Raw genomic sequence first — 72,089 nt, 5'->3', positions numbered from 1 at the left:
ACAGCCTGGATGTGCTCAATTTGAATCCACCAATCAGAGATGCTGCTTTTGTCTGCTTCATCAGGCTGTGTAGTTGTTCTTGTCAATAAAGCTGCACCCCTTGCATAGATATGGGTTTTCTGCAATGTATTTCTGATATGGATCATTAACATAACATGTTAGCAAAAATGTTGTGACTTAAGAGAGACATGATAACAGAAAAACTATGATTTAGCAAAAGTACTATATTTAGTAGAAATACTATAATTTGGCAGAAATACTATATTTAGCACAAATCCTATAAAATAGCAGAAATAGTATGATTTAGTAGGAATACTGTATTTAGCACAAATACTGAAAAGCAGTAGAAATACTTTGATTTACCAGAATAGTAATAACTTAAGTAGAAATACTGGTAAAGCAAAATGGACAGCTGAAAAAATGCTGAACATGGTAATGGTCCCTCAAAACTACTTGTTTAACTGTGAAAAATTGGCCAAAGTTAAAAAAGAAAAAAGAAAGAAATAACAGCCAGCAGATACAAGTAATTACAAATATGGACACATATGGAAACACAAATGCACAGAGACACAGGCACTTGATCTAATCCAGTCAACCAGTCTGAATATATTCAATTTGAGTCCTTTTTTTTTGTTTTGTTTAAAATGGACACTGTGGGGGGGGGGGGGGGGGGGGGGGTTGTTTTGTTTTTTTGCCTGTCCCGTTTGGCTCTTTTTGCCATCAGAAGTATTGGCGAAGAAAGATGCCCAATGGATTTACTTTACCAAATGGACCATCCCAGCCTTGCCGTAATGGTCTATTTGATTCACCTTTTATTGTTTACTTTATTTTATTTCCACTTGTTAAATACGGGACAGACTTGACTGGGGAAAAGAAAGGAGAGAAAGAAAGAGAAAGAAAAACAGCGGGGAAGAGGGACAGGACAAGAAACAAAAACCAACAAAATAAGCAGACAAAAAATACGTTTGAAATAAAAAGAGCCCCAGATGAGGGGTCACTCAGCAGCTGCGGAGCAGAAGCCAGGGGGGGTTGCAGTGACGTGCCCGTGAGCTCCGCCGGCAGCCAGCTGTGCCTGAGTGACCGAGCCCCAGGCCGAGAGGCCGAGGGCACACCACCCCCGAAGTGGTCCGAGCTAGCCCCAGGCTCCAGGCCCTGATAAGCAGCCATCAAGGAGTGAGCCGGTGGGTACCCGGACGCCCATCCCCAGACACAAAGAACCACCAACACACCGATGTCTGAGGGCGTCTGCCACTGGCAGGGGAAGTGGTGGGGGGAGATAGGCCTCCATACCTTGGAGGGCCTGAGATGTCCCTAGAGAGGTGGCGTCCTCCTAGCCCCCCTGCTCCAACAGGCTGCAGAGAACAGGGGTGTGTGAAGACTCCAATTCAATTCAATTTGAATACTACAATGAGGGTATTCATTTTTATCTCCACTGGGCTGGTGCAATATTAGTCGGGCAATGTGCAATCCCTGAGCTGGGCTCTTACTGTAGGGAGATTAGGTCTATATGAGGTGCTCCGTGTGGATTTGCTGTGATTGTAGTGCTACCAATTATTGCCTGAACTAAAACACTTAGTGCATGTAATAAGTGTTCTGTTGGGCTTGTATTTATTTGGGGTGGATTTGTTTCTTTTAAAGCAACGAGCTGGGGCTGTCAGGGGAGAGCAAGCCCTCAGGTGATAGTTGCATTGCTGGCAGGGGGCACCAATAAGAGCATATTGTTGTCGTTAGCGACCTTTTTATTGTGATTTTTTAGGACTATTGCAAACCCTTTGTGTTTTCTTTTAAAATAATAAACTTTAACGTCTCTGGCTGATATTGACCCTCTTGTCCTGTTTATTCTGGGCTCGTTCCTGCAAGAGCTTTGGGACTGAAAGTTTGCACGAGTGGTATAGAGGCCCTTAGCGGTTACTCGGTGGCTTTTACTTGATATATAAACATTAAAAACAAACACACACACACACACATACACACACACACATTTTATAAATTTGCTGGGAAACTCAGTTCAATATTTGTCACATCAAAAAACATTTTTACATTGAAACAGTATCAGTTCTTTGTGATTTACAGCAAAACATAATGTAGGAAAGGTTGCAACTGCAAGAAAATATTACTGTAATTTGAATTTGATTTATAGTAGCATGAGCATGCTAACTTAGTTGAAATGTCTGTTGAAGATTCATTTAATTATTTATAGTGTATCTATATGGGCTCAAATTGTGGTCAGAAATATTTTTTACTTGTATATCAAATCAAAGCGCTCCTCCGACAGCCAAACCCATCTGTTCTCTGATTGGTTTCTTAAATTTGTGATTGACATGACGTTGACCAATCAGCTGAAAGGAAGAAAAATTGGGTCAAAATCCGTACTTTTAAGTTGAAAGACACACAGAGCAAGGGAACCTGAGTGCAGAGCTTCACGTAGTTCTTTGCTTTGTATCTGTAATCAGACGTTAACAAAAAACATGAACTTATAGCTTGTGTAAATATTTTTTACAAACACACAAATTCTCATCTATAGATGCACAAACATAAAATTTTCAGATATTTTGGTTTACAGGGTTACAAAGCTCAGTTCACAACTACCCTTTTCATTTACAAGTACAAAATATTTATTTGAGCCCATATATCTATTACGTATATAATCATATCAATTTAACAGTTAAAGAAACAGGAGTAGAAGGTCCATCAGGCTATATGGCTTTAGTTTCCTGTGCAGAACAAAAGAGAAAAAAATTATCACATATTGGTCTGATATATACAATGTAAATATCTATATCTATAGATATAGATATAGATATGTAGGTATATGATGATACCTGCTCTCACTGATGAATACACAAGATCCGGAACATCTGGTTGTTCTGTAACACATAACAGCGGCTTTACATATCTTGCACTACAGATTAGACCAGATCTTAAAAACCTATGGAAATTGAATTTTTCTACATTGCTCATAAAAATAAAAAAAGATTTGGATAGATGGCAAAAGTTGCCGCTTTCTTTTATGGGGCGTGTGAGCCCCGTTCTTTATGGGAGTGGTTACATGATTATCTTAATTCGTATTATCTTATATCTTATTCTCATCTAGACTCTTGGTCTGTTTCACCTTCTTCACTTTGGACCCGAGTTGTCTGTGACAAAAGTAAATTACAAACAGAGAGTTTAAAATTCAAGTTAAATGCATAAAAGGTTGGGCAGAGAAGACTCCACTTCCTTCTTGACTCTTTTGTTGAGAAACAAATATGCGGTGTGATTAAGGCATGGCGGGTCCAGACGAAGGTGTTTTGTCATTGTTTCATCTTTATTCGTACATAACGCCACCACAACACACACCACAAACCTCATGTTTCAACTCGGCGGACATGATTGCGGATGCTGTGCAGGTGCGTCCGCCTTCCCTGCAAGGCACCGCAGACCACGCCTCACTACATACCCACATCGCCTGACTGAGGCCGAGGAGCCATCCAATTGAACCTACTCCCCTAGAACCGCTTCCTACTAAAGATGTAGGTAGGACATCAGCTGGACTCATTGAGGGTTTCATTTGTCACTATTTCTGATAGATCTTCTGGGTGAAACTGGGTGAAAGGATTCCATAATTACAGGGTGTGGAAGATCGTACGGTTACGGTGTAACCTTGGTTCTCTTAGTGAGAGACTATCTCTCCACACCGTTACATATTCCATATGTATGGGGTACGACCCCCCCTTGGCCATTGCGTGTGGATATTTCTTTGAGACACTCCAGCACGCCCGGCTACGCCCCACAGCTCATGTATAAAACAGCTGTGCAGACATGACACCGGTGATAGTTTGATCGGAACGCGTCTCCGAGCGGCCTGATGGGGTAGAGATAGTCTCTCACTAAGAGAACCAAAGTTACACCGTAACCGTACGTTCTCTAGCATATCGAGACTATCTCTCCACACCGTTACATATTCCATATGTACGGGGTAACTCTGTAAGACACCCCGCGAGGAGACAGTGCAACCAAACTGCCGAGAGTGAAGGTGCCGGGAGTCAGTGACAACGCACCAATGGAGACACCACCCTGATCAGAGCTTCGCAATGACTGGCCTGAACTGGTCGTGCAGGATGCAGGACTGCAAGTGATCGGCCGCTCAAGGTCAGCCCGGGAACCGCGAGGCAGACTGCCAGGGAACGCAGCACACCGAGCTGCCAAGTAGCATCCCACTGGTCACATAGGCCTACGACATGCGGGCAATTCCAGACAGAGAGTCGGCGCTACAGGCTGGAGAACTCACTCGCCACAGCGAGGTCCGACTGGCGTGTAAGCTGGCGAAGCGGGCAACACGCCACGGGAACACAGCCAGCAACCGCAGGCCAAGCTAGGGATGTGACCCGTCCATCCTCAAAGCCGAAGCCGCCCCGAGCTGTTGACAGACAGGGAGGGGGTGGCTGGCAGCCTAGCCTGCATAAGTGGAGGGCTGAGCAAGGCGATGACCCAAAGGTCCACCCCCAGCACTGTCACCACGTGCTTGTCTGCAGACAGCACGTGGTGTCCGCAGACAGCACACCACCAGCAGGGCATAAGTAATCCTCCCGCCCCTGTTAGGGCATGCCGCCCTGCCCAGGGAAGGCCCGAAGGGGCAACTAGGGACCAGTGGGGGGCTAACGTGGAAGGGGCCAAAGGCAACTATTCCCGCCATGCACAGCAGCAACCAACTGCGGGCAGGGGACCAGAAATGCTGAGAGGCAGAGCACTCACTGCCTGCAACTAGGCCAACCAGGCAGCAGCAGCACCTTAGACAGTAGGCGCTGAGGCTACGTGATAGCAACAACCTTGAGGTCCACTCTACTAGATGAGACCTCAAGAAGGGCTCATTCCCACACACGGCATGCTCCAGTCAAGAGCTGAAGGGACCCATCTCGCCCGACACTGTGCCCGGGGACCAGCAGGGGGCAGCCCAGGGACAGGTGGGTAACACTGGAGGAGAGGATGGAAGCTTTTTCAACATCCGCCACCTGACAGTCAACCTCCACAAGCCCAGGCCTCACAGAAGCAGAGCCATGGGAGGGATGCTGTAGGGGGGGCCAGCAGTAAATCAGCAACAGGTGTGGGAAGGGACCCAGCCCATGGCCTGCCTAACTGGTGCCACAGCAGTGGCACCAGTACTTTCAGAAATTAAGCATGGTCTGCCAAGTTCGTGCTGGAAACAAAGGAGTGCATGCAAGCGTCAGCTACTTTAGCCAGCACAGCATGGTCTAGGCTGCCTTGATGTAGTTATTTATTTTTCCTTTTTCACCCAGGCACAGCCACACTGCTTGTGCCTATCGTAAAAGGGCAAAAATGCCATACACAGACATGTTTGGGATGTGTGGGCTGCCATACCTCTGCTACCAAGCAAGGGGGCGGAGCCACACGCTAACCAGGAAGTGCTAACAGGTAGCCAGCACTAGCCGCAACCCGAATTCCCTTTTCACTGTTTATTAGCTCCTGCGTCACAGTGCTGACAGGTAAAAACATATGCTTGGAACTCTGACACATTTCCCCAATGTGGTCGGGCTACGAGTGGAGCACTGTTGGCCGCGTTAACCTACGAGCTGCGGGTGACACGCCAGGCAGGCTAACCAGCTGGAATGCTACTCGCAGGCCAGCTAACGATTAGCTGGCACGAACCGTAGCATAATTCCCCACTGTTTATCCCCCACAGTGTTAAGCAGGCCAACAGCGAACACTTGGAACGCTGTAGCCGTATCCCCTTTGTGTCAACACACATAGCAAGGCACTCACACACTCACACACAACACAAGTGGAGATCAAATGATCACCAGTGTCACGTCTGCACAGCTGTTTTATATGTGAGCTGTGGGGCAAAGCCGGGCCTGCCGGAGTGTCTTAAAGAAATATCCACACGCCACGACCAAGGGGGGTCGTACCCCGTACATATGGAATATGTAACGGTGTGGAGCGATAGTCTCGATATGCTAGAGAACTTGGTTGAAGGGACTATCTGAGGGAGCTAAGTTTCCTCTTAGGTCACAGATTTTATCTTGAAAAATCCTAGAAAGTCATTGCAGCCCTTATCTGAAAAGACAGGTGTACATGGAGTTGGAGGGAGACTATGTTATTTACTGTGTCAAAGAGAACCTTAGGATTTCTTCTTCCTACTGCGAGTAGTTTAAAGAAATAAGTGGCTCTTGCATCTTTCACCATGTTGATCAAAGTAGATAATAGTTCTTTGAAGTGGAGCTTATGAACCTCAAGTTTTGTGGCTTTCAACAGGTGCTCAGTTTTACGGCAAATTCGCCTGAACCTGCAATTAACTTCTGTGAACCAGGGCAGGGAATTAGTAGTGCTGCCTTTCCTGATTTTAAGAGGATCCACTTTATCTAGAATTTTTTGACATTGTGAATTAAAGGAGGCCAAATGCCATTCTATATCATCTGTTTGAAAAAAATTATTATCAAACAATTCCACAGTTTGTTCCACTGCAGTCAGTAATTACATTGACAGAACATCCACATGAACAGAGGACAGTGTGTCTCAATTAAAGGAGAGATCAAATAAAATACATTTATGATCACTAATAAAAAAAAAAGTTAGAGAAGCACTTTCCACCCTTTCTCTGGATATTGTTTTTAGGAATGTCTGGAAGCCATCCCTTAAGGATTATGAAGACTACCGTATTTTTCAGACCATAAGGAGCACCAGATTATAAGGCACATGAAGCAAAACAAAACAAAACAGATAAGTCAAACTTTACTCAATTCATTCTTCTTGCTTCCTCCACCTCCATACCATTAATTCATTATTGTTGAATTCTCTCGCAGCTGCTCTATTCCCATGTTCTACTGCCTGACTGATAGAGTTTGAAATCCACTTTGTAAGCATGTTTCTTAACAGATGCCATTTCGGGGTCCCTATACTAACATAATACGCACAATTCAGTAATATGTTGCCACAGCACGTATTACTCTGGGAGGCTCCTGACTATGGTAGCTGTAATGCTCTGACAATCCATCAAGATTGCGGATTCGTAGCTTACACAAAGTTGTACTAAAACATTTTTTGACAGATTTTTAAGCGTCGTGTACCAAATAAAATCAGTTTGAGGTCAGTAAGCACAAACAGAATTCATACATAAGACGCACCGGATTAAGGTGCAGCGACGATTTTTGAAAAAATTTAAGGATTTTAAGTACGCCTTAAAGTCCGGAAAATATGGTACTCATATTGTACTCTGTGTAAGGCCCAGGTGGACGATAGATGATAACAAATAAGACTGATTTTTGAGGTTTTTCAGCTGAGTGGACAAGGCTAAGCATCATGCTTTTAAATGAATTAAAAGTCTGTTTGTGTCTTTGGTTTTTTGATAGGCTGGTGTGAAAAATTGCTGCCACACCGCCCCCTCCGCCTGGGCTTCGAGGTTTCTGGTAGTTAGAATGACTCGGGGGTGTTGATTCATTTAAACTAACATAATCATCCTGCTGCAACCAGGTTTCTTTACGGCAAAGAAAACACATTTTTGATCAATTATGAAGTCATGTACTAACAGAGACCTGGAAGAGAAAGACCTAATATTTAATAATCCACATTTCACTGTTTTACTCTTTGGTTCATGTGGATACTGTATTGTTCTTTCTTTGTGATTTTTTTATGTTTAAGTTGTTGGTTGGTGGTTTTTAGTTTGTTTTTTGTCTGTTTGGGAGCTGAGACAATCTCTAAGAGGTTGGGTTTGGGGGGGAGGGGGTAATAGGAGGAGAGAAGCTGCAGAGAGGCGTGTAAGACGGCAACTCTGCTTCCTAGTCTCAACTCTGGATAGTCATATTTGGGGGGCTTCAATAAATTAAATTCCCCACCAAACAGGTGACTTGATTTGAACTACAAGCCAGTTTTTGAAGCTGAGGAAAAGAGTGCTAGTACATCCAACTCTGACTGCTGCCTGATCCACCAAATACTTATTACCTACTGTTACAGCCTACCTTTTGTGCTGGACATCTTTCTGAGTCTGACATCAGCATAAGTCACATCTTCAGGGGGAGTAGAGTTGTTACCTCCTGAGCAGAGAGGAAGAAAAACACAGACACATGCTAACCAGACTCAACTACCTGTTAAAATGTTTTCAGGTGGTTTTGCTCTTCCTGTCACGGTCCTGGGTCGGGTCGACCCAGCATTTTGAGTTTCTTATGTTTTGGTTTATTTTTGCATTATGGATTGGTTATTCTCTGGTGATACTGTTTTGATTACAATTATATTCTGATTCTTTAGTTATCTGATGATGATGTTGATGACGATGATGATTATGTCTGGTTTAGGTTTTGTTATCTTGCCCTTATGTTTGGTTTAGGTTGCCTGTGCTTGGTCTTCTCTGCCCGTATGTCCCTCTGTTTGTCCATGACGTCATTATGCCTGTTTACGAGTCTGTCTCTGTCTGGCGTGTGCTTCCTGTCTTATTTTGTAGGTCTGTGTCCTTTGTCAGTGCGTTCAGCTTTGTGCTCTCCCTGTCTCGTCAGTGTAATCAACGTCAGCCGTGTCTCCCAGCTGTTTCCTCTTTGCTCCGTTCACCTCTTGTATTTAGTGTCTGTGTCTTCCCCTACTCGGTGTCGCATCGTTAACGTCTGTTCACCCTCACTTGCTGCGTGTTTAGGATTTCCAGTCCTCCTGCATCTCTGTTTAGAGTTTTGTTTGCTTTTGTGAGTTTTATTTTATCTTGATGTTCTGCTCCAGCAATAAAGCTGCATTTTCTGTCTAATCCTGGCTACATCAATCCATTCCAGACTCTGCTATTGAGCTAGCAGGCTATACCACACAGCGACATGACCGAACAGTGGACTCCGGTAAGCGCAAAGGAGGGGGGCTCTCTATGTATGTGAACAACAGCTGGTGTACCAACACAGTGATAATAGACCATCACTGTTCACCGGACATTGAATATCTGACTGTTAAATGCAGGCCCATCTACCTACCTAGGGAGTTCACCGTTGTCATAATAACAGCTGTTTACATACCACCAGATGCTAATGCTAACTCTGCGATCGCACTCCTGCATACAAACATCAATAATAAACAGAGCACTTACCCTGACGCTGTACATATCGTAGCAGGGGACTTCAATCACGCAGACTTAAAAAGAGCAATCCCCAAATTCCACCAGCACGTCAAGTGTGCCACTAGGGGTGACAAGATTCTGGACAAAGTTTATTCCAACATCAAAATGGGCTACAGGGCCAGACCTTTGCCACATCTGGGTCAGTCTGACCACTTGTCACTGTTTCTAATCCCTGCATATGCCCCCCTCAAGAAAACTGCTCTTACCATCACAAAGAATATTACCATATGGCCAGAGGGTGCCTCTCAGCAGCTGCAGGACTGTTTTGACAGGACTAACTGGGATATCTTTGAACATCAGGACTTGGAAATGTTCACAGACGGTGTCCTCTGCTATATAAAACACTGCATAGACACTGTTACAGCAGTCAAACGGATCCGGGCTTATCCCAACCAAAAGCCCTGGATGACCCGGGAGGTCAGGCAGCTGCTGAAGGAGAGGAACATTGCGTTCAGGTCTGGCAACAGGGATTACTACACCACAGCCCGATCCAACCTGAAGAGAGGCATCAGAGAGGCAAAGTGGGACTATAGGAGGAGGATCGAGGACCATTTGAAGAGTAATACCAGCCGGCAGGTGTGGCAAGGCATCCAGCACCTAACCAACTATAAGATCAATCTCGGAGCTGCAGACGGTGACCTGGAGCTGGCAGAGGAGCTGAATATCTTCTTTGCCCGCTTTGAGACCAGGGTACCGGAGGTATTGGAGCCACAGCAGCAACACGCCACCCATAGCAGCACCACCCTCACCCTGGAAGAGCACGAGGTGAGGCGCATGCTGCAGGCTGTTAACCCGAGAAAGGCGGCGGGTCCTGATGGTGTGCCAGGTCGAATATTGAGGGATTGTGCAGGACAGCTGGCTGGGATCTTCACCAGGATTTTCAACAAATCCCTCGCACAGGCGACTGTCCCACTCTGCCTGAAGTCCTCCACCATAGTCCCCTTGCCTAAGAAGCCCCACATCACCGGCCTGAATGACTACAGACCGGTGGCACTCACCCCAGTGGTAATGAAATGCTTTGAGAAGCTGGTCCGCAGACACATCACAGCAGCCCTGCCCCGCAGCCTGGATCCACACCAGTTTGCCTACAGAGCAAACCGATCCACGGAAGACGCTGTAGCCACAGCACTCCATGCTGCATTAACTCACCTGGAAGAGCATGGTAGCTATGTGCGGATGCTCTTCGTGGATTACTGCTCAGCTTTTAACACCATCCTTCCACACAAACTGGTGGCCAAGCTACAAGACCTGGGGCTTCCATACAGCACCTGCATGTGGATCAATAGCTTCCTCTCGGGCCGTAGACAGAGAGTCAGAGTTGGCCATCACACATCCTCAGCCCTGAGTCTCAGCACTGGCTCACCCCAGGGCTGTGTGCTCAGTCCACTGCTCTACTCTCTCTACACACACGACTGCACTCCTCGCCACCACAGCAACATCTTTGTGAAATTTGCAGATGACACCACAGTGGTGGGGCTCATTTCCAAGGGAGACGAGTCTACGTACAGAGACGAGGTGGAGCAGCTGACGTCATGGTGTAAGGCCAATAACCTCCTCCTCAACACTTCAAAAACCAAAGAACTCATAATAGACTTCAGAAGGAAAAAGGCAGAGATCCAACCACTATTCATAAATGGGGACTGTGTAGAAAGGGTGGCAAGCTTCCGCTTCCTGGGAGTCAATATAGAGGAGAACCTTTCCTGGAGTGTGAACACCTCCGAGCTGCTGAAAAAGGCCCAACAGAGACTGTACTTCCTGAGAATTCTCAGGAGGAATAACATCACACAGAGACTGCTGGTGTCCTTCTACAGAGCCACCATTGAGAGTGTTCTAACTTACTGCATATGCATCTGGTACACTAGCTGCACAGGGGCTCAGAGGAAAGCACTCCAAGGGATCATTAACACCGCCCAAAAGATCACTGGCTGCCCTCTCCCCACACTGGAAGTTCTACACAACGCCCACTGTTTTAAAAAGGCCCAAAACATCATAAAAGACACCTCACATCCTGGCCACTCCCTGTTCGAACTGTTGCCCTCAGGCAGACGGTACAGGGCAATCAGAGCAAGGACTAATAGACTCAAACACAGCTGTTATCCAACTGCAATAACACATCTGAATACTACAAAAAAATGTCCATCACGCCACTCTTGTGTTAATCTATGCACGGTCTGAAGCATGTGTGTGGGAATGTATGTGAATGTTTTACTGTTATATCTTATTAGTATTTTAAGTATTCTATCTATTTTATTTATTGAATTTTATTGTTTTATTTATATTTTGATATTGCTAGGGATGATGCAATGATCGGGGACCATTCTTAATTTCGTTGTTCTCATGACAATGACAATAAAGTTTCTGATTCTGATTCTGATTCTGATTCTGAAACCTCGTGTCCTGAGAATCCTGCATTTTGGGTCCACCACTCCTGCCTGCCTGCCACACAGCCGACCATGACACTTCCTGCATTCAGCCAGTATTACCCTGAAAACTAAACTATAAACTGAATTGAATTTCATGATTTACTTGGGTTCCAGTGGCTCCTTTTAGAACCTTTCAGTAAAACTGATATAACTTTGATCTCATGGAAAACAAATCAGATATCTGTGACTACTTTTATAAACTGTCAGATAGTCAGAACTGACTAGAATGAGTAACATTTAATATTTAAATGTGTCCACTTCTCGTGTTCATTCTCCCTGATGTTGCTGTCATTCGGAACTGATACATCTATCACTACAGCAATCTTCTTCTGCTTGTCTACATCCACTATGTCCGGCTGGTTAGCCACCACCATTTTGTCCATCTGTATCTGGAAGTCCCACAGGATCTTACCTCGGTCATTTTCCACCACCCTTGGGGGCGTCTCCCATTTTGACCTCGGGATTCCAGGCCATACTCGGCACAGATGTTTCTGTACACTATGCCGGCCACTTGGTTATGGCATTCCATGTATGCTTTGCCTGCTAGCATCTTGCACCCTGCTGTTATGTGCTGGATTGTCTGCACCTGGGGTCTTGCCTGGTGTGATAGACCCCAGCCTCTATGGAGCTTGTGCTCAGTGCTTGTTCCTGTGCTGCCATGATTAGTGCCTCTGTGCTGTCTTTCAGTCCAGCTTTGTCCAGCCACTGGTAGGATTCCTGGATATCAGCAACCTCCTCTATCTGCCGGTGGTACATACCGTGCAGGGGCCTGTCCTTCCATGATGGTTCCTCATTCTCCTCTTTCTTGGGTTTCTGCTGCCTAAGGTATTCACTGAGCACGCGGCCAGTTGGGGTCATCTTCCTGATGTACTCGTGGATGTTTGTTGTCTCATCCTGGACTATGATGCTGACACTCACCAGTCCCTGGCCTCCTTCCTTCCACTTAGCATACAGCCTACAGATGCTGGACTTGGGGTGAACCCCTCTATGCATGGTCAGGAGCTTTCTTGTCTCGATGTCAGTGACTTCGATCTCCTCCTTTGGCCAGCTTATTATCCTAGCAGGGTACCTGATCACGGGGAGGGCGTAGGTGTTGATAGCCCGCATCTTGTTCTTACCATTCAGCTGATCTCTCAGGACTTGCCTGACCCTCTGCAGGTACTTCGTAGTTGCAGCTTTCCTAGCGGCCTCATCATGATTCCCATTTGCCCGTCTTGTAAATGATCTCACTGAGGAGGTTCAGGCCTATGCAGAACAGCAGTGGGGAAAGAGCATCTCCTTGGTAGATCCCGCACTTGATGGTCACTGTGCTATGGGCTTGAAGTTGGCCTCTAGTGTTTTACGCCACATCCCCATTGAGAACAGGCTTCCAGATGAAGCCTCTTAGGGTCTTGTTGATCTTATACAGTTCTAGGCATCCAAAGATCCAGGTGTGGGACATTGAGTCATAGGCCTTCTTGTCATCAATCCAGGCAGTGCACAGGTTGGTCAGGTCGCCATGCACACCGGCGCCATCTTGGAGAAACAATCAGATGACCCAAGGCGAACTCCTAACTCTTGAGCCACGATCGCTTGGATGAGGGGAATGACCCGCCAATTTCCGAGGGCGAGGTGTGTTCCGGAGGGTGTGTTCCAACTACAGGGGGATCACACTCCTCAGCCTCCCTGGGAAAGTCTATGCCAGGGTGCTGGAAAGGAGAGTTCGTCCGCTAGTCGAACCTCGGATACAATGCTGTTTTCGTCCTGGTCGCGGAACACTGGACCAGCTCTTTATCCTCTCCAGGATACTTGAGGGTGCATGGGAGTTTGCCCAACCAGTCTACATGTGTTTTGTGGACTTGGAGAAGGCATTCGACCGTGTCCCTTGAGGTGTCCTGTGGGAGGTGTTGCGGGAGTATGGGGTGTCTGGCCCATTGCTACGGGCCATTCGATCCCTATACAACCGTTGCAAGAGCTTGGTTCGCATTGCCGGCAATAAGTTGGACTCATTCCCGGTGGGTGATGGGCTCCGCCAGGGCTGCCCTTTGTCTCCGGTTCTGTTCATAATTTTTATGGACAGGATTTCTAGGCGCAGCCAAGTGGCGGAGGGCTTTCGCTTTGGTGGCCTCAGAATCTCATCTCTGATTTTTGCAGATGATGTGGTTCTGTTGGCTTCATCGGGTGAGGGCCTCCAGCTTGCACTGGAACGGTTCGCAGCCGAGTGTGAAGCAGCGGGAATGAGGATCAGCACCTCTGAGGCCATGGTTCTCAGCCGGAAAAGGGTGGAGTGCCCACTCCGGGTCGGGGATGAGTTCCTGCCCCAAGTGGAGGAGTTCAAGTATCTCGGGGTCTTGTTCGCGAGTGATGGGAGAAGGGAGCCGGAGATCGACAGACGGATTGGGGCTGCGGCTGCAGTAATGCAGACGCTGCACCGGTCCGTCGTGGTGAAGAGGGAGCTGAGTGTAAAAGCGAAGCTCTCAATTTACCGGTCGATCTACGTCCCTACCCTCACCTATGGCCACGAGCTGTGGGTAGTGACCGAAAGAACGAGATCGCGGATACAAGCGGCAGAAATGAGCTTCCTCCGAAGGGTGGCTGGCCTCTCCCTTAGAGATAGGGTGAGAAGTTCGGCCATCCAGGAGGGGCTCAGAGTAGAGCAGCTGCTGCTCCACATCGAAAGGAGCCAGCTGAGGTGGTTCAGGCATCTGACAAGGATGCCCCCTGGGCGCCTCCTGGGTGAGGTGTTCCAGGCATGTCCCACCGGGAGGAGGCCCCGGGGCAGACCCAGGACACGCTGGAGAGATTATATCTCTCGGCTGGCCTGGGAACGCCTTGGTATTCCCCCGGATAAGCTGGAGGAGGTGGCTGGGGAGAGGGAGTCTGGGCCTCTTTGCTTAGGCTGCTGCCCCCGCGACCCGGCCCCGGATAAAGCGGATGAAGATTGATGGATGGATGGATGGATGGATGGATGGATGGATGGATGGATGGATGGGAGCTTTTCCTTCCCACTGTCGCCAAAGTGATTGCTCATAGGGGGTCATATGATTGTTGGGTTTTTCTCTGTATCTATTATTGTGCGATCTACTGTACAATATAAAGCACTTTGAGGCGACTTTTGTTGTGATTTGGCGCTATATAAATAAAATTGAATTGAATTGAATCCTGAATGGAGCCTTAGTATCAGCAGAAGAACAATGGATAATAACATCATCAAGGCTAAGCAGGGAGGTGTTCTTATATTGTCTCTTACAGAGGAGGGAGCAGATATGAGGTGAGACGTGGACGGAGGAGGATTATAGCAGACTGCTATGTTTATGTTGGGAGAAAAGACCCATAATAATCACTTGTTATTGTCACTCTATAAAAACCTGTAAAGCCCATCTCAGGGTTTTCTTTGGTGTGACTGAACGCTGTTTCACATCACGGTCCACAACGCTGTGTAAACTTGTAATTTTAACTGAATTAAATGACAGAACCTTCTCCCGAATTCCTTCTGCAAAATTTGAACACAATATTAATGCAGTAAATCATTGTCATTTTGTTAGAGTTCTGCATTTAAAACCAGAGCAGCTACTTCCTGCTGTTGATTCCATTTGACATGTATTCTCATACTACAGAGACAACTCACCACAGAGTGCATTGGTTTGGCCAGTAACAATCTTCATGTTGTGAGAAAGTGTTCACTTTGTGCTTTGCGGTGAAATGTGTGAGTTTGCAGTGGAAAAAAAGAGGTCAGCTTTGTGGTTGTCTTTGTTTTCTTCTCACCCAGTTCTTTGTTTCACAGCAGAGGTGTTCAGAGGTTGGAGGAAAAAACTGAAAACCTCTTAACAACTATTATTTAATGTCACCTTAAACAGAAAGATATTTTGCCTGAGTGCTACTGTAATACTATAACAGTACTGTAGTTGTGGTGGCCGTGGTAATTTATCTATGTTTTTTTGTACAGTGTGATCCAGCTGTAATCTTGTCAGCAGTGATAACTGAAGATATCACAGGGTTCACAGTGCACCTAACCCTTTTCCTTAGGTGCACCAGCACAAAAGTTAGACGCACCCAAATTTTTCAACCTGAGCGCTTTACATGTTCACTTAAAAAGAGAGAGAGAGAGAGAGAGAGAGAGAGAGAGAGAGGAGAAAAAGGAAGAAAAAATGCTGTCCATTGCTGACAATATTGATTTGTAAATGATTAATTAACAATCTTGTTAATACAAAGTTTTTTATTTGGAGCACATTTCTACAAGAAAGGTAAGTTACGGTATTTTTCGGATCACCAGATTATAAGGCACATTAAGCAAAACAAGACAGATAAGTTAAACTTTACTCAATTCATTCTTGCTTCCTCCAGCTCCGTACCATTGATTCATTAATGTTGAATTCTCTCACAGCTGCTCTATTCCCATGTTCTACTGCCTGACTGACAGAGTTTAAGATCCACTTTGTAAGCATGTTTCTTAACAGATGCCATTTCGGGGTCCTTATAAACACACAATACGGTAATATTATGTTGAAGCACAGTATGTATTACTCCGCGAGGCTCCTGACTACGGTAGCCATGATGCTCCAACAATCCATGAAGCGGTGTGGCTTACTAGTATACCAAAGTCGTACTAAAACATTTTTTGACAGATTTATGAGCGCTGTGTGCCACATAAAATTGATTTGAGATATGTAAGCACAACCATATCAAAAATCCTTGAAAGAGTAGTTGTCAAACAGCTAACAGATCATCTGCAGAGGAATGGTTTATTTGAAGAGTTTCAGTCAGGTTTCAGAGCTCATCACAGCACAGAAACAGCTTTAGTGAAGGTTACAAATGATCTTCTTATGGCCTCTGACAGTGGACTCATCTCTGTGCTTGTCCTGCTAGACCTTAGCGCAGCATTCGATACTGTTGACCACAATATCCTATTAGAGCGATTAGAACATGCTGTAGGTATTACAGGTACTGTGCTGCAGTGGTTTGTATCATATCTATCTAATAGACTCCAATTTGTGCATGTAAATGGAGAGTCCTCTTCACACACTGAGGTTAATTATGGAGTTCCACAGGGTTCAGTGCTAGGACCAATTCTGTTTACATTATACATGCTTCCCTTAGGCAGCATCATTAGAAGACATAGCATACATTTTCACTGCTATGCTGATGACACCCAGCTCTATCTGTCCATGAAGCCAGATAACACACACCAATTAGTTAAACTGCAGGAATGTCTTAAAGACATAAAGACCTGGATGGCCGCTAACTTTCTGCTTCTTAATTCAGATAAAACTGAGGTTATTGTACTCGGCCCTGAAAATCTTAGAAATATGGTATCTAACCAGATTCTTACCCTGGATGGCATTACCTTGGCCTCCAGTAACGCTGTGAGGAACCTTGGAGTCATTTTTGACCAGGACATGTCCTTCAATGCACATATTAAACAAATATGTAAGACTGCTTTCTTCCATTTGCGCAACATCTCTAAAATTAGAAATATCCTGTCTCAGAGTGACGCTGAAAAACTAGTTCATGCATTTATTACTTCCAGGCTGGACGACTGTAATTCATTATTATCAGGAAGTCCAAAAAACTCGCTGAAAAGCCTTCAGCTAATCCAAAATGCTGCAGCAAGAGTCCTGACAGGGACTAGAAAGAGAGAGCATATTTCTCCTGTTTTGGCTTCCCTTCATTGGCTTCCTGTTAAGTCCAGAATTGAATTCAAAATCCTGCTCCTCACATACAAGGTCTTAAATAATCAGGCCCCATCTTATCTTAATGACCTTGTAGTACCATATCACCCTATTAGAGCACTTGGCTCTCGCTCTGCAGGCCTACTTGTTGTTCCTAGAGTATTTAAAAGTAGAATGGGAGGCAGAGCCTTCAGTTTTCAGCCCCTCTTCTGTGGAACCAGCTTCCAGTTTGGATTCGGGACCGTTGACTGCCCATGCGCATGTAAAAAATAGATATCTGAGTTGTGAGTTTCTTTATCTTCTAAATAATTTTCTCTTCACATTTTCTTGGTCCTCCGAGCCGGATAGGAAGCATCGGCCGCTGTGTCCTGGCGTCGTGGAAGCTGCACTGAAAAGCCTGTCGACAGCCTAGGAGTCAAAGTCCAGAGACGTGAAATTCGGGTTCTGGCCAGTGTCATTAAGTCGTCCACGACGCTGGGATCCAGTGGCTGACTTTCAACATAGCCAGAGAGTTTTGGGAAGGTAAAGAAACCACTCACTTACACTCGCGTAAAACGAACCTAGGTCTTATCCGAAAGGATGTAATTAGTCTGATCCACTGCACGGATCTGTAAAAATAGGACTAATCCGCCGAAAGGATTTTCAAAATAAAAGCTTAAGGACTAATCCGACGAAAGGATTTTCAAAATAAAAGCTTAAGGACTAATCTGCCGAAAGGATTTTCAAAATAAAAGCTTAAGGACTAATCTGTCATGGTCTCCGTGCCTGCCCGGTCGGCCCCACAAGGCTACATTTGCTGTTTCTGTTCTCTCCCTCTCTGCCTGGGCGGAACTCACTGTGGGCTCCCGCCCTTGGCCCACACACACACCTGACAACAATCACTGGTCATCACCGGGAGCACTATTTGAGGCTGAAACATAGATCCTGTCGTCGCTGGATGATTGTACTCCTGACGTTAGTGTTCTCACAGCTCTTGTGCTTCGTAATTCGTGATTTTTGATTGGTTGGTGACTTTCCTTCTCTTCTGCCTCAGATCTCTCCCCCCCCCCCCGGACCTGTGATCCCTTCACTGTACATATATTGCACTGGCACTGTAAATAAACTACACCTTGGAGATACCTTACCGCTCTGCGTTTGAATCCCTGTACCAGATCGTGACAGAATCATCCAGACACGGAAATGGATTCAGCAGACCCAGCGGTCTCGACTCCCACCCTCGCCACTTTGGCCGCGATGCTGGCACGCCACGAGCAGATGTTCATTCACCTTCGAGCAGAGCTCGCGAACCTCACACAGGCCGTGGCCCGGCTAACACCGCTACCGGCCGCTCCACTGGTCGCCGCTCCTCCGTCGGAGGCGCCAGTTCCAGCAGTAAGTGTCGCGCCACCTGCTCCCTCACCTGTTCACGTTGACAGATTCCTCCCTACTCCCAGGGCTTTCACGGGAGAGATTGATAAATGTGCTGGTTTCCTCACTCAGTGTGCCCTTCAGTTTCGCCAGCAACCGCAAGCCTTTTCTACTGATGGTGCGAAAATCGCTTATATCGTCCAGTTACTCCAGGACCGTGCTCTAACCTGGGCTCAAGCTCCGATGTGCGATCAGGTGCACGCACATCGGAGCGCACGCGCGCGTTCGGGCATGCCCCGCTGGACTTTTGTGGGACCCCTACTGCAACCCATGGGTCGTGTGACGCCGACACCAATGATGGGGAAGAGCCCATGCAGCTTGGGCGCTCACGGCTGTCGCCCGCGGAGCGCCAGCACCGCCTTGCCTCCGGTGAGTGCGTTTATTGCAGCCGTAAAGGCCACTCTGTCTCCTCCTGCCCAACGCTGGCAAAAGGGCACGCTCACCAGTGATCGTGAGGGTGCTGGTGGGCGATCTGTCAAGTGAAAGCCCTCTCCCCAGACTTCTTTTGCCGGCTACACTGCGTGTTTGGACTGTTTCTCATTCTCTCTCCGTTCTCATTGACTCTGGGGCTGAGCAGAACTTTATTGACACCTCACTCGCCGCCAAACTGAACATCGCCTTGGAGCCTCTGTCACGCCCCCTCCGCGTTCACGCACTGTCGGGTCAGCGCCTGCCTGACATCACTCATGTTTCTGAATTCCTTTCATTATCTCTCTCGGGCAATCACGCAGAAAGGATTTGTTTTTTTTCGTTTAAGGCTCCTCTCACTCCGCTGGTTCTGGGTCACCCCTGGCTTGTCTTCCACAACCCGCATATCGACTGGGAGAAGGGTGCCGTGCTGGGTTGGAGTGTGGCCTGCCACATGAACTGCCTCCGGGCCACGGCTTCCCCCGTTCCGCTCCCGCCCGCGGCCTCGCCGTCGGACGCCCCGGACCTCTCGATGGTTCCGCGGGTTTATCATGATCTGCGGGATGTTTTTTGTAAGGATCGGGCGCGGTCCCTTCCCCCGCACCGCCCGTACGATTGTGCCGTCGATCTTCTTCCTGGAGCTCCGCTGCCGTCTAGCCGCCTGTACAGCCTCTCCCGGCCTGAGAGGGATGCTATGGAGCGCTACATCTCGGAGTCGCTGGCGGCAGGGTTGATTCCCCCCTCCTCTTCCCCTGTCGCGGCTGGGGGGTTTTTTGTGGATAAGAAGGATGGTTCGCTGCGGCCGTGTATTGACTTTCGGGGCCTTAACCAGATCACTGTTAAAAACAAATACCCTTTGCCGTTGCTTTCCTCCGCCTTTGAACTGCTTCAGGGCATGACCGTCTTTACCAAGCTGGATCTGCACAACGCTTACCACCTGGTGCGCATCAGAGAGGGGGATGACTGGAAGACCGCGTTCAATACGCATCGGGGCCACTTTGAGTATCTCGTGATGCCGTTTGGGCTGGCTAACGCCCCCGCAGTGTTTCAGGCGATGGTTAATGATGTCCTTCGTGATTTTGTTAACCGTTGTGTGTTTGTGTACTTAGATGACATCTTGATCTTTTCTAAGACACTCGAGGAGCACAAGGTCCATGTCCGGCAGGTCCTGCTACGCCTTCTGGAGAACCGGCTCTTTGTGAAGGGGGAGAAGTGCGATTTCCACGTGACGTCAGTGAGTTTTCTGGGCCACATTATCGAGAAGGGGGACTTGCAGACTGATCCGGAGAAAGTGCGGGCTGTGGTGGAATGGCCTACTCCTCCTGATCGCCGCCAAGTGCAACGTTTTTTGGGATTCGCCAACTTTTACAGACGGTTCATTCGCAATTTCAGCAGAATCGCTCTCCCTCTCACTAAACTCACCTCTCCCAAAGTTCCCTTCCAGTGGGATTCTGCCGCTCAGCGAGCCTTCGCCCTGCTCAAGGACAGGTTCACCACTGCTCCCATACTCCGGCAACCGGACCTTACACGGCAGTTTGTTGTGGAGGTGGACGCGTCGGACTCCGGGGTTGGGGCAGTTCTGTCTCAACAGACGGACGGTAAGCTGCACCCGTGTGCCTTTTATTCTCGCCGTCTCTCCCCAGCAGAGTGTAACTATGACATCGGGGACCGGGAGCTTCTGGCCGTCAAGCTGGCCCTGGAGGAGTGGAGACATTGGTTGGAGGGAGCGGCACAACCATTCATCGTCTGGACGGATCACAAGAATCTGGAGTACCTGCGCTCGGCTAGACGTCTCAATTCCCGGCAAGCCAGGTGGGCGCTGTTTTTCGCTCGTTTTGACTTCACTATCACCTACAGGCCAGGAACACGGAACGTAAAGCCAGACGCCCTGTCCAGGCAATTCTCCATCACTGGGGAGGACTCGGACCCTGAGCCTGTCCTCCCGGCCGCCTGCGTAATTGGAGCCATCTCCTGGGAGATCGAGGGGCTCATCCAAGAGGCGCAGGAGACCGAACCGGATCCTGGCACTGGTCCACCTGGTCGCCTCTTCGTTCCTTCAGCCGTCCGCTCTCAGGTTCTCCAGTGGGCTTACACCGCTCGCTTTTCATGCCATCCTGGGGTCCTCCGCACCTACTCGTTCCTCTGACGTTACTTCTGGTGGCCTGCTATGGCTAGGGATGCCAAGGAGTACGTAGCGGCCTGTTCGACCTGCGCCCGGAATAAGCTTTCGAACCGCCCTCCACCGGGTCTTCTGCAGCCTCTCCCTACACCAGCCCGACCGTGGTCCCATGTTTCTTTGGACTTTGTCACGGGCCTGCCGCCCTCCGCTGGTAACACCGCCATACTTACCATTATCGATCGTTTCTCCAAAGCTGCACACTTCGTCGCCCTCCCGAAGCTCCCCTCTGCCTTGGAGACGGCCCGGCTCCTCACCTCCCATGTGTTCTGTCTTCACGGGATCCCCGAGGACATCGTCTCGGATAGAGGGCCGCAATTCACGTCCCGTGTTTGGAGGGAGTTCTGCTCGGCACTGGGGGCCAAGGTCAGTCTGTCTTCCGGTTTCCATCCACAGAGTAACGGGCAATTGGAGCGGGCCAACCAGGAGCTGGAAGCTGCCCTCCGCTGTGTCGCTTCGCACAACCAATCGACCTGGAGTGAACAGCTTCCATGGATCGAATACGCCCACAACAGCCACACGTCCTCCGCCACGGGCAAGTCTCCCTTCGAAGCGTCCCTGGGCTATCAACCGCCTTTGCTCCCGGCCATCGAAGGTGAGCACTCCGTTCCTTCTGTAAAGGCTCACCTCCGCGGGTGCCGTCGTGCCTGGCGGGCGACTCGGGCTGCCCTACTCCGTACTAAGGAGCGGAACAAGACCCTCGCTGACCGTCGCCGGACACCGGCCCCCGTGTACACCATCGGTCAACAGGTATGGCTGGCTACCCGTTTTGTGCCGCTACGGACTGAGTCGAAGAAGCTGTCTCCTCAGTTTGTTGGCCCTTTTCCCGTTGAAGCCATTGTGAACCCTGTGTCTGTCCGCCTCAAGCTGCCGCGCAACATGCGCATTCACAATATCTTCCATGTGTCTCAGGTCAAGCCGGTGCTCTCCAGCCCGTTGTGCCCTCCCTCCAGGGCCCCGCCACCCCCCTGGCTAGTGGATGGTCAGCTGGTCTACAATATCACCCGCATCATGGACTCCCGGCGCCGGGGTCGGGGTTTTCAGTACCTGGTTGACTGGGAGGGCTACGGGATAGAGGAACGCTCCTGGGTGCCTCGAGCTGCTGTCCTGGATGGGGCCATGCTCCGGGACTTCCACCGCAGGTATCCAGGCAAGCCTGGTGGGTCACCGGGAGGCTCCCGTTGAGGGGGGGGTACTGTCATGGTCTCCGTGCCTGCCCGGCACCACAAGGCTACATTTGCTGTTTCTGTTCTCTCCCTCTCTGCCTGGGCGGAGCTCACTGTGGGCTCCCGCCCTTGGCCCACACACACACCTGACAACACTCACCCATCATCACCGGGAGCACTATTTGAGGCTGGAACACAGATCCTCTCGTCGCTGGATGATTGTACCCCTAACGTTAGTGTTCTCACAGCTCTTGTGCTTCATATTCGTGATTTGTGATTAGTTGGTGACCTGCCTTCTCGTCTGCCTCAGATCTCCCCCCCGGACCTGCGACCTCCCTGCTGCGGGAACGTGTGTGAGTGTGAGCAAAGAAGACGTGAGCGAGTTACCCTGTGATTCCCCCGGAGTTTTGGATCCCTTCACTGTACATATATTGCACTGGCACTGTAAATAAACTACACCTTGGAGATACCTTACCGCTCTGCGTTTGAATCCCTGTACCAGATCGTGACACCACCTGGGAAGGAAAATGTAGCCCATCTGCATTATCACAACTTAAAGGAGCATTACTGAAACAAGTAGGAGAAACAAAAGATTTAAAGAAAAAAGGAAAACGCATGCAAGAATTAAATATTTCCAAGTATGGAAGCGAGAGGCAGATAGACGATGTGAGAATAAAAAAAAGAAACAAGAAAAGAAAAATGAAAAAGGCAGAGGTAGTCAACCCCCACTCCCGCTGCTGCGACCCCCCTTAAATTATCATCTGATCCGATTAGACCTCAGCCTGGTCCTTATGCAGAGGCACAAAACATGTTAGATAAAATGGCACTAGGTGAAAATCCACAGGAAAAAATAGGAAAACATCGCTACGGACGAGATATGGGAGGTGATGTCGATCCACCTGGTCCTCCCGGCATTTTTCCCATGATAGCAGTACCAAACCCCAGATATGGCCAACCCACGGGGGAAGGTAAAGAAGGTGGAGAGGCACAACGTGATAATAACCCAAATATATTCATGTTCCGGCCGTGGTCACAAAAAGATAGGCAAAATTGGTGAAGTGAAACAAAAAGAAAATGAAATAGCGTCCGATTTTTTAGATCGCCTGCATCCGGTTTTTAGGCAACATTCAGGAATGGATTATAATGAAGGTCCCGACGGTCCTTACCAACAGCAGCTAAAAAATGCATTCCTGAATCGCCTGCTACCCGCAGTGAAATCCCACGTTGGAAAACACTAGGTCACAATGAATGACCACTAGCCGACGCATTGCAATATGCCGAGCACGCGCTCCGTGTAATATATAAAAAACTGCAAGCACAGGTACTTTCACATTAGATCCAGAAACAGAGTTTATCGCATTTTCAGGAGGATTTAGAAGGTAACAGACAGGGACAGAGGAGAGGAAATAGAGGCAGAGGAAGAGGAGGATTTAGAGGAAAGGGCCAGAGATATGTAGGACAGACAGACTTACGCGAAAGAAGTGAAGAAAGAGATAGTACGTGCTGGAATTGTGGCAAGGAAGGGCATTTCACCAGAGATTGCAGACATAAAACAGACAAACGGCAGTATTTAAATGAATGACTAAATGAGAAAAAAGCCAAATGAAAATGACAAAAGTGACGCAGAAGTATTTAATGTCTATCAATTAGTGTCTGAAGTAAAAGGCAAACCTACACTGACAGTATATGTCAATGGCAAACCAGTGCAGATGTTACGTAATACAGAAGTATGTAAAACCGTTCTGAACAGAAAACCACAGGAAGTACAACTCTCAGAAGATAATTTTATAGTAAAATCAGCATCAGGTCACACTACAGTGCAGTGAAAACTAGAGATCAAAGTAGTTTAAAAAGGTTGGAAACAGACCCCAACGAATAGATATAAATATAAGAAGTACAAAAATAAAATAAACAAAGACAAAATTACATTAGAACTTATTTTTAACGTATTGAAACTAATAATAGGAAGGATAACAACCTGTAAACTGATATTAACAATGAAACATAGTTGGCATGACGTTCATGCCCAGAATGTATAAAATAAATAAAAGGAAATAATTCACATGAAAACCTTTTAAACAAAATAGAGAGATGTATAAGGTACATTAAGGCTGTGTCATTGTTCAGCCAAGGAAAGTGTGTGAAAAGGTAAATGTCTCCAGCTTGGGAAAGGGTGAAACTGCAGATCACCCGAAGCCCTTGATGGATACAAAATAAAATATAAAATATATAATAATAAATTACTTGGTTCGACATGCAACAGAGAGAATGAATGTGACTGAAGGTTGGATCTGAGATGAGGCAAACAGAAGACCAGTCTAAAAAGTAGGCACAAACCTGTTCAGAGAAAAAGCAAATCTGTGCAGATTGGATGAATTCTAAATTATCTGTTTGCTGAGTAAGATGATCCTAACTATTAAATTGGCTCAGTAGTAGTATAGTGATATACACTAATAAAATATTGTAATATACTATTGTTATTATATAGAAAGAAAAAGATGATAATATTAATAATGATATAATATTAATAACAAGAAGTATCCTAGTCAGTATGATGTGAGATGGACAATTGTTATGAAGTAGTCTGCATCAAGCTTAAGGTTTGCTCAAACTCAGTATAATGACATATGAGATGAAGAAAATAAAGGAAATATCTAAACCAATTAGGTGCATAGAGGCACTTAACCTGCTTGAAAACCTGTCATTTATCCTAGATAAAATATTACTGAGATATAGAGCACATCAATAATAACAACTAATAAGCCAAACCCTGTAGATAATAGCTAAACCTACAGGATTGAGAAGCTGAATTAAATATGTGGACACCGCTAAGTTGATGAGCATGTTACACATTTCTTTTATTTTTTATTTATTTGTTTTTTTAGAACAGAGGCTGCATGCTATTAAAGGCCAACACATGCAGCTGTCTGTGAGCTCAGTTTTCCCTCACACTTCTGCTCTGTTTCAGTAGCAGCATTTTTCTTTTTGTGTCCTGACTCATGTATGCTTTCAGTTTTGTTTGATTATTTTATTTTGTTGGTTTGGAAACAAATTTGTGACCATACTTGTGGATCACAGTGACACATAGTGATTAGGCATATGATTTACAAATGCCTAGTTTTAGAGCTGTAAGCTATGAACTGTGAGCAATGCAAAGTTTAAAAAAAAAAAAAAAAATATATATATATATATATATATATATATATATATATATATATATATATATATAAAAACACCCAGCACGCCCCTGCGGGCGGTTTATCCTTCAAGCTCGGGTCCTCTACCAGAGGCCTGGGAGCTTGAGGGTCCTGCGCAGTATCTTAGCTGTTCCCAGGACTGCGCTCTTCTGGACAGAGATCTCCGATGTTATTCCCGGGATCTGCTGGAGCCACTCGCCTAGCTTGGGAGTCACCGCACCTAGTGCTCCGATTACCACGGGGACCACCGTTACCTTCACCCTCCACATCCTCTCGAGCTCTTCTCTGAGCCCTTGGTATTTCTCCAGCTTCTCGTGTTCCTTCTTCCTGATATTGCTGTCATTCGGAACCGCTACATCGATCACTACGGCCGTCTTCTTCTGTTTGTCTACCACCACTATGTCCGGTTGGTTAGCCACCACCATTTTGTCCGTCTGTATCTGGAAGTCCCACAGGATCTTAGCTCGGTCATTCTCCACCACCCTTGGGGGCATCTCCCATTTTGACCTCGGGACTTCTAGGTTATACTCGGCACAGATGTTCCTGTACACTATGCCGGCCACTTGGTTATGGCGTTCCATGTATGCCTTGCCTGCTAGCATCTTGCACCCTGCTGTTATGTGCTGGATTGTCTCTGGGGCATCTTTACACAGCCTGCACCTGGGGTCTTGCACCTATATATATATATATATATATATATATATATATATATATATATATATATATATATAAAACAAAACAAAACCCTAACTTCGAAGTTTGAAATATGTAAGATGTGTGAGTTCTTTGAAAAACTAGAAATTATCTAAAAATGCCTCAAGTGAAAATGTAATGTTTCATCTATGGAGAGGAAAAAAGAAGAAGAAGCGTTCAGTTATTTAAAAATAGGCATTACAGACAGATACAGTTTTAGCCTTGCCTAACTATGATAAGCCTTTCTACTTACGTGTAGATAGAGGAGCAGGTTATATGACAGCTGTGATAACACAGGCGTTTGGAGGAAAACAATGCTCATTAACATTCCTGGTGAAACTTAGACTCGTGTAAATTAGACTCTGTTGCGTCAGGCCTGCCTGCATGTGCAAGGCTGTGTAGCCGCAGCAGAGGCAGTAAAAAAGTCAGCTGCACGTACGCAGTCATATGTGCATATGAATTGCACACAGGCCACAATATAAATATATACACTGACAGCCAGTTTGTTCTTTCAGCAGTGCACCACTTTGCAAAAATTTGACATAACAGAGGTATGGTTACCTCTATGGGTAACCCAGTGAAACACGGCAGCTTTTTAAAATCTTGCTGGGAGTGATCACCTTGCCAAAACAATTGGCACTTTGCAAATGTGCAGCATATCAAGAAGACAATTTTATTGTCACAAAAGGTAATAATTTTGCAGATCAAGTAGCAAAACAGGCTGCACAACAATTGGCAGAGCTACTAGTATCCGACTGCTGCCCACAAATACCACTTGATGTACTAAAAACCGAACAAAAAGCTGCAACAACCACTGAACAAAACAAGTGGCTGAAATGTGGAGCACAACTGAAAGATGACTTAATGGTCTGTGATGGAAAACCAATATTACCAGAGTCGTTACACAGGACAGCGGCTGTAGTGACACATGAAGTAATACATGTGTAAACAGGAGGGAGATATAGTATAGATAAACAATACAATACACACTTTTACACTATAAATTTTGAAACTTTAATTTGTAAGAACATGCCTATTCTGTCAAAAACACAACTCACAAAGAAACTTAAGACCTAAGAGAGGCCAGTTTTCCACACCATCCACATGGATTTTATTGAATTGAATGAATGTCAAGGATCAAAATATGAAATTATTGTGTGAATGACGCTACATTTTAGATCAAAAGTTAGTAGAATTACAAAGGGTTTGTAGATTGTAAATGCAAAATGAGTTTGATTAGCCTGTAGAAACACAAAAGAGAGTAACAGGAAGTGTGTGTGTGACAGGACCTTTGCATGCCCATAGAAGGAGTGAGCACCCAGAGAGAAAAACAGAAGAGACAGACTCTAGCCAGATGAAGCAATGGAGGCTTTAAGAAAAGAAATGAAAATGATATTAATGGTATGGTTTAGTGTGTTAATATATAGGCCACAAATAGATAAAGGTGGACTTTTCTCAACCTAGAATTTTGAGCATAGCAGCAAAACCATAGATTAACATAATTGGGAGAAAACAGGCCAAAGTTTGGCTTAAAATTTTACAGCTTGACCTCCCACTTGTCCCGATCCTGAGAAGAAGCTCAAAGGACAGTCAATCTCCTGATGAAGACCAACAGAACATCGTGAACCTGAAGAATTAACAGCAGGCTGGTAAGAACAGTGCGACATAACTGTTTAAAGGCACTGAATGTGATATATTTTGCCTGGCTGGGACTTAATCTATAAGGAAAATACTGAAAAGAAACGGAGAAGAAACAGATTGTGTTTGCTGGAGATTTAAGACAACAAAGGACACTTTGAGAAGGGTACAGGGGCCAGTGGGAAGGTGAAGCCCAGAGGAGTATAATTGGGTTGAAATTGAAGCCTGAACTCATGATGGTGTTTAGAGATGTCCACCAGATCACAACAAAGAGGTAAATAAAAATAGAAAACACACATATATAAATTGTTACATGTGAAATTATTTTTGGAAAGAATCAGTAGTCAGATAGTTTGAATCAGACCTCAGTGAAAAGATGCATGAATTGATACAAGTGAACCCATAGATAAATCTGTTAGAGAGACAACTTTAGTAGAAAATAGGGATATTGTTTTGAACTGCTGTGCGACGCTTCTCAAGTCTCTTGCAGATTAAACCCAGGCGATAAGGTCCATGCCAAGTACTCTTGACGACACCAACAGCTTGCAAAATCGCTGAGAGGCCCTTTTGGATCCACCAGAGCCATTGCAAAAAGGTGGAAGTGAGTGACAACATAACCTAAAAGACACCACCACCCCGACTCTTTGGTGATCTACAGGTGAAGGGAGGGCTGATTGGGTATATCCCGCCTTCTACTTCTCGCCTGTAGTCTACTCACCAGAGCAAATCGGTGTGTCTGGTCATCATGAAGATTATTCTGTTTACCACCTTGGCCCTGCTGCTTACAGCATGGACTCTGATGCACTTAATGGATCAAGAAGCCAACTTGTATAGAAGGACATGGACATATGACAACTCACACCTGGTCGAAGTGACACAGGACCACATCCATCCCTGGATGAACAACGCCTGATACAAATATATATGCTCACACATGCCTACTACAACACAGTATGCTATATTATATGGCAAACCTATGAATATGACTCAAGTGACATGCACAGCAAGCGTTGCCAGTCCAGATTATCAATATTCAGGAATTGTCCTAAACCACAGTGACCCCCTGACTATTGGATTATCGTTTTGGGCTGTTTTTAAATGCATCAACCACCATCAACAATGAGCAAAATCAGGAAATTGATGCCATAAGAATGACTGTTATGCAACACCGAGTCGCCCTGGACATGATCTTGGCAGAAAAGGGCGGTCTGTGTGTTTTGTTCGATACGACTTGTTGTACATATATTTTAGACAATGTGCATTCTGATAATATGACAAATGCTCTACAATTACTTAGAAATGTTCAACAGGCACAGGTGACCGATTGAGCGGCTCATGGAGAACATTGATGTTTAAGGTTTTGATGTTTATTGGCCTAATACTTATCATGTTTTGTATCTTTACTACATGTATTATTCCCTGTGTAAGAGGAATGATATCAAGAATGATATCCTAATCTCTCGTTGCATATGTCACTGTGCCAGATGAGGAAGAAGGAGAAGACGATGAGTATGAAACTAATGTGATGAATGATTATGTTTGAATGATACACATTTTATGACGACCAGACCGAAAGCACTCACAATGTAGGGTCTGTGTCTGAAACACATTGATGTATATTCTTTAAATTCGCGACAACAGGAGGGAATGAGGAAAGATTTTTAATTTTGTGATTAATGCTTAGTTGTAGCTTCATTTAAAGGAAGAAGAGGTTGTGAATTGGAGCCAACACAGGAAGAGAGATTGAAGCCATATGTGTAGAGGAATGCGGTGACATACGACACTTCCTCTTATTCTTACAGACAAGCTGGCGTTCTCTCTCTCTTTCTCTCCTTTTATGGGAATGTCTGCATTTCTATACATACCAAGTTATCTCCTATTTCAGCTGACAAGCGAACAGTCTCTCCTTTTATGGAAATGTTTTTGCCACTCCTACTTCCTTGAAAGCTCGTTTTAAGTATAAATAAAGGACGTTCTGGATGCCCTGCGCGGTTTTTCTGTGTCTCATCTGTTGTGCACGTCAGTGCAAAGCAGATCGGACCGTTGACTGCCCATGCGCATGTAAAAAATAGATATCTGAGTTGTGAGTTTCTTTATCTTCTAAATAATTTTCTCTTCACAGTTGTTGAAATAAGATAAGATAAGATAAGATAACCTTTATTAGTCCCACACGTGGGAAATTTGTTTTGTCAATTGTAATAATGTTGCAGATGAATGACAAATTAGCAAAAATATAATAACTTTGCAGAAATGCAGTTACTTAGAAGACACACAATTACTTTGCAAAAATACTACATTAAAGGAGAATTTAGCAGAAATATTGTAACTTAGTAGAAACATAGTAACTTGGCAGAAACAGTACAACATGGCAGAGGTATTGTAATACAGCAGAAATGTTAATATTTAGCACAAAAATAACAACTTGGAAGAAAATGTGTAAGAGTACAACTTAATATAAAGTAGTATAATAGTATAACTTAGTAGAAATGCAACATAGTAGCAGAAACACTATAATTTAGCAGAAAAGTAATAACTTAAGCAGAAACATTAGAAAAGCATAATGGCCAGCTGAAAAAAGCTGAACTACTTGTTGTTCAACTGTGAAAAATTGGCAGAAACATTAGAAAAGCAAGAAGGAAGAGCCAGCAGGTACATAAGTGTAAGGCAAAAATGACATGCCTAACGATGTTTACAAATACAGGGAGTGCAGAATTATTAGGCAAATGAGTATTTTGTCCACATCATCCTCTTCATGCATGTTGTCTTACTCCAAGCTGTATAGGCTCGAAAGGCTACTACCAATTAAGCATATTAGGTGATGTGCATCTCTGTAATGAGAAGGGGTGTGGTCTAATGACATCAACACTCTATATCAGGTGTGCATAATTATTAGGCAACGTCCTTTCCTTTGGCAAAATGGGTCAAAAGAAGGACTTGACAGGCTCAGAAAAGTCAAAAATAGTGAGATATCTTGCAGAGGGATGCAGCAGTCTCAAAATTGCAAAGCTTCTGAAGCGTGATCATCGAATAATCAAGCGTTTCATTCAAAATAGTCAACAGGGTCGCAAGAAGCGTGTGGAAAAACCAAGGCGCCAAATAACTGCCCATGAACTGAGAAAAGTCAAGCGTGCAGCTGCCAAGATGCCACTTGCCACCAGTTTGGCCATATTTCAGAGCTGCAACATCACTGGAGTGCCCAAAAGCACAAGGTGTGCAATACTCAGAGACATGGCCAAGGTAAGAAAGGCTGAAAGACGACCACCACTGAACAAGACACACAAGCTGAAACGTCAAGACTGGGCCAAGAAATATCTCAAGACTGGTTTTTCTAAGGTTTTATGGACTGATGAAATGAGAGTGAGTCTTGATGGGCCAGATGGATGGCTGGATTGGTAAAGGGCAGAGAGCTCCAGTCCGACTCAGACGCCAGCAAGGTGGAGGTGGAGTACTGGTTTGGGCTGGTATCATCAAAGATGAGCTTGTGGGGCCTTTTCGGGTTGAGGATGGAGTCAAGCTCAACTCCCAGTCCTACTGCCAGTTTCTGGAAGACACCTTCTTCAAGCAGTGGTACAGGAAGAAGTCTGTATCCTTCAAGAAAAACATGATTTTCATGCAGGACAATGCTCCATCACACGCGTCCAAGTACTCCACAGCGTGGCTGGCAAGAAAGGGTATAAAAGAAGAAAAAATAATGACATGGCCACCTTGTTCACCTGATCTGAACCCCATTGAGAACCTGTGGTCCATCATCAAATGTGAGATTTACAAGGAGGGAAAACAGTACACCTCTCTGAACAGTGTCTGGGAGGCTGTGGTTGCTGCTGCACGCAATGTTGATGGTGAACAGATCAAAACACTGACAGAATCCATGGATGGCAGGCTTTTGAGTGTCCTTGCAAAGAAAGGTGGCTATATTGGTCGCTGATTTGTTTTTGTTTTGTTTTTGAATGTCAGAAATGTATATTTGTGAATGTGGAGATGTTATATTGGTTTCACTGGTAAAAATAAATAATTGAAATGGGTATATATTTGTCTTTTGTTAAGTTGCCTAATAATTATGCACAGTAATAGTCACCTGCACACACAGATATCCCCCTAAAATAGCTAAAACTAAAAACAAACTGAAAACTACTTCCAAAAACATTCAGCTTTGATATTAATGAGTTTTTTGGGTTCATTGAGAACATGGTTGTTGTTCAATAATAACATTATTCCTCAAAAATACAACTTGCCTAATAATTCTGCACTCCCTGTATGGACAAAGACACGCAGTGACACATAAGCCACGTCCAGAAAACAATGTGTATGAACATGGATTCAAAGATGAACACAGACATGCAAACATATACACACACACACAGTCACACAGAGACACAAACAGCATGGAGTGTCCTATGTGTTTCTATGCCAGTCAATCAGGCTGAATCTGCTCACTTTGAATCCAGTAATGGGATGCTGCCCCCCACAATTGGCTGTCTGGCGACCTGTGGTGCTTAAAAAAAGCTGAACATGGTTAAGTTCCTGCAAAACTACTTGTTGTTAACCTGTGAAAAAATGGCAGAAATTAAAAATAAATAAATAAAAATAAGAAAGAACAGCCAACAGATACACACAATCACAAATATGGACACACAGATGCACAGAGAGAGAGAGAGACACACACACACACACACACACACACACACACACACACACACAGGATCTATGCCAGTCAACCAGTCTGAATATATGGCAGCACGGTGGCACGGTGGTTAGCACTGTTGCCGCACAGCAAGAAGGTCCTGAGTTCAATTCCAACATCAGGCTGGGGTCTTTCTGTGTGGAGTTTGCATGTTCTCCCCGTGTTTGCGTGGGTTCCCTCCGGGTACTCCGGCTTCCTCCCACCGTCCAAAGACATGCACTTAGTGGGGATAGGTTAATTGGTTAACCCAAATTGTCACTAGGTGTGAATGTGCGAATGAAAGTGAGTGCGAATGGTTGTCTGTCCCTGTATGTTGGCCCTGCGACAGACTGGCGACCTGTCCAGGGTGTACCCCGCCTCTCGCCCTATGACAGCTGGGATAGGCTCCAGCGCCCCCCGCGACCCTGAAAAAGGATAAGCGGAAGCGAATGGATGGATGGATGGATGAGATGCTGCCATAAAAAGGGTCTCTCTCTCTCTCCCTCTCTCTCTCTGTCATACACACACACACACACACACACACAGAGCGGCAAGTGAGCAGGGGCTGTTAATAGTGTCGGCTGTATGTTTCTATTTCAGTCAAGCAGCCTGGAGCTACTCAATTTGAATCCACCAATCAGAGAGGCTGTGTACTTTTTCCCGCCTAAGCAGCTGCACCTGCTGCAGCCTTTTACACACACACACACACACACAGTCTTTCTGTAGTGTATTTCTCATATTGAGGATCCACCTTAAACAAATGGCCATAATTTCCTAACCGTAGGGGCTAGAATGGTCGTTCTTAGACCGTTTTGTTCAGAAGAGATGGGGGAATCATCAAATGTTGACCATTTATAATTAAAATATGAATTATTAAACATATTTGACCTAGACGATTGGCTGGCTGGTAAGCCAAGCAGGCCCTGATATGTAAATTTGAATGTACCAGCCCTCACAGAGGATTGGCTGGCTGGGGACCTGGCAGGCAATTTCGTAGGAATGAAGTAACATAACAGGAATATTGGAAAATCAATATTACGAGCTGAAAAAAAGTAAACCAAATGTAAACTTCATTAAAAACTAATTCTTGTTCTACTAAGGCAAATTGGCACAAACGTCAGCCAGCAGATACAGAAATTAGAAACATTCACACACACACAGACACACACACAAACTGTGCTTCTGTAAAGTTATTAGAAGTTCAAAAACTTTTTCAAAAACTGACTTCAGCTTCTTCAGCTTTTTTCATCTTTATATTTTCAACTGTATCTATGACAGTCAAACAGCCTGGATGTGCTCAATTTGAATCCACCAATCAGAGATGCTGCTTTTGTCTGCTTCATCAGGCTGTGTAGTTGTTCTTGTCAATAAAGCTGCACCCCTTGCATAGATATGGGTTTTCTGCAATGTATTTCTGATATGGATCATTAACATAACATGTTAGCAAAAATGTTGTGACTTAAGAGAGACATGATAACAGAAAAACTATGATTTAGCAAAAGTACTATATTTAGTAGAAATACTATAATTTGGCAGAAATACTATATTTAGCACAAATCCTATAAAATAGCAGAAATAGTATGATTTAGTAGGAATACTGTATTTAGCACAAATACTGAAAAGCAGTAGAAATACTTTGATTTACCAGAATAGTAATAACTTAAGTAGAAATACTGGTAAAGCAAAATGGACAGCTGAAAAAATGCTGAACATGGTAATGGTCCCTCAAAACTACTTGTTTAACTGTGAAAAATTGGCCAAAGTTAAAAAAGAAAAAAGAAAGAAATAACAGCCAGCAGATACAAGTAATTACAAATATGGACACATATGGAAACACAAATGCACAGAGACACAGGCACTTGATCTAATCCAGTCAACCAGTCTGAATATATTCAATTTGAGTCCTTTTTTTTTGTTTTGTTTAAAATGGACACTGTGGGGGGGGGGGGGGGGGGGTTGTTTTGTTTTTTTGCCTGTCCCGTTTGGCTCTTTTTGCCATCAGAAGTATTGGCGAAGAAAGATGCCCAATGGATTTACTTTACCAAATGGACCATCCCAGCCTTGCCGTAATGGTCTATTTGATTCACCTTTTATTGTTTACTTTATTTTATTTCCACTTGTTAAATACGGGACAGACTTGACTGGGGAAAAGAAAGGAGAGAAAGAAAGAGAAAGAAAAACAGCGGGGAAGAGGGACAGGACAAGAAACAAAAACCAACAAAATAAGCAGACAAAAAATACGTTTGAAATAAAAAGAGCCCCAGATGAGGGGTCACTCAGCAGCTGCGGAGCAGAAGCCAGGGGGGGTTGCAGTGACGTGCCCGTGAGCTCCGCCGGCAGCCAGCTGTGCCTGAGTGACCGAGCCCCAGGCCGAGAGGCCGAGGGCACACCACCCCCGAAGTGGTCCGAGCTAGCCCCAGGCTCCAGGCCCTGATAAGCAGCCATCAAGGAGTGAGCCGGTGGGTACCCGGACGCCCATCCCCAGACACAAAGAACCACCAACACACCGATGTCTGAGGGCGTCTGCCACTGGCAGGGGAAGTGGTGGGGGGAGATAGGCCTCCATACCTTGGAGGGCCTGAGATGTCCCTAGAGAGGTGGCGTCCTCCTAGCCCCCCTGCTCCAACAGGCTGCAGAGAACAGGGGTGTGTGAAGACTCCAATTCAATTCAATTTGAATACTACAATGAGGGTATTCATTTTTATCTCCACTGGGCTGGTGCAATATTAGTCGGGCAATGTGCAATCCCTGAGCTGGGCTCTTACTGTAGGGAGATTAGGTCTATATGAGGTGCTCCGTGTGGATTTGCTGTGATTGTAGTGCTACCAATTATTGCCTGAACTAAAACACTTAGTGCATGTAATAAGTGTTCTGTTGGGCTTGTATTTATTTGGGGTGGATTTGTTTCTTTTAAAGCAACGAGCTGGGGCTGTCAGGGGAGAGCAAGCCCTCAGGTGATAGTTGCATTGCTGGCAGGGGGCACCAATAAGAGCATATTGTTGTCGTTAGCGACCTTTTTATTGTGATTTTTTAGGACTATTGCAAACCCTTTGTGTTTTCTTTTAAAATAATAAACTTTAACGTCTCTGGCTGATATTGACCCTCTTGTCCTGTTTATTCTGGGCTCGTTCCTGCAAGAGCTTTGGGACTGAAAGTTTGCACGAGTGGTATAGAGGCCCTTAGCGGTTACTCGGTGGCTTTTACTTGATATATAAACATTAAAAACAAACACACACACACACACATACACACACACACATTTTATAAATTTGCTGGGAAACTCAGTTCAATATTTGTCACATCAAAAAACATTTTTACATTGAAACAGTATCAGTTCTTTGTGATTTACAGCAAAACATAATGTAGGAAAGGTTGCAACTGCAAGAAAATATTACTGTAATTTGAATTTGATTTATAGTAGCATGAGCATGCTAACTTAGTTGAAATGTCTGTTGAAGATTCATTTAATTATTTATAGTGTATCTATATGGGCTCAAATTGTGGTCAGAAATATTTTTTACTTGTATATCAAATCAAAGCGCTCCTCCGACAGCCAAACCCATCTGTTCTCTGATTGGTTTCTTAAATTTGTGATTGACATGACGTTGACCAATCAGCTGAAAGGAAGAAAAATTGGGTCAAAATCCGTACTTTTAAGTTGAAAGACACACAGAGCAAGGGAACCTGAGTGCAGAGCTTCACGTAGTTCTTTGCTTTGTATCTGTAATCAGACGTTAACAAAAAACATGAACTTATAGCTTGTGTAAATATTTTTTACAAACACACAAATTCTCATCTATAGATGCACAAACATAAAATTTTCAGATATTTTGGTTTACAGGGTTACAAAGCTCAGTTCACAACTACCCTTTTCATTTACAAGTACAAAATATTTATTTGAGCCCATATATCTATTACGTATATAATCATATCAATTTAACAGTTAAAGAAACAGGAGTAGAAGGTCCATCAGGCTATATGGCTTTAGTTTCCTGTGCAGAACAAAAGAGAAAAAAATTATCACATATTGGTCTGATATATACAATGTAAATATCTATATCTATAGATATAGATATAGATATGTAGGTATATGATGATACCTGCTCTCACTGATGAATACACAAGATCCGGAACATCTGGTTGTTCTGTAACACATAACAGCGGCTTTACATATCTTGCACTACAGATTAGACCAGATCTTAAAAACCTATGGAAATTGAATTTTTCTACATTGCTCATAAAAATAAAAAAAGATTTGGATAGATGGCAAAAGTTGCCGCTTTCTTTTATGGGGCGTGTGAGCCCCGTTCTTTATGGGAGTGGTTACATGATTATCTTAATTCGTATTATCTTATATCTTATTCTCATCTAGACTCTTGGTCTGTTTCACCTTCTTCACTTTGGACCCGAGTTGTCTGTGACAAAAGTAAATTACAAACAGAGAGTTTAAAATTCAAGTTAAATGCATAAAAGGTTGGGCAGAGAAGACTCCACTTCCTTCTTGACTCTTTTGTTGAGAAACAAATATGCGGTGTGATTAAGGCATGGCGGGTCCAGACGAAGGTGTTTTGTCATTGTTTCATCTTTATTCGTACATAACGCCACCACAACACACACCACAAACCTCATGTTTCAACTCGGCGGACATGATTGCGGATGCTGTGCAGGTGCGTCCGCCTTCCCTGCAAGGCACCGCAGACCACGCCTCACTACATACCCACATCGCCTGACTGAGGCCGAGGAGCCATCCAATTGAACCTACTCCCCTAGAACCGCTTCCTACTAAAGATGTAGGTAGGACATCAGCTGGACTCATTGAGGGTTTCATTTGTCACTATTTCTGATAGATCTTCTGGGTGAAACTGGGTGAAAGGATTCCATAATTACAGGGTGTGGAAGATCGTACGGTTACGGTGTAACCTTGGTTCTCTTAGTGAGAGACTATCTCTCCACACCGTTACATATTCCATATGTATGGGGTACGACCCCCCCTTGGCCATTGCGTGTGGATATTTCTTTGAGACACTCCAGCACGCCCGGCTACGCCCCACAGCTCATGTATAAAACAGCTGTGCAGACATGACACCGGTGATAGTTTGATCGGAACGCGTCTCCGAGCGGCCTGATGGGGTAGAGATAGTCTCTCACTAAGAGAACCAAAGTTACACCGTAACCGTACGTTCTCTAGCATATCGAGACTATCTCTCCACACCGTTACATATTCCATATGTACGGGGTAACTCTGTAAGACACCCCGCGAGGAGACAGTGCAACCAAACTGCCGAGAGTGAAGGTGCCGGGAGTCAGTGACAACGCACCAATGGAGACACCACCCTGATCAGAGCTTCGCAATGACTGGCCTGAACTGGTCGTGCAGGATGCAGGACTGCAAGTGATCGGCCGCTCAAGGTCAGCCCGGGAACCGCGAGGCAGACTGCCAGGGAACGCAGCACACCGAGCTGCCAAGTAGCATCCCACTGGTCACATAGGCCTACGACATGCGGGCAATTCCAGACAGAGAGTCGGCGCTACAGGCTGGAGAACTCACTCGCCACAGCGAGGTCCGACTGGCGTGTAAGCTGGCGAAGCGGGCAACACGCCACGGGAACACAGCCAGCAACCGCAGGCCAAGCTAGGGATGTGACCCGTCCATCCTCAAAGCCGAAGCCGCCCCGAGCTGTTGACAGACAGGGAGGGGGTGGCTGGCAGCCTAGCCTGCATAAGTGGAGGGCTGAGCAAGGCGATGACCCAAAGGTCCACCCCCAGCACTGTCACCACGTGCTTGTCTGCAGACAGCACGTGGTGTCCGCAGACAGCACACCACCAGCAGGGCATAAGTAATCCTCCCGCCCCTGTTAGGGCATGCCGCCCTGCCCAGGGAAGGCCCGAAGGGGCAACTAGGGACCAGTGGGGGGCTAACGTGGAAGGGGCCAAAGGCAACTATTCCCGCCATGCACAGCAGCAACCAACTGCGGGCAGGGGACCAGAAATGCTGAGAGGCAGAGCACTCACTGCCTGCAACTAGGCCAACCAGGCAGCAGCAGCACCTTAGACAGTAGGCGCTGAGGCTACGTGATAGCAACAACCTTGAGGTCCACTCTACTAGATGAGACCTCAAGAAGGGCTCATTCCCACACACGGCATGCTCCAGTCAAGAGCTGAAGGGACCCATCTCGCCCGACACTGTGCCCGGGGACCAGCAGGGGGCAGCCCAGGGACAGGTGGGTAACACTGGAGGAGAGGATGGAAGCTTTTTCAACATCCGCCACCTGACAGTCAACCTCCACAAGCCCAGGCCTCACAGAAGCAGAGCCATGGGAGGGATGCTGTAGGGGGGGCCAGCAGTAAATCAGCAACAGGTGTGGGAAGGGACCCAGCCCATGGCCTGCCTAACTGGTGCCACAGCAGTGGCACCAGTACTTTCAGAAATTAAGCATGGTCTGCCAAGTTCGTGCTGGAAACAAAGGAGTGCATGCAAGCGTCAGCTACTTTAGCCAGCACAGCATGGTCTAGGCTGCCTTGATGTAGTTATTTATTTTTCCTTTTTCACCCAGGCACAGCCACACTGCTTGTGCCTATCGTAAAAGGGCAAAAATGCCATACACAGACATGTTTGGGATGTGTGGGCTGCCATACCTCTGCTACCAAGCAAGGGGGCGGAGCCACACGCTAACCAGGAAGTGCTAACAGGTAGCCAGCACTAGCCGCAACCCGAATTCCCTTTTCACTGTTTATTAGCTCCTGCGTCACAGTGCTGACAGGTAAAAACATATGCTTGGAACTCTGACACATTTCCCCAATGTGGTCGGGCTACGAGTGGAGCACTGTTGGCCGCGTTAACCTACGAGCTGCGGGTGACACGCCAGGCAGGCTAACCAGCTGGAATGCTACTCGCAGGCCAGCTAACGATTAGCTGGCACGAACCGTAGCATAATTCCCCACTGTTTATCCCCCACAGTGTTAAGCAGGCCAACAGCGAACACTTGGAACGCTGTAGCCGTATCCCCTTTGTGTCAACACACATAGCAAGGCACTCACACACTCACACACAACACAAGTGGAGATCAAATGATCACCAGTGTCACGTCTGCACAGCTGTTTTATATGTGAGCTGTGGGGCAAAGCCGGGCCTGCCGGAGTGTCTTAAAGAAATATCCACACGCCACGACCAAGGGGGGTCGTACCCCGTACATATGGAATATGTAACGGTGTGGAGCGATAGTCTCGATATGCTAGAGAACTTGGTTGAAGGGACTATCTGAGGGAGCTAAGTTTCCTCTTAGGTCACAGATTTTATCTTGAAAAATCCTAGAAAGTCATTGCAGCCCTTATCTGAAAAGACAGGTGTACATGGAGTTGGAGGGAGACTATGTTATTTACTGTGTCAAAGAGAACCTTAGGATTTCTTCTTCCTACTGCGAGTAGTTTAAAGAAATAAGTGGCTCTTGCATCTTTCACCATGTTGATCAAAGTAGATAATAGTTCTTTGAAGTGGAGCTTATGAACCTCAAGTTTTGTGGCTTTCAACAGGTGCTCAGTTTTACGGCAAATTCGCCTGAACCTGCAATTAACTTCTGTGAACCAGGGCAGGGAATTAGTAGTGCTGCCTTTCCTGATTTTAAGAGGATCCACTTTATCTAGAATTTTTTGACATTGTGAATTAAAGGAGGCCAAATGCCATTCTATATCATCTGTTTGAAAAAAATTATTATCAAACAATTCCACAGTTTGTTCCACTGCAGTCAGTAATTACATTGACAGAACATCCACATGAACAGAGGACAGTGTGTCTCAATTAAAGGAGAGATCAAATAAAATACATTTATGATCACTAATAAAAAAAAAAGTTAGAGAAGCACTTTCCACCCTTTCTCTGGATATTGTTTTTAGGAATGTCTGGAAGCCATCCCTTAAGGATTATGAAGACTACCGTATTTTTCAGACCATAAGGAGCACCAGATTATAAGGCACATGAAGCAAAACAAAACAAAACAGATAAGTCAAACTTTACTCAATTCATTCTTCTTGCTTCCTCCACCTCCATACCATTAATTCATTATTGTTGAATTCTCTCGCAGCTGCTCTATTCCCATGTTCTACTGCCTGACTGATAGAGTTTGAAATCCACTTTGTAAGCATGTTTCTTAACAGATGCCATTTCGGGGTCCCTATACTAACATAATACGCACAATTCAGTAATATGTTGCCACAGCACGTATTACTCTGGGAGGCTCCTGACTATGGTAGCTGTAATGCTCTGACAATCCATCAAGATTGCGGATTCGTAGCTTACACAAAGTTGTACTAAAACATTTTTTGACAGATTTTTAAGCGTCGTGTACCAAATAAAATCAGTTTGAGGTCAGTAAGCACAAACAGAATTCATACATAAGACGCACCGGATTAAGGTGCAGCGACGATTTTTGAAAAAATTTAAGGATTTTAAGTACGCCTTAAAGTCCGGAAAATATGGTACTCATATTGTACTCTGTGTAAGGCCCAGGTGGACGATAGATGATAACAAATAAGACTGATTTTTGAGGTTTTTCAGCTGAGTGGACAAGGCTAAGCATCATGCTTTTAAATGAATTAAAAGTCTGTTTGTGTCTTTGGTTTTTTGATAGGCTGGTGTGAAAAATTGCTGCCACACCGCCCCCTCCGCCTGGGCTTCGAGGTTTCTGGTAGTTAGAATGACTCGGGGGTGTTGATTCATTTAAACTAACATAATCATCCTGCTGCAACCAGGTTTCTTTACGGCAAAGAAAACACATTTTTGATCAATTATGAAGTCATGTACTAACAGAGACCTGGAAGAGAAAGACCTAATATTTAATAATCCACATTTCACTGTTTTACTCTTTGGTTCATGTGGATACTGTATTGTTCTTTCTTTGTGATTTTTTTATGTTTAAGTTGTTGGTTGGTGGTTTTTAGTTTGTTTTTTGTCTGTTTGGGAGCTGAGACAATCTCTAAGAGGTTGGGTTTGGGGGGGAGGGGGTAATAGGAGGAGAGAAGCTGCAGAGAGGCGTGTAAGACGGCAACTCTGCTTCCTAGTCTCAACTCTGGATAGTCATATTTGGGGGGCTTCAATAAATTAAATTCCCCACCAAACAGGTGACTTGATTTGAACTACAAGCCAGTTTTTGAAGCTGAGGAAAAGAGTGCTAGTACATCCAACTCTGACTGCTGCCTGATCCACCAAATACTTATTACCTACTGTTACAGCCTACCTTTTGTGCTGGACATCTTTCTGAGTCTGACATCAGCATAAGTCACATCTTCAGGGGGAGTAGAGTTGTTACCTCCTGAGCAGAGAGGAAGAAAAACACAGACACATGCTAACCAGACTCAACTACCTGTTAAAATGTTTTCAGGTGGTTTTGCTCTTCCTGTCACGGTCCTGGGTCGGGTCGACCCAGCATTTTGAGTTTCTTATGTTTTGGTTTATTTTTGCATTATGGATTGGTTATTCTCTGGTGATACTGTTTTGATTACAATTATATTCTGATTCTTTAGTTATCTGATGATGATGTTGATGACGATGATGATTATGTCTGGTTTAGGTTTTGTTATCTTGCCCTTATGTTTGGTTTAGGTTGCCTGTGCTTGGTCTTCTCTGCCCGTATGTCCCTCTGTTTGTCCATGACGTCATTATGCCTGTTTACGAGTCTGTCTCTGTCTGGCGTGTGCTTCCTGTCTTATTTTGTAGGTCTGTGTCCTTTGTCAGTGCGTTCAGCTTTGTGCTCTCCCTGTCTCGTCAGTGTAATCAACGTCAGCCGTGTCTCCCAGCTGTTTCCTCTTTGCTCCGTTCACCTCTTGTATTTAGTGTCTGTGTCTTCCCCTACTCGGTGTCGCATCGTTAACGTCTGTTCACCCTCACTTGCTGCGTGTTTAGGATTTCCAGTCCTCCTGCATCTCTGTTTAGAGTTTTGTTTGCTTTTGTGAGTTTTATTTTATCTTGATGTTCTGCTCCAGCAATAAAGCTGCATTTTCTGTCTAATCCTGGCTACATCAATCCATTCCAGACTCTGCTATTGAGCTAGCAGGCTATACCACACAGCGACATGACCGAACAGTGGACTCCGGTAAGCGCAAAGGAGGGGGGCTCTCTATGTATGTGAACAACAGCTGGTGTACCAACACAGTGATAATAGACCATCACTGTTCACCGGACATTGAATATCTGACTGTTAAATGCAGGCCCATCTACCTACCTAGGGAGTTCACCGTTGTCATAATAACAGCTGTTTACATACCACCAGATGCTAATGCTAACTCTGCGATCGCACTCCTGCATACAAACATCAATAATAAACAGAGCACTTACCCTGACGCTGTACATATCGTAGCAGGGGACTTCAATCACGCAGACTTAAAAAGAGCAATCCCCAAATTCCACCAGCACGTCAAGTGTGCCACTAGGGGTGACAAGATTCTGGACAAAGTTTATTCCAACATCAAAATGGGCTACAGGGCCAGACCTTTGCCACATCTGGGTCAGTCTGACCACTTGTCACTGTTTCTAATCCCTGCATATGCCCCCCTCAAGAAAACTGCTCTTACCATCACAAAGAATATTACCATATGGCCAGAGGGTGCCTCTCAGCAGCTGCAGGACTGTTTTGACAGGACTAACTGGGATATCTTTGAACATCAGGACTTGGAAATGTTCACAGACGGTGTCCTCTGCTATATAAAACACTGCATAGACACTGTTACAGCAGTCAAACGGATCCGGGCTTATCCCAACCAAAAGCCCTGGATGACCCGGGAGGTCAGGCAGCTGCTGAAGGAGAGGAACATTGCGTTCAGGTCTGGCAACAGGGATTACTACACCACAGCCCGATCCAACCTGAAGAGAGGCATCAGAGAGGCAAAGTGGGACTATAGGAGGAGGATCGAGGACCATTTGAAGAGTAATACCAGCCGGCAGGTGTGGCAAGGCATCCAGCACCTAACCAACTATAAGATCAATCTCGGAGCTGCGGACGGTGACCTGGAGCTGGCAGAGGAGCTGAATATCTTCTTTGCCCGCTTTGAGACCAGGGTACCGGAGGTATTGGAGCCACAGCAGCAACACGCCACCCATAGCAGCACCACCCTCACCCTGGAAGAGCACGAGGTGAGGCGCATGCTGCAGGCTGTTAACCCGAGAAAGGCGGCGGGTCCTGATGGTGTGCCAGGTCGAATATTGAGGGATTGTGCAGGACAGCTGGCTGGGATCTTCACCAGGATTTTCAACAAATCCCTCGCACAGGCGACTGTCCCACTCTGCCTGAAGTCCTCCACCATAGTCCCCTTGCCTAAGAAGCCCCACATCACCGGCCTGAATGACTACAGACCGGTGGCACTCACCCCAGTGGTAATGAAATGCTTTGAGAAGCTGGTCCGCAGACACATCACAGCAGCCCTGCCCCGCAGCCTGGATCCACACCAGTTTGCCTACAGAGCAAACCGATCCACGGAAGACGCTGTAGCCACAGCACTCCATGCTGCATTAACTCACCTGGAAGAGCATGGTAGCTATGTGCGGATGCTCTTCGTGGATTACTGCTCAGCTTTTAACACCATCCTTCCACACAAACTGGTGGCCAAGCTACAAGACCTGGGGCTTCCATACAGCACCTGCATGTGGATCAATAGCTTCCTCTCGGGCCGTAGACAGAGAGTCAGAGTTGGCCATCACACATCCTCAGCCCTGAGTCTCAGCACTGGCTCACCCCAGGGCTGTGTGCTCAGTCCACTGCTCTACTCTCTCTACACACACGACTGCACTCCTCGCCACCACAGCAACATCTTTGTGAAATTTGCAGATGACACCACAGTGGTGGGGCTCATTTCCAAGGGAGACGAGTCTACGTACAGAGACGAGGTGGAGCAGCTGACGTCATGGTGTAAGGCCAATAACCTCCTCCTCAACACTTCAAAAACCAAAGAACTCATAATAGACTTCAGAAGGAAAAAGGCAGAGATCCAACCACTATTCATAAATGGGGACTGTGTAGAAAGGGTGGCAAGCTTCCGCTTCCTGGGAGTCAATATAGAGGAGAACCTTTCCTGGAGTGTGAACACCTCCGAGCTGCTGAAAAAGGCCCAACAGAGACTGTACTTCCTGAGAATTCTCAGGAGGAATAACATCACACAGAGACTGCTGGTGTCCTTCTACAGAGCCACCATTGAGAGTGTTCTAACTTACTGCATATGCATCTGGTACACTAGCTGCACAGGGGCTCAGAGGAAAGCACTCCAAGGGATCATTAACACCGCCCAAAAGATCACTGGCTGCCCTCTCCCCACACTGGAAGTTCTACACAACGCCCACTGTTTTAAAAAGGCCCAAAACATCATAAAAGACACCTCACATCCTGGCCACTCCCTGTTCGAACTGTTGCCCTCAGGCAGACGGTACAGGGCAATCAGAGCAAGGACTAATAGACTCAAACACAGCTGTTATCCAACTGCAATAACACATCTGAATACTACAAAAAAATGTCCATCACGCCACTCTTGTGTTAATCTATGCACGGTCTGAAGCATGTGTGTGGGAATGTATGTGAATGTTTTACTGTTATATCTTATTAGTATTTTAAGTATTCTATCTATTTTATTTATTGAATTTTATTGTTTTATTTATATTTTGATATTGCTAGGGATGATGCAATGATCGGGGACCATTCTTAATTTCGTTGTTCTCATGACAATGACAATAAAGTTTCTGATTCTGATTCTGATTCTGATTCTGAAACCTCGTGTCCTGAGAATCCTGCATTTTGGGTCCACCACTCCTGCCTGCCTGCCACACAGCCGACCATGACACTTCCTGCATTCAGCCAGTATTACCCTGAAAACTAAACTATAAACTGAATTGAATTTCATGATTTACTTGGGTTCCAGTGGCTCCTTTTAGAACCTTTCAGTAAAACTGATATAACTTTGATCTCATGGAAAACAAATCAGATATCTGTGACTACTTTTATAAACTGTCAGATAGTCAGAACTGACTAGAATGAGTAACATTTAATATTTAAATGTGTCCACTTCTCGTGTTCATTCTCCCTGATGTTGCTGTCATTCGGAACTGATACATCTATCACTACAGCAATCTTCTTCTGCTTGTCTACATCCACTATGTCCGGCTGGTTAGCCACCACCATTTTGTCCATCTGTATCTGGAAGTCCCACAGGATCTTACCTCGGTCATTTTCCACCACCCTTGGGGGCGTCTCCCATTTTGACCTCGGGATTCCAGGCCATACTCGGCACAGATGTTTCTGTACACTATGCCGGCCACTTGGTTATGGCATTCCATGTATGCTTTGCCTGCTAGCATCTTGCACCCTGCTGTTATGTGCTGGATTGTCTGCACCTGGGGTCTTGCCTGGTGTGATAGACCCCAGCCTCTATGGAGCTTGTGCTCAGTGCTTGTTCCTGTGCTGCCATGATTAGTGCCTCTGTGCTGTCTTTCAGTCCAGCTTTGTCCAGCCACTGGTAGGATTCCTGGATATCAGCAACCTCCTCTATCTGCCGGTGGTACATACCGTGCAGGGGCCTGTCCTTCCATGATGGTTCCTCATTCTCCTCTTTCTTGGGTTTCTGCTGCCTAAGGTATTCACTGAGCACGCGGCCAGTTGGGGTCATCTTCCTGATGTACTCGTGGATGTTTGTTGTCTCATCCTGGACTATGATGCTGACACTCACCAGTCCCTGGCCTCCTTCCTTCCACTTAGCATACAGCCTACAGATGCTGGACTTGGGGTGAACCCCTCTATGCATGGTCAGGAGCTTTCTTGTCTCGATGTCAGTGACTTCGATCTCCTCCTTTGGCCAGCTTATTATCCTAGCAGGGTACCTGATCACGGGGAGGGCGTAGGTGTTGATAGCCCGCATCTTGTTCTTACCATTCAGCTGATCTCTCAGGACTTGCCTGACCCTCTGCAGGTACTTCGTAGTTGCAGCTTTCCTAGCGGCCTCATCATGATTCCCATTTGCCCGTCTTGTAAATGATCTCACTGAGGAGGTTCAGGCCTATGCAGAACAGCAGTGGGGAAAGAGCATCTCCTTGGTAGATCCCGCACTTGATGGTCACTGTGCTATGGGCTTGAAGTTGGCCTCTAGTGTTTTACGCCACATCCCCATTGAGAACAGGCTTCCAGATGAAGCCTCTTAGGGTCTTGTTGATCTTATACAGTTCTAGGCATCCAAAGATCCAGGTGTGGGACATTGAGTCATAGGCCTTCTTGTCATCAATCCAGGCAGTGCACAGGTTGGTCAGCCTAGTCTTGCAATCTCTGCTGACTGCTCTGTCTACCATTAACTGGTGTTTTGCACCTCTGGTATTCTTGCCAATCCCTTTTTGTGCTACTCTCATGTATTGACCCATGTGCCCATTGATATAATGCACCTTGAGGCGACTGTTGTTGTGATTTGGCGCTGTGTTCGCGTGGGTTCCCTCCGGGTACTCCGGCTTCCTCCCACCGTCCAAAGACATGCAGCTTGTGGGGAAAGGTTAATTGGATAATCCACTAGGTGTGAATGTGCGAGTGAATGTGAGTGCGAATGGTTGTCCGTCCCTGTGTGTTGGCCCTGCGACAGACTGGCGACCTGTCCAGGGTGTACCCCGCCTCTCGCCCTATGACAGCTGGGATAGGCTCCAGCGCCCCCCGCGACCCTGAAAAGGATAAGCGGAAGCGAATGGATGGATGGATAATAAAAAATAAATAGAAAAATACTAAAGAGCAAAATATTAATAAGATGTAGTAAAAGAAAAAAAGAGATTTCCAGTTAACTGACTAAATATGTATGTATAAATATATGTACACATTAGTGATTAAATAAAGAAAATCTTAAATAGGAATGTGAGGGCGGGGGGCACATGGGATAATGCACAGGAATGAGCAGCAGTACAAAATGTTTTTGTTTTTTTGTGGCAGTTGTTACAGTATTGCACTTTTTTAAAATATAAATATCAATGAAGTGGAATGACCAGCTGCAGGGTAGCTTCTGAGTGTGTCCTGTGGAGTGTGTGTGTGTGTGTTTAAGTGTTGTGGTTGAAGTGTAGTATGGCTTGATGGTAGAAACTGTTTTTAAGTCTTGTAGTCCGAGCAGACAGACTCCTGTAACGTCTGCCAGATGGTAACAAGGAGAACAGCTGATGTGCTGGGTGGCTGTGGTCCTTGATGATGCTGTGTGCCTTATCAAGATAAATGTCCTGAATGGCAGGAAGCCTCGTGCCAGTGATGTGCTCTGCTGCCTTCACCACCCTCTGTAGTGATTTACGGCTGCTGGCAGAGCAGCTTCCGTACCAAACTGTAATGCAGCTCGTCAGCAAGCTCTCGATTGCACGCCTGTAGAAATTTGAGGTGATGTTGGCGTTCATGCCAAACTTCCTCAGCCTCCTCAGGAAGTAAAGCCGCTGGCGAGCTTTTCTGATAGCAGTGTCTGTGTGAAGGGTCCAGTCCTCGGTGATGTTGACTCCAAGGAATTTGAAGCTGCTGACCCTTTCGACCTTGACACCTTTGATGTGGATGGGCTGGTGTTCCCTGACTGGTCGTTCCCGGTAGTCCACTATCATTTCTCTAGTTTTGCTGATGTTGAGAGTCAGGTTATTTTCCAGACACCACTCGTAAAGTGCCATCACCTCCTCTCTATAGGCCGTCTCATCGTTGTCTGTGATGAGGCCTATGATGGTTGTGTCATCCGCAAACTTGATGATGATGTTGGACTCGTGTTTAGCAACACAGTCGTGTGTGAGCAGGGAATATAGGAGGGGGCTAAGCACACAACCCTGTGGCGTACCTGTGTTTAGGATGAATGGTGGGGAGGTGTGCTTACCAACTCTCACCACCTGGGGCCTGTTTGTGAGGAAGTTTAGAATCCATCTGCAGATTGGTGTTCCCAGCCCAAGGTCGACGAGCTTCGTGGCAAGTTTTGAGGGGATGATGGTGTTAAATGCCGAGCTGTAGTCGATGAAGAGCATCCTTGCATATGTATTCCCTTTTTCCAGGTGAGTGAGGGTGGTGTGCGTTGCCAGGGCGATGGCATCCTCTGTGGCTCTGTTTGTCCGATAGGCAAACTGAAGAGGGTCCAGTGTGTCAGGGAGGGAGGAGCAGATGTGACCTTTGACCAACCGCTCCAGGCACTTCATGATGACGGATGTCAGTGCAACAGACAGGAGACCACTGATTTTTTGGGAACAGGAATGATGGGGGATGCTTTGAGGGACATGGGGACCACTGACTGCCTCAGGGAGAGGTTGAAGATGTTGGTGAACACCCCTGCCAGCTGGTCGGCACACACTCTGAGAAGCCAGCCTGGGATGCCGTCTGGTCCTGGAGCTTTGTGAGGATTTACCTTTTTAAAGGTCCATCTCACAGCTTCTGTTTTCAGAGTTAGAGTTGCAGCCTCACTGTCCTCCTGAGGGTAGAGGATCTGCTCTCTGTTGTCTGCGTCAAAACGAGCACAGAAGTTGTTAAGCTCATCTGCAAGAGATGCAGTGGGCTGAACACTGCCTGTGTTGTCCTTCTTGTAGTCAGTGATGCAGCGCAGTCCATTCCACAGTCGCCTGGTGTTAAAGCTGTGGTAGCTGGACTCCATTTTGTCCCTGTAGTCCTTTCTGGCCTTTTTTATGGACTTTCGGAGGTCGTACCTGGCTGCTTTATATGCATCAACATCCCTGGAGTTAAAGGCAGAGGTCTGCACTTTTAGCTTGGCGCAAACGTCTTTACCCAGGGTTTCTGATTTGGATATATGCGGACAGTGGTTTTTGTGACGGTATCATCCATGCACTTTCCAATATATCCAGTGACAGAGTCTGTGAGTTCATTGATGTTGCCATCAGCTGCATCCACAAATATCTGCCAGTCAGTTGTGTCAAAGCAGTCCTGTAGGACCTCCTCAGCCTCACTGTCCCATTTGTAGATGACCCTGGAAGCTGTTTTTTCCAGTTTTAGTCTTTGTCTGTATGCAGACAGCAGCAGTATGGAACAATGGTCTGCCTTACCAAAAGCTGGGCGGGGGAGGGGTTTGTAGCACTCTTTGAATGGAGTGTAACAGTGGTCCAGTGTTTGATCACCTCTTGTGGGGAAGGAGATGTGCTGATAGTATTTGGGGAGAACCTTCTTCATGTTGGCTCTGTTGAAGTCTTCCAGCACAATAAAGGCAGCTTCTGGATTTTTGTTCTCAAGTCCAATAATGATGTCATACAGTTCGTCCATAGCCGTAGCTTTATCAGCATGTGGGGGAATGTAAACAGCTGAGAGGAGAACTGAGCTGAACTCCCTCGGGAGGTAAAAAGGCCTGACTTTAATGGTCAGTAGCTCGAGGCTCTGAGAGCAGTAACTTTTTAAGATACACACATCTCTAGCCCACAAAGAGTTAACCATAAAGCACGCCCCTCCTCCCCTTTTCTTGCCTGAGTCCTTCGTTCGGTCTCCCCGGTAAACAGTGAATCCATCCAGCATGATGGCACAGTCGGGGACGCTGGGCTCCAGCCATGTCTCTGTGAAGGCCAGAACGCAGCAGTTCCTGATGTTTTGTTGGTGTTTAATCCGTGCACGCAGCTCGTCAAGTTTGTTGTCAAGAGACTGGAGAATCGCAAGCAGGATGCTGGGCAGAGGTGGCTTGCTGTTTCTCTGTCGCGTTCAGCACAAAACTCCGGCGCGTTTCCCCCTCTTTGTTTTCCCTCAACATCGCACGAGTAAACAAAGGATCCCAGGCAGCAGAGCGTCCACGAAGTCGAAACTCACTGTAAAGTCCAAACTGGCTAACGAACGTAGCTCCAAAAGCATTTGTCAGTCATACAGAGTGTATGATCGCACTGTGCGCACAGAAATAGAAAGCAGTACAAAATAAATAATAAAATTTTTGCTGAGATGACTGGGAGCTCTCGTCGGTGCAGCCATCTTACGGCGCAACTGACAGTGTAGCGAGGAATGCTCAGACCTCTACATTGGAGAGACCAAATAGCCACTTCATAAACACACGGCACAACATGGAAGAGCCACCTCCACGGGATAAGACTCAGCAGTCCATCTGCATCTAAAGGTCAAAGGTCAGTCTTTCGAGGATGCCAATGTTCACATTTCGGACAGAGAGGACAGATGGTTTGAAAGAGCAGTGAAAGAAGCATCTATGTCCACTGTGAACGACCATCTTTAAACAGAGGCGGTGGTTTATGACACCAACTGTCTGCCATCTATAATCCAGTTTTGAGTTCCCTCCCCAGACGCCTGAACGCCCACTCACATCCTGGGCCTCCTGATCTCAAGAAAACACATGATAGGGTGGGGCCAAGTTTCATAATGAGCTCTCCCGAAACCTCGGCTGATTGTGACCCACACCCGCTTTCATACCTTGGCTCATGTGATTAGCTAGAGGATCATCAGGGGGTCCTTTGTCTCTCTTTTGGGGGGAAACTCCCACTGGGTTTAAATCTGGGACTCTCCACCATTTGACCCTTAGAACTGAAGAAGCTTCTCGGATGAGAGGTGAAACGTCTTTGAAGCAACAACCCTAACCCATTACCAAACATTTATATGGGTAATTTAGAGTTTCCACTTAACATAACCCCACCAACTCAATATCTTTGGACTGTGGGAGGAAACTGGCGTTCCCGGAGAGAACCCATGCAAAAATGGAGAGAACACGCAATCTCCAAACAGAAAGACGCGAACCTGATGGTAAAATAAAACTTAGGACCTTCTTGCGGTGATGCAACAGTGCTAACCACCATGCAACTGTGCTGCCCCTTCAGTTAATCCAAAATGCTGCAGCAAGAGTACTGGCAGGGACTAGAAAGAGAGAGCAGATTTCTCCTGTATTGGCTTCCCTTCATTGGTTCCCTGTTAGATCCAGAATTGAATTAAAAATCTTACTCCTCACATACAAGGTCTTAAATAATCAGGCCCCATCTTATCTTAATGACCTTGTAGTATCACCCTATTAGAGCACTTCGCTCTCACACTGCAGGCCTACTTGTTGTACCTAGAGTATTTAAAAGTAGAATGGGAGGGAGAGATTACAGTGTTCTATGTTTTTTTATGTGAAGGGTTTCGTAAATTCAGAATCGTGAAATTGTCATTTGAATTAAAGTGTTATCATTATGTTATATTTCAAATGAGAACAATCAATGTTTATAAGAGGACATTCACCAGACTTTAAGTTTTGCCTAAGTCCTACACAGTTCATTCTTCCTGCAAATGTTTTTTAAAGTGACTTTTACTTCTGTCCAGGTTTATCACCTTTTATTTCCCTGCAGAAGAACAGAACTCCACCCACAACTAGAACCAGGAGAACCACAGAGACGAGACTTGCTACAACTGTGACCAGGAGAGACGGAGGAAGGGAGGGGGAGGCTGGGTGGTGAATGGAAAGAGTAAAAAAAAGAGGAGAGTTTACAGGAGGAGAGGAGGGAGATGGTGTTTGAGGAAGATGAGGATCTGCAGGAGAGATGATGAAGATGATTCAGTCACTTTATTATCAGCTCAGCAGATTAATTCATGGCTTTAAACAGGAAGTGATGTCAGTGATCTGACCTCTGACCCTCAGAAAGCTCTGAGGAGACTTTCCACCGTCATCAGTAGAGCACCAGTAGAGGCCTTCATCAGACTGCTGGATGTTAGTGATGCTGTGCTCTCGTTTAGGACCAACAGAACTTCCTTTGATGGAGAAATAACCCTGAACTGTGCCACCATTCCTTTGTCTGCAGCACAGTGTGACATCACTTCCTGTCCTCACAGGAAGTGCAGGAACCTCAAGGATAAGATGTTTTTCTGACCAATGGAGACAAACAGAGTTAATGAGAGTAGAGTCATATCCAGATGCTGTACCAGCAGATGGAGCAGTGAGTTTGTGTACCAGTTACAGTGATGTTGATCTGATCACTCCTCTGTCCAGAACTGGTTTCACACCAGTAACTTGCAGAGTCTGGCTCGGAGATGTCTGAGAGGATACAGGTGTAACTTTTAAACTCCCCAAAGCCTGCAGCTGCTCCACAGTCCTCAGTAAGTCCTCCTCTGGTCCTCTTCACTGTCCATCCATCAACTATCTGTCCATCATCAACACAAGTCAGATACACTGAAGAAGGTCCACTGAAGAACTGCTGAAGGTTTGGGCTGACAGACAGAGACACTGGAGGACAGACACACACACACACACACACACACACACACACACACACACACACACACAGAATAAATGTATTCGTGTTCTTGTTGGAGTCTCACTGAATGTTTTCACTTCCACCAACTCACCTGCAGAAACAGTCAGTGCAGACTGCAGCAGCACACACACACCTGTAACAGGAGGACAGAGGTCACTGAGGGTCAGAGGTCACTGAGGGTCAGTGGTGCCTCTGTAAAAATGTATTTAGCTACAGAGAAATGTAGTTTATTAGACAAAAAAAATGTGTTGTGCTTTTAAATTAACACAGTCATTTATCTTTACAGACCGGCATTATAAACATTTGCTGTGTGTTTCATCATTAGCCTTACAGTTTCACTATTAGCTGCAGCCGCTGCCTAATGACAAGACACAATTCCCGTCTGATTTCCTGCACCCAACCAGAAAGTCAGTATGTCAGTTCTCCAGGGCAACTTGTGTTTAACATTCAATTCAATTCAATTCAATTCAATTTTATTTATATAGCGCCAAATCACAACAAAAGTCGCCTCAAGGCGCTTCATAGATACAGAGAAAAACCCAACAATCATATGACCCCCTATGAGCAGCACTTTGGCGACAGTGGGAAGGAAAAACTCCCTTTTAACAGGAAGAAACCTCCGGCAGAACGAGGCTCAGGGAGGTTCTGCCGGATCATGAAACGGTCACTTTTTAAGAATGTGAAACTTGAATTTGTTCAGATGGCCTCTTTAAAACCCTTCATCCCTTCATCTATCCATCCATCCATCTATCTGTCAGCATGACCTGAATGGGGATAGAACCAAATAAACCCCCACTTTAAACAGCAATTAAATACAACACTAAACAAAAAGCTAAACTGGGAAAACTAAAACTAAAACTGAACACAAGGAATGTGAATACCTGGAACTTGGGACGTGGAAAACGGACGTCCTTACAAATAAGGAAGTAAAAACTGACACAATAAACACACACAGGGGTGACGAGGGAACTGGAAATACATGGGGAACAGCTGATGCAAATAAATATGATGCCACAGGGGAAGCAAAATTAAACACACTGAACATGGAGCAGTAGACTGTCAAAATAAAACAGGAAACATTGAGATGTAGACTGTGACAACACAAGCTTAACACAGGGGTCGAGGGGACACATAAGAGAGAAAAACAGAGACATGATGGACAGGGGAAACGTACATGGAATCACATGAAAGAGAGGGGAGACATGAAATGAAACACTGAGAGGAGAACATGAGAACTTAGTCTGTCAAGCTGACCAGAAGTACACCAGCTGGAGTGACAAATCAAGCCTCGGGTTCACAAAAGAAACAGAGACTATTGATGATAGTGCATGGGAAAATACGAAGCTATGAGACGGCATCGCCTTCTCATCGGTGTTAGGCAAGTTTCTTTGAAAAGGTAATTAGTTATAGGTACTAATTAGTTCTTTAAAATATAACTGTGTTAGTAACTGACTTACAATATTATAAAAGTAATTAATTACTAAGAAAAGTAATCATTGCATTACTTTGAAATAAATGTTTTACCCTCTGGGGTCCAGGGTATAATAGGCCATTATTATCTACTTTTGATTTTACCTCTGCATTTCCTCTTTAAAAACTATTTATCTCGCCTTGTTTGGTGTCATTATTTTCAGCACAACCTTACATGTCTGAATTTACAGTTATGTTTTCATTTTGACGTACTGTATTAACACAGTTGACCTAAAATCACACAAAAGTAAAAATGTATATTTTTTACTGTAACAACCACAAATATGTTTAACAAATCATTTTCATAACTTGACATAAAAACAGAAATTGTACATTTTAAAAACTTATGCACAAGTTTTGCAAATAACAGTTATTTGCAACTATTTACCTAAAAATGCAGTCATGACATTTTTTAAAACCATTTCAAACTATTTACAGAACAATCATATGCTCTGCATCAAATAAGAGTCACACGAATTATTGTGCCACTCCAGAAAATAACTTCTGTCCAAGATAAGATAAAGAAGAACATCACAAACCTGATAATCTGCAGGCCTGACAGCAGGAGGTGTATCACTCCTCCTGTTTTCCACCTGGATACAGGGTCTACACTGCAGTCTGCCTTTAGTGGCTTTTTGGCAAAACTTTGACATTCACTAGTACCCTCACTGACACACAAAACAAAACAACGACTACGCACAACACACTAACTACACACTCCAAATATACTAAATATCTCAAAAATCGCTGTCTCTCATTCCTTCGCTCGCTCCTTTCTATGCCATCATTCTCTTTCTTTTGCCATCATCACTCCTAAAACTTCCCCCTCTCACTCTTACTCATGGCCATATCATTTTTTGATTGGTCAACATGGTACATTTTTCCACCAATAGAAAATGGGTGGTTTGTCTTTTCTTTTCCCCTTTTTTGAGTGTGAGCAGGGAGTGCTTGCCATGCAATATCCTTAGGCAGTAAACATATTGATAGTATTCAAGAAAAGACATTACTATATATTATTTTCATGACTCTGGTTTTACGTGGCCTATTACGTGCGATTGTTTCACCCTCCCAGCTCTCGATAAGCATTTTCTTGTTAGTAACAGTAATGGAAATAGTGATTAGTTACATTACTAGTTACTTAAAAATATATCAACGTTGGTAACGGCATTACCTTTAATACTGTTTGTTGGGTCTGCGCTTTCACAGGCCCCGCTGGTTTAGAGACTTATTCCTCATGAAGAAAGCAAGACAATCACCGATCAATTGATTTTACTTGCGCAAGGGAGGCCCCGATCGGTGACTCAGAAAGGCACAATCCAACCACAGACAACCTCGACTCTGGCCTCCGCTTGCTGCCTTTTATTGAAAACAGTTACAATACACACAAGCACCTCCCATTGTAAAATCCCCCTAATGGTCACAAAAGACAAGAAAATGTGTGTGTGTGTGTGTGTGTGTGTGTGTGTGTGTGTGTGTGTGTGTGTGTTTGGGGGTGCATTTGTGTGATCTCCTGTGCACAAAAGGGTCATAAAAGCAGGAAGCTTACAATATCTGTGTATGTGTAATCTATCGGGGACTACGATATAGTGGTGGTTCATTCTACTTCTTGTGGATGTATGTGAAGGAATGATTGGAATAACAGTGTTGGAGTCAAATTGTTAAATGTTGTCATTGTGTCACTTAAATTTGTAAGTCTTAGTTCAAGCAGCATGATCAAACACATTCCTTTGTCTCTGACCACCTCTCCAGCCAGCCTGTTGGTGGGGGAGGCTGAAGTGTTTTATTATATGGACATCCTATCTGAAGGTTCTGAGAGACAGCATCCATCCCACTTTGGATGGAGCAGCTCTCATTTCTAGAATCTGGCCAAATATAATAAACCCCCCTATCCAGAGTTGTGACCAGGAAGCAGAGTCGCCACCCCTCCCCAACAAAAACCCATCCCCTTAGAAATTGTCTCAGCTCCCAAAAAGAGAAAAAAAAAAAAAAACTAAAAACCAGCAACAAACAACTTAAACGAAAAAAATCACAAAGAAATGGCCTGTATTTACACTCAACAAAAATATAAACGCAACACCTTTGTTACTGCTCCCATTCCCCATGGGATGGACGTAGAGGCCTAAAATTCATTCCAGATACACAATATAACCATCCCTCCCAAACAGTGGTCACAAATCAGTCCAAATGTGTGGTAGTGGGCACATCTGCTATATTGAGATAATCCATCCCACCTCACAGGTGTGCCACATCAGGATGCTGATCTGACATCATGAGTAGTGCACAGGTGTACCTCAGACTGCCCACAACAAAAGGCCACCCTGGAATGTGCAGTTTTGTCTCACAGCAAAATGCCACAGATGCCACAAGCAATGAGGGAGCGTGCAATTGGCATGCTGACAGCAGGAATGTCAACCAGATCTGTCGCCCGTGCATTGAATGCTCATTTCTCAACCATAAGCCGTCTCCACAGGCGTTTCAGAGAATATGGCAGCACATCCAACCGGCCTCACAACCGCAGACCTCGTGTAACCACACCAGCCCAGGACCTCCACATCCAGCAGGTTCACCTCCAAGATCGTCTGAGACCAGCCACCCAGACAGCTGCTGGAACAATTGGTTTGCACAACCAAACAATTTCTGCACAAACTGTCAGAAACCGTCTCAGGGACGCTCAACTGCATGCCCGTCGTCCTCATCGGGGTCTTGACCTGACTCCAGCTCGTCGCCGTAACAGACTTGTGTGGGCAAATGCTCACATTCGATGGCGTCTGGCACGTTGGAGAGGTGTGCGCTTCACGGATGAATCATGGTTCACATTGTTCAGGGCAGATGGCAGCTGAGAATGTCCCAGTTCTTGCATGGCCAGCATACTCACCGGACATGTCACCCATTGAGCATGTTCGGGATGTGCCTGACCGCCGTATACGACAGCGTGTACCAGTTCCCACGAATATCCAACAACCTCGCACAGCCATTGAAGTGGAGTGGACCAACATTCCACAGGCCACAATTGACAATCTGATAGACTCCATGCGACGATGTGTTGCACTGCATGAGGCAAATGGTGGTCACACCAGATACTGACCGGTTCTGGGTCCCCAGACCCCCAATAGCACAAAAAAACTGCACATTCCAGGGTGGCCTTTTGTTGTGGGCAGTCTGAGGTACACCTGTGCACTACTCATGATGTCAGATCAGCATCCTGATGTGGCACACCTGTGAGGTGGGATGGATTATCTCAATATAGCAGATGTGCCCACTACCACACATTTGGACTGATTTGTGACCACTGTTTGGGAGGGATGGTTATATTGTGTATCTGGAATGAATTTTAGGTCTCTACGTCCATCCCATGGGGAATGGGAGCAGTAACAAAGGTGTTGCGTTTATATTTTTGTTGAGTGTATATAGCGCTTTACTAGTCCTTAAGGACCCCAAAGCGCTTTATAAATCCAGTCATCCACCCATTCACACACAGGTGATGGCAAGCTACATTGCAGCCAGAGAAAGAACAATACAGTATCCACATCTGAACCAAAGAATAAAACAGTGAAATGTGGATTATTAAATATTAGGTCTCTCTCCTCCAAGTCTCTGTTAGTACATGACTTAATAATTGATCAACAAATCGATTCACTCTGCCTTACAGAAACCTGGTTGCAGCAGGATGATTATGTTAGTTTAAATGAATCAACACCCCCGAGTCATTCTAACTACCAGAAACCTCGAAGCACAGGCCGAGGGGGCGGTGTGGCAGCAATTTCTCACACCAGCCTATTAAATAACAAAAGACCAAGACGGACTTTTAATTCATTTGAAAGCCTGATGCTTAGCCTCGTCTCCCCAGCTGTGAAACTCAGAAACCAGTCTTACTTGTTATCATCTATCGTCCACCTGGGCCTTACACTGAGTTTCTCTCTGATTTCTCAGACTTTTTATCTAATTTAGTTCTGAGCTCAGATAAAATAATTATTGTGGGTGATTTTAACATCCATGTAGATGCTAAAAATGACAGCCTCAACATGGCATTTAATCTGTTATTAGACTCAATTGGTTTCCCTCAAAATGTAAAAGAACCCACCCACCACTTTAATCACACTCTAGATCTTGTTTTAACATATGGCATAGAAACTGAACATTTAACAGTGTTTCCTGAAAACCCTCTCCTGTCTGATCATTTCCTGATAACATTTACATTCACAATAATTGATTACACAGCGGTGGAGAGTAGACTTTATCACAGTAGATGTCTTTCTGAAAGCGCTGTAACTAAGTTTAAGAATATAATCCACCCACTGTTATCATCTTCAATGCTCATAGAGCAGAGCAGCTATCTGAACACTACCCCATCAGAGGTCGATCATCTTGTTAATAATTTTACCTCCTCACTACGTACGACTCTGGATACTGTAGCTCCGGTGAAAACTAAGGCCTCAAATCAGAAGTACCTGACTCCGTGGTATAATTCTCAAAGAGCAGATAACCCGTAAGCTGGAGAGGAAATGGCGTGTCACAAATTTAGAAAATCATCATTTAGCCTGGAGAAATAGTTTGTTGCTTTATAAGAAAGCCCTAGATGGCCGCTAACTTTCTGCTTCTTAATTCAGATCAAACTGAGGTTATTGTACTTGGCCCTGAAAATCTTAGAAATATGGTATCTAAGCAGATTCTTACTCTGGATCCTCCAGTAACACTGTGAGGAACCTTGGAGTCATTTTTGACCAGGACATGTCCTTCAACTCACATATTAAACAAATATGTAAGACTGCTTTCTTCCATTTGTGCAACATCTCTAAAGTTAGAAATATCCTGTCTCAGAGTGACCCTGAAAAACTAGTTCATGCATTTATTACTTGTAGGCTGGACGACTGTAATTCATTATTAATACTGAATCAGTACTGAATTGTACTTTCTACATATTGACAACACACGCCTCACTCGTAGCAATCATGGCATCTAAGTTATTAGCCTTTCTGACAATTTTTGACTAATAAATCATTAAACTGACTTTGAAGAGCTTAATGGATGGTTACCATGACCCCACTCTACAGCCGTACATGCAAAACTTTACAAATTGTTGTGTTCCTCAAAGAAATTATGGCAAGCAATCAAAGATAAAAGCTCCTTGGCAGCTGTAATTATCTATGGAAAAGTAACCCTTCTTCTCAATTTATGATAACAAAAGATACTTTTCTAATAAGTTTAAGGTCTTAATCGCTAGTTTAAAATCCCCAAAAAAGAAAAAAGAAGAAGAAAAAAGATTAAGCGCCTTGAGGCGACTGTTGTTGTGATTTGGCACTATATAAATAAAATTTAATTTAAATATTATCAGAATGTCCTAAAAACTCCCTGAAAAGCCTTTAGTTAATCCAAAATGCTGCAGCAAGAGTAAAGATTACTAAAATATTTATTCATTGTATTGCATTTATTCCTTGCATGAACCCTTTGTATCACCTTGCATTATTGGTGTCTTTAGGGGCTTCTCTCATACATAAAACACAGGTAACTGTTCATATTTGATTTACCTACATGAAGAAATAACCCAAATAACTCCTTTTTTTTGTTACAGCTAGAGTAATACTTACAATGAGAATTACAGTTCTTCAAGAGATGAATTGAATCTCTAGTCAACTGCATTTTACATATCCCTGTACCTCTTTGCTGCAGATGTTAAAATGCAACACCAAAATGTTAGTAAATTCACTTGAATTTTTTCACACTTGACTTGATTGACATTGCAATAGCAAACATTCATTGGACTGTTTAGGCAGTTCATTTGTAATATATGAAAACCATCCGTCTATCCTCTTGCCAGTGTTGTTAACATAGAGCGAGAGGCAGGCTACGCCCTGCTCAGGTCACCAATCTTTTGCAGGGCTAACAGAGGAAGACAAACATTCACTCACACTTTAAACTCTCCAGTTAATCCAACTCCACATCTTTGGACTGTGGGAGGAAGTACCTGAAGATAATATGAAAACTGATGGTGGAATTGAACTCGGGATCTTCTGGCTGTTAGGCAATAGTACTAATCACTGTGCCATAACTTCCCTTCCAGCTGTGAGAGTCAGAGACAGCTTCCCTATACGTCTAATGGAAATGTGTATTTTCTTTAAAAAGTGTTGGATTTCTGCTGAATGAAAGAATGAATGATGGTTGAGTAAAGGAGATGTGAGTTGGACTCACCGATAAGCAGCGAGATAGCCGCAGTCTTCATGTTGTCTGGATCACGACTGATCACGTCTCCAGTCTGAGCAGCAGAGAAATGCCTTAAGCTTCATCACTTCCCCTTTATCACATGCAGTGTTTCACTGGCTGAACACCAAGTCACCACACTGCTGTGATGATATGCTGCTGTGATTGCTGAGGGCAGGGCATGCTTTAATGACCTGCATCCTGTAGTCATGTCTCTTGCCTGAAATAATCATGTTTACACATGTATATATAATGCACATGTAAGATGTTTCACCATCTTACAATGCTGTGATTGCAGCCATTTCCCAACTCTCTGTGAATAGTACTCATGGCCATTGATCAGTGGTTGTTCATCAATGGTCATGACAATTTGTATTTTAATTATCATAAACTGTCCTCACAGCCCATTGTTCATTTAGTGGCGCTAGTTTCAGTCATGCAAATGTGCTGTTTATAAGGTTTGGGAAACCTGCAGTCAGCGGAGACTGAAGAAGTCACACGATGATGATGAAACACTTCTCACATTGAAAACGCTACCTCCAGATGAACCGAATCAACTTTTTCGAGTTGTCTTACCTGGATGATTGAACATGCATCAAGACACGTTATCATCTCTCCTAACACCTGTTACAGGACATTTCCATCCACCCATTTTTAAACACTTATCCAATTCAGGATTGCACAGGAGGCTAGAGACCTATTTCAAAACTACCATTTATTGCCAAGATTTTAGAGAAGGTTGTGGCCAAGCAACTCACAGTGGTTCTTGATGAACATAAAATTCTTGATAATTTCCAATCTGGTTTTCGTACAGCTCATTTGACCAAAACTGCATTTCTTAGAGTGTCCAGTGATATACTGATGAATTATGATGCTGGCGAGCAGTGTTGGTCAAGTTACTTGAAAAAAGTAATCAGTAACTAATTACTGATTACTTCCCCCAAAAAGTAATCCTGTTACTTTACTGATTACTTATTTTCAAAAGTAATTAATTACTTAGTTACTTAGTTACTTTTTAAAAACACGATTTACAACCTGAATAGGTGATAAAGCGATAGATCTTTCAGCCCAATTCTACTTTTTCTGCATAATCCATCATACAAAATGTAATCAAATGGAACTGTCTCTTTTTAAAACTTTTATAGTTTTATTAATTTTAATCTTTTAACTTTATGCATCAAGCAAAAATTTAATTATATGCAACATTCTCTGACTGGAAGAAATTTGTTTAACATTTAAACCTATTTTCTGCACATTCCAGCACATAAATTTTTTTTTTTTTTTTTGTGTTTACACTCACTCTTTCAAATAGATGCAAGTAAAACACAGCAGAAAATAAATAAAATCAAAGACTAGCGGTCCTGTTGCTCTATTTTCACCTGTAAAGCAGGAGTTGGGTAGGCGGAGGTATACCCTGGTGCAGGTGTGCCGCAGCGGTCAGTGGAAGGATACGGCAGTTTCTCTGTGAATTTCCCATTACGTCGTAGCGCACTCGGAGCTTGCTTGGAAGTATAGGGGTTTTTTTCGCTCTAAAAAGATGTTTTCTTCCCACGCACAATGCTAATGGACGCTAATGTTTTTGTCACTTTTTATGGATTCAAACTTAAAGTAAGGTCAGTACTTCCACACTTTAAACGCTGCACGCTCATACTCTCTCCCGCACTCGATATGTGATCCACTGTTGATCTGCACACAGCTGTTGTCACGACCGTTGCACTCGCTTACGTCACTGTCATGAGACATTCTCGCAAAAAAATCACGGTTTTAGTAACGCAGTAACACAGCGTTCCTACAGGAAAGTAAAGGTAATCTAATTACCGTTTTTGCAATAGTAATCCCTTACTTTACTCGTTACTTGAAAAAAGTAATCGGATTACAGTAACGCGTTACTGCCCATCTCTGCTGGCGAGTGCACTGCTCTACTGTTGTTGGACCTGACCTCTGCCTTTGATACTGTCGACCATAGACTAAAACACTGGGTGGGTATATCAGGAACTGCCTTGGAGTGCTTAAAATCCTATCTTTGTGAACGATCCTTCTCTGTGGCTACCTCTAAGTTCAGGTCCTCCCTCACTTCTCTTGCCTATGGTGTGCCACAAGGCTCTGTCTTGGGTCCTGTGCTGTTTTTGTCTATTTACTTCTCAGCACTTTTAAGGACATTTCGTATCATTGCTATGCAGATCATATTCAGCTATATATCTCCTTTAGGTCACATAATGTTTCTAAACTTCAAATTTTGCAGAGATGCTTAGATTCTATCAGAGGTTGGATGGCTGATAATTATTTTTAACTTAATACTGAGAAAACTGAAGTCCTCTTTGCTCTTGATAAATTTGTAACTATGGTAGTAAAAAATCTAGGTCCCTTTTGCTAAATCTTATATTAGGAATCTTGGTGTTACATTTGACCCAGCTCTGTCTTTGGATATTCATGTTATATCTCTGGTCCGCTCTTGTTTTTACCCCTTAAGAAACTCTGTGTTTAGCTGTCTATGTAATGCCTCCTTTGAACATCTGCAGGGAGTTCAAAATGCTGCTGCAAGGCTTTTGACGAAGGCTTCCAGGTACTCTCATGTCACTCCCCTGCTGATCCAGCTGCACTTGCTCCCCATTAAATTCAGGCTCCATTTCAAGATTATAATTCTGACCTTCAGGGCTCTGCACGGAATAGATCCAATATACTGTACATCATTGATCTTCTTCATCCTTATATTCCCAGCAGGTCCCTGAGGTCTTCTGAACAGGGCTTTCTGGTTGTCCAGCATACAAGGTTAAAAAGAAAAAAGGTGACAGAGTGATCTCTGTCAGTTCTTTTAAAAAACAGTTAAAAAGCCATCATTTTAGAAACTTTTAGATTTTCTAAAATTAGAAATATCCTGTCTCAGAGTGATGCTGGAAAAACTAGTTCATACATTTATTACTTCCAGGCTGGACGACTGTAATTCATTATTATCAGGAAGTCCTAAAAACTCTCTGAAAAGTCTTCAGTTAATCCAAAATGCTGCAGCAAGAGTCCTGACAGGGACTAGAAAGAGAGAGCAGATTTCTCCTGTTTTGGCTTCCCTTCATTGGCTTCCTGTTAAATCCAGAATTAAATTCAAAATCCTGCTCCTCACATACAAGGTCTTAAATAATCAGGCCCCATCTTATCTTAATGACCTTGTAGTACCAGAGCACTTGGCTCTCACTCTGCAGGCCTACTTGTTGTTCCTAGAGTATTTAAAAGTAGAATGGGAGGCAGAGCCTTCAGTTTTCAGGCCCCTCTTCTGTGGAACCAGCTTCCAGTTTGGATTCAGAAGACAGACACTATCTCTACTTTTAAGATTAGATTTTCCTTTTTGCTAAAGCATATAGTTAGGGCTGGACCAGGTGACCCTGAATCCTCCCTTAGTTGTGCTGCAGTAGACGTAGGCTGCCGGGGGATTCCCAGAATGCATTGAGTTTTTCCTTTCCAGTCACCTTTCTCACTCACTATGTGTTAACAGACCTCTCTGCACTGAATCATACTTGTTATTAACCTCTATCTCTCTTCCACAGCATGTCTTTATCCTGTCTTCCTTCTCTCAGCCCAACCGGTCGCAGCAGATGGCCGCCCCTCCCTGAGCCTGGTTCTGCCGGAGGTTTCTTCCTGTTAAAAGGGAGTTTTTCCTTCCCACTGTCGCCAAAGTGCTTGCTCATAGGGGGTCATATGATTGTTGGGTTTTTCTCTGTACATATTATTGTAAGGTCTACCTTACAATATAAAGCCCCTTGAGGAAACTGTTGTTGTGATTTACTTACTTAGACTTAGATCCTCCCATGCCGATCGGCACATCGGGCAACAAGAGAGCGCCATCAAACTCGGTCCATCGCGGCAGTTGTTGCTTCATCCCATGACAGTTCGACTGAGCGTTAATCTTCAAGGAAAATCCTCCTCCATGTTATTTTGGGTCTTTCTCACCGTCTCTTTCCATTCTTCGTGTTCCACAAAACCGCAACACGGGCAAGTCTTGGGTCAGGTAGCCAAAAGATGTGACCGGCTAATCTGAACCAACGCTTGGTGACTTGGACATGGAGTGGCTCTACTCCCGCACAGCGATATACTTTCTCATTGGTAACGCAATCCCGATATGTGATCTTGAGCAGCCGTCGAAGACAACGTTGTTGGAAGACGTCGAGATGGCGGTTGATCTTTGCAGCTGCTGCTGCTGATTCAGAGTAACCGCTGTGTTTGATGGTGTAGCGTAAATCACATAATCTTCGACTTGTTGTGATTTGGCGCTATAAAAATAAATTGGAATTGAATTTCTAGAAATGAGAGCTGCTCCATCCAAAGTGGGATGGATGCTGTCTCTCCTAACAAGACCAGGTTTCCTCCGGAAAGTTTCCCAATTATATGACGCCCACATTGTTTTGGCAAAGTTACACACCGATTCAATATTAATTTTAGTGACCTCCGATTGATGTAACCGGGTGTCATTACTGCCGACCAGAGATGGGCAGTTACGCGTTACTTGTAATGCGTTACTGTAATCTGATTACTTTTTTCAAGTAACGAGTAAAGTAAGGGATTACTATTGCAAAATCGGTAATTAGATTACCGTTACTTTCCCGTAGGAACGCTGCGTTACTGCGTTACTAAAACCGTGATTTTTTTGCGAGAATGTCTCATGACAGTGACGTAAGCAAGTGCGCCATTGGTGACAACAGCTGTGTGCAGATCAACAATGGATCACATATTGATTGTGGGAGAGAGTATGAGCGTGCAGCGTTTAAAGTGTGGAAGTACTGACCTTACTTTGAGTTTGATTCCATAAAAAGTGACAAAACCATTAGCGTCCGTTGTGCGTGGGAAGAAAACTTCTTTTTACAGCGAAAAAAACCCCTAAACTTCCAAGCAAGCACCAAGTAGCTACGACGTAATGGGAAACTCACAGAGAAACTCGCAGATTCTTCAACTGACCGCGGCACACCTGCACCAGGGTAAACCTCCGCCTACCCCACTCCTCCTTTACAGGTGAAAATAGAGCAACAGGACCGCTGAGTCTTTGACTTTATTTATTTTCTGCTGTGTTTTACTTGCATCTATTTGAAAGAGTGAGTGTAAACACAAAAAATATTTTATTTTATGTGCTGGAATGTGTAGAAAATAGGTTTAAATGTTAAACTAATTTATTCAAGTCAGAGAATGTTGCATATAATTAAATTTTTGCTTGATGCATAAAGTTAAAAGATTAAAACTGATAAAACAAGTTAAAAAAAAGAGACTTTTCCATTTGATTACATTTTGTATGATGGATTATGCAGAAAAAGTAGAATTGGGCTGAAAGCTTTATCACCTCTTCAGGTTGTAAATCGTGTTTTAAAAAAGTAACTAAGTAACTAAGTAATTAATTACTTTTGAAAATAAGTAATCAGTAAAGTAACGGGATTACTTTTTGGGGGAGTAATCAGTAATTAGTTACTGATTACTTTTTTCAAGTAACTTGACCAACACTGCTGCCGACATGAATTATAATTTTACTGAATTTATGACCCTAAGCCAGCAGTTTTAAATTTCCCTCATTGTGGCCTGGTAGGACCCCTGGAAGACATGGTTTTTCAAGGGTACGAAGCTGTGTTTCCAAATCAGTGATCCTGGCCTCAAGAGCTACAAAGAGTCTACATTTATTAAAGCATTTAAAAATAAAGTTTAATTTAAAGTTGGGTTTTTAACTGTTTTTTAAAAGAACTGATCTCAAGCTCAAAGGGAGAGAGTTCCACAGTCTGGGGGCCACAATGGCAAATGCTCTGTCTCCCTTAGTTCTCAGCCTTGTATGTATAACAAGTAGGCCCTGATCACATGACCTCAGGGACCTGGCAGGGACATAGGGCTGTTCAATAATGTAAGCTAATGCTTCTCCATGAAGAGCTCTAAAAGTCAGAACCAGAATCTTAAAATGGACTCTAAATTCATTGGGGAGCCAATGCAGCTGTATTAGCAACAGTATCACATGTGAGTACTTAGAAGATTTGGTCAGAAATCTTCCTGCAGCGTTTTGAACAGTCTGAAGATCTTCCAGAGAGTTTCTGCTTAAAAATATAAACAGTGAATTACAGTAGTCCAAATGTGTTGAAATGCATATATAACAATCTCCAGTTCAGTGTGAGATACAATAGGGCTTAATTTAGCAACATTTCTTAACTGATAAAAAAATAAAAACAACGGAGATTTGACATGAACATCCAAAGTGAGAGCCACATCAAAAATTACCGCAAGGTTCCTTATGCATGACTTAACAAACATTGAAAGGGGACCAAGAGCATTCATTATCTTAGGTACAAATCTGTCAGGAGCACATACAAGGACTTCAGTCTTTCACAGTGTTGGTCGAGTTACTTGAAAAAAGTAATCAGTAACCTAATTACTGATTACTTTCCCAAAAAAGTAATCTCGTTACTTTACTGATTACTTATTTTCAAAGGTAATTAATTACTTAGTTACTTTTTAAAAACACGATTTACAACCTGTATAGGTGATAAAGCGATAGATCTTTCAGCCCAATTCTTCTTTTTCTGCATAATCCATCATACAAAATGAAATCAGATGACAAAGTCGCTTTTTAAAACTAGTTTTATTAGTTTTAATCTTTTAACTTTATGCATCAAGCAAAAATTGTATTATATGCAACATTCTCTGACTGGAAGAAATTTGTTTAACATTTAAACCTATTTTCTGCACATTCCAGCACATAAAATGAAATAGGTTTTTGTGTGTTTACACTCACTCTTTTAAATAGATGCAAGTAAAACACAACAGAAAAAAATAAAAATAAAAAATAAAAAAATAAAATCAAAGACTCAGCGGTCCTGTTGCTCTATTTTTATTTGTATAGCAGGAGTGGGGCAGGCGGAGGTTTGCCCTGGTGCAGGTGAGTCGCAGCAGTCAGTGGAATATGGGCAGAAATCTGTGCCATCAGAAACTGAATTTGAATAAGTTAAATTTGAATTTGAATTGCTCAGATTGAATCTGAATTGTAACTTGAATAAATGCTTTTGAAAACTGAATTTGAATTAGTCTAATTTGAAATTGAATTTATGGTTTGAAAATGATCATCACTAAATTGAAATTGAATTATATATTTTGAAAATGAATTGATTTGCTTTGAAACTGCATTTTATCCTTTAAAAATTCAGCTCTTGAATAATTTCAGTTTCACTTCTCACCATTCAGTTTCAGTTCCAAAATTCAGTTTTTTGGAACTTACATCCGGTTCCGGTTCAAGCGCAGATTAATAGAACTACGTTTTACTAGCGGACCGAAAGTGTTACTGACGGGAATCTACAGCATCTTGAGCTGAATTAAGACTTCAGAAGTCATTCGTCATGTCGAATGACCAGCGGATAAACTCTCAGGTTGGTAATAAATGTATTACATGTATAAGAACAAGCGTCATGTTAACAAATGATAGCCGTAAGGTAACTTTTATGCGTATTGTAGCTGTTAGCTAAAAATGCTAATTTAGCGTAGTTTGCCCTGAATTCAGCTTTGACAAACAAATATGATCGACTGTTTCTAGTAGAATTCCAAAGTTGTCATCTTGGACCCTCTCAGAGTACCTCCTCTGTATGCTTGCAGAGACCCCTACAGTAGGGAAACATGCAAAACGGTGTCCAAACCTTTGTATTTTAGCTTCATTTATGTCTTACACAGCATCCCAACTCTTTAGCTAACTTAATAACTTTAGCTAAAGTGAATAGTTAGTCTAATTCATTCATTCATGGTGCTTTTGGAAACCGAATTTCCCAGAGGAACCCACCTGAGGGATTAATAAAGTTTTATCTTATCTTATCTTATCTATATCTATTTAGGGAAAAAAAACTTTCAGACTGCCTACATTTGTGAGCACCCAAACAAAAAACAGTTGAAATCAACAATCAGCTCAAGCCTCTCCCACAGATAAATCAATAGGTGGAGAGGATGTCTGGAAGCATCTTCAGAAAACTGTTGATGGGCTTTGGTGCCGTCCATTCATCCATGCATCCATCTCTTCCGCTTATCCGGGGCCGGGTCACAGGGGCGGCAGCCCAAGCGGAGAAGCCCAGACCTCCCTCTTCCCAACTTAGGCATTCCCAGGCCAGCCAAGAGATATAATCTCTCCAGTGTGTCCTGGGTCTGCCCCGGGGCCTCCTCCCGGTGCCCAGAACACCTCACTCATGAGTCACCCAGGAGGCATCCTTGTCAGATGCCCAAACCACCTCAGCTGGCTCCTTTGGAGGAGGAGCAGCGGCTCTACTCTGAGCCCCTCCCGGATGGCTGAACTTCTCACCCTATCTCTAAGGGAGAAGCCAGCTACCCTTCGGAGGAAGCTCATTTCAACCACTTGTATCCGCAATCTCGTTCTTTCGATCACTATCCACAGCTTGTGACCTTAGGTGAGGGTAGGGACGTAGATCAACGGATAAATTTAGAGATTAACTTTTACACTCAGCTCTCTCTTCACCACAACAGACCGGTACAGCGACCGCATCCCTCTAGCCACAGCACCAATCCGTCTGTCAATCTGTCAATGAGGCTTGAATGGCCCGTAGCAATGGGTTGAATGACTTCTCCAAGTCCACAACGCACATTTAAAATGTATAAGTGACATTTACTAAGTAAACAGGAAGCATAACTCCACGGCGAACCTAGGCCAAAACAATAAACAAAACAAACTAACCCTGACATGTGGAACTAAGCCCTACAGAAACACAAAGGAGCAAAAGACAATACAATCCCTAACTTCCTAACCCAGGGGTGGGCAATTCCAGGCCTCGAGGGCTGGTGTCCTGCAGGTTTTTGATCTCACCTTGGGTTTACACACCTGAATCACATGATTAGTTCATTACCAGGCCTCTGGAGAACTTCAGGACATGTTGAGGAGCTAATTTAGCCATTTAAATCATCTGTGTTGGTTCAAGGACGCATCTAAAACCTGCAGGACACCGGCCCTCGAGGCCTGGAGTTGCCCACCCCTGTCCTAACCCATAAACAAGAGAAAATGGTTGCAAAGAAAAAGGCAGTTCTCAGCTTCAGCCTACACATGTACAGCCTAAGCCTACACAACTGCGGTTCTCCAGGAGAACACGCTCCCACATTCACAGAAACGAACAAAGGTTTGGTGGCCAGGGCCGGGTCACTTCAACTGTCAGTCTGGTCGCTCCACTCCCATGACCAGGCTGTCAGCGCGGCTCTCTTTTAAACCCTGTCACATGGTTCATTTGTAACCTTCACTAAAGCTGTTTCTGTGCTGTGATGAGCTCTGAAACCTGACTGAAACTCTTCAAATAAACCATTCCTCTGCAGATGATCTGTTAGCTGTTTGACAACTACTCTTTCAAGGATGTTTGATATGAAAGGAAGGTTGGAGATTGGCCTATAATTAGCTAAGACAGCTGGGTCTAGAGATGGCTTTTTAAGTAAAGGTTTAACTACAGCCAGCTTGAAAGCCTGTGGTACATAGCTGATTATTAGAGATAGGTTGATCATATTTAAGATCGAAGAATTAATTAATGGCAGGACTTCTTTGAGCAGTTTTCTATAAATGAACTTTATATATATATATATATATATGAGTGTGGTTGTTCTATCCTAGCAGGTGTTTTCCGCTGGTATCCAACTCCATGTGTTTGCAACACACTTGCTGTTTATTTTGCAAAGCGAGCTCAACACTGCCCCTAGCGTCCTGGAGCACTTCTGTTGTGTTTTGGAGTTTACACGTGCTTCTGAGCTTGTACGTGCTTTGGAATTTGTGCGTGCTTTGCAGTTTTTACGTGCTTCGGAGTTTGTACGCGTTTTGGAGTTTGTAAGTGTTTTGGAGTTTGTACATGCTCTGGAATTTGGATGTGCTTTGTCTGTAGGGGCTACCGTATCTTTCTCATCGCATAAGAAGAAAGAAGAAAACAAAAATGTTCAGGAACTAGAAAAAAACATCAAATCCTTAGAAAAAGCGTATGTGTCACACCAAGATCAAGAAATATTGAACAAAATACGCAAAAAATTAAATTATTAATGAAAAGACCCAATTCTTAGTACAAAGACTTTGCCTGCATAATTTTGAACTTGGTAACAAATCCGGACAATTTCTAGCTAACCAGTTAAAAATCAATAAAGAAAAAACAACCATATGTGCCGTTAAAGATTTATCTTGGAATACAATATATGACCTTAAAAAATTAAACAAAATTTTTAGGCATTTCTACAAAACTTCATATCCACCACAAATAAACCCGTCTAAAAACGAAATTGATCAATTTCTCGACAACGTAACTCTTCCAAAAATTATTAGACACCCAAGCAATGGCACTGGATTCACCACCGACACCAGGTGAACTCCAGGAAGCCCTGATAAGTATGCCCAATAATAAGGCTCCAGGTACAGACGGCTTTCCAGAATTTAACAAAGAATTCTGGACGATTCTAGCGCCAATTTTTCACAGAATGTTGCAGGAAATCAAACAAAATGGTAGACTACCACCAAATATGAACTCTGCAAATATTAGTCCCTTACTAAAACCAGGCAAAGACCCTGTATTTCCTTCAATCTATCGTCCAATATCCCTTATAAATGTAGACCTTAAAATAATCTTCAAAACTCTCTTAAAGAGATTAGAGAAAATAACCCCCCTTTTAATTCATCCTGACCAAACTGGTTTCATAAAAGGTAGGAATAGACTACGCATGCAGTAAAAACATTGAAAGCATAATATTGTCTCTTGATGCAGAAAAGGCATTTGAAAGAGTTAACTGGAAATTTCTATTTGCAACTTTACACAAATTTGGTTTTGGAAACTCTTTTGTAAGCTGGTTAAAAATATTATGCAATTCTGCAACAGCTTCTGTCAGAACAAATGAGTCTGTCTCCTGAGGGGCACCAGGCAGGGATGCCCACTCTCCCCTTCAGTGTTTGCAATTTTTATTGAGCCACTAGCAGCAGCAATTAGACAGAATTCAGTAATTAAGGGCATAAAATGTAAGAATGTAGAACATAAAATCAGCCTTTATGTGGATGATGTGTTACTTTTTCTCCAAAATTCACAAACCAATATTTCTGGGGTAATTGCATTGCTAAACTCTTTCTCAAGAGTCTCAGATTATTCAGTTAACTGGTCAAAATCTACAGTTCTTCCCATTAATTGCTCCTTCCATAATTCTTCATCTACCCGACTGCAATCTGGAATTATTAAGTATTTAGGTATCAACATCTCTCTTAAGCTTGCAGAATTAACTAAATTAAACCACATCCCACTTTTAAAGACAGTAGAAGGCATTTCTGGCTAGATGGAAATCTTTACCCATATCACTCATGGGAAGGGTCGCTGCTATACAAAATGATGGTCTTGCCAAAAATAAACTATTTATTTTCAATGATCCCAAGTAAGCCATCACAAGATTGGTTCAGATCTCTAGACTCGTATATTTCTAAATTCCTTTGGAAAGATAAACCCCCACGTGTCATCTTAAAAACATTACAAAAGACCAAGGATAAAGGAGAACTAGATCTGCTTAACTTTAATCACTACTTTTTGTCCAACAGGCCATCTCAGGATGGTTAAAACACACCTTCTTAGATGAACCCAGGATAAATGTAGAACAGGCACTGTGTAATAATCTAGAAATTTCAGATGTTTCAAGCTCAAACATGAAATGGCATGTGCTTTAAAAGCATCAACATCAGCTCTTCTCTGACAGCATGATGGGAGTTTCTAAAAATAACAGAGTCTTCATTAATCCCATGCAAACGTACAATCTGGAACAATCCGGACATATTACAA

Source organism: Diplotaxodon limnothrissa, linkage group LG18 (genome assembly GCF_057381915.1).
Source record: "Diplotaxodon limnothrissa isolate DT_005_m linkage group LG18, D_limnothrissa_male_GT1.1, whole genome shotgun sequence".
NCBI lineage: Eukaryota > Metazoa > Chordata > Actinopteri > Cichliformes > Cichlidae > Diplotaxodon > Diplotaxodon limnothrissa.
This window is presented reverse-complemented; position numbering follows the sequence as displayed.